The sequence below is a fragment of the Myotis yumanensis genome, unplaced genomic scaffold (genome assembly GCF_028538775.1).
Source record: "Myotis yumanensis isolate MYYU_CA2020_CCGP unplaced genomic scaffold, mMyoYum1.0.hap1 SCAF_1, whole genome shotgun sequence".
Classification (NCBI taxonomy): domain Eukaryota; kingdom Metazoa; phylum Chordata; class Mammalia; order Chiroptera; family Vespertilionidae; genus Myotis; species Myotis yumanensis.
The window spans coordinates 37,050,129-37,107,288 of record NW_027223752.1 but is presented as its reverse complement, the minus strand read 5'-3'; the positions used below and the strand labels follow the sequence as shown (position 1 = coordinate 37,107,288).

General features: G+C 48.0%; 3 protein-coding genes across 5 annotated transcripts; 1 reads left to right on the top strand and 2 right to left on the bottom strand.

The window, feature by feature from the left end:
• Positions 1-2,647: 2,647 nt before the first annotated feature.
• On the top strand, positions 2,648-20,921 carry CHURC1 (churchill domain containing 1). 2 transcript variants are annotated; one of them, XM_070418379.1, is made up of 4 exons: positions 2,648-2,755; positions 9,212-9,347; positions 11,595-11,665; positions 18,558-20,921. In XM_070418379.1, exons 1-4 carry the CDS (start codon positions 2,717-2,719, stop codon positions 18,648-18,650), a joined length of 339 nt encoding a protein of 112 aa, XP_070274480.1. In that variant the 5' UTR covers positions 2,648-2,716; the 3' UTR covers positions 18,651-20,921. The 2 variants fall into 2 exon arrangements, with proteins under 2 accessions (XP_070274480.1, XP_070274490.1); XM_070418389.1 differs by lacking the exon at positions 11,595-11,665 and having other exon boundaries at positions 2,673-2,755.
• A 3,898-nt stretch (positions 20,922-24,819) lies between these two features.
• GPX2 (glutathione peroxidase 2) lies at positions 24,820-28,554 on the bottom strand. The gene is made up of 2 exons (XM_070418340.1): positions 28,295-28,554; positions 24,820-25,503 (listed from the first exon to the last, which is right to left on the bottom strand). Exons 1-2 carry the CDS (start codon positions 28,514-28,516, stop codon positions 25,153-25,155), a joined length of 573 nt encoding a protein of 190 aa, XP_070274441.1. The 5' UTR covers positions 28,517-28,554; the 3' UTR covers positions 24,820-25,152.
• A 3,459-nt stretch (positions 28,555-32,013) lies between these two features.
• Positions 32,014-54,684, bottom strand: RAB15 (RAB15, member RAS oncogene family). Of its 2 annotated transcripts, XM_070418318.1 has the most exons (7): positions 54,448-54,680; positions 38,146-38,206; positions 37,292-37,352; positions 36,742-36,819; positions 35,974-36,063; positions 34,659-34,724; positions 32,014-34,485 (listed from the first exon to the last, which is right to left on the bottom strand). In XM_070418318.1, exons 1-7 carry the CDS (start codon positions 54,569-54,571, stop codon positions 34,327-34,329), a joined length of 639 nt encoding a protein of 212 aa, XP_070274419.1. In that variant the 5' UTR covers positions 54,572-54,680; the 3' UTR covers positions 32,014-34,326. The 2 variants fall into 2 exon arrangements, with proteins under 2 accessions (XP_070274419.1, XP_070274429.1); XM_070418328.1 differs by lacking the exon at positions 36,742-36,819 and having other exon boundaries at positions 54,448-54,684.
• Between the last annotated feature and the right edge of the window lie 2,476 nt (positions 54,685-57,160).

Below are 57,160 nucleotides of genomic sequence, written 5' to 3'. Positions count from 1 at the left end.
ATTTGCCAGAAGTCTCTCCATTTGGTGGTCTAAAACCACAAGCTTCCAGTAATTATAGGCATTTGTGCTCATTTCATCTCTCAGATTCTATTGTGAATCTCTGGAGACTAGGACAATGTCTTTTTCATCTTCCTGTTGTCCGCACGGTTCCTTGCAGAGATGGCACTCAACAAATGTCTATAGAATTGAATAAAAGAGGTACAGTGGTTAGTAATGTTAAATGTCACCATCAAGCTTTAAAAATAGAGGATGCATTTAAAAATCAATCAAGAAAGAGAATTGTTTAGACCAGCCTTGTGTAGTAGAAATATAATTTAAGCTACATTTGTAATTTTAAATTTTCTGGTAGCCAGATTTAAAAAAAAGAAACAGGTGAAATTGATTTTAATAATTAGCCCAATTATTTCAATATCAATATAAAAATTACTAATGAAATATTTTACTTTTTTCATACTAAGTTTTCTAGATCTAGAGTCGAAGATGTATTTACAAGTCATTTCAGTTCATATTTGTCACATGAAAAGTCCTTTATAGCCACATGTGGCAATGAGCCACTGTATTAAAAAGAAGTTGAGCCCAGCCCTGGCTGGTGTGGCTCAGTTGGTTGGAGCGTGGACCCGCATACTGAAAGGTTTTGGGTTCAATTCCTGTTCTGGGTACATACCTAGGTTGCAGGTTCGATCCCTGGTTGGGGTAAGTATGGAAGGCAACCACTCAATGTTCTGATGCTTCTCTCTCTCATCTTCCCCTCTCTCTAAAATCAATAAACATACCCTCGGTTGAGCCCAGGATTGGGACTGTGTCCTAGTCCTGACAGATTACTGACTAGTTTTGTTACCATAGACAAGACCTTTAACCACTTACTTTCTTGGTTTCCTCATTTGAAAAGGGAAGACATGCTTTTCTCACTGTCAAAAAAGTTCTCAGTTTGAGTGTGGAGGAGAGGCTTTATTCCTGTGCACAATTTGCAGCCAGGAAAACACAGTCTCTGGTGAAAACCAAAAGTGTGCTCCACTGAGACTAAGGGGAGGCCACCTTTTATAAACTCCCTGCCCTGTTTCCTGATTGGTCCATTTTTATGCAAGCGAGAAATCCAGAAGCACAGTTCTGAATGGTCCAAATGCACTATTCTGATTGGTTGGAATTCTGCATTCTGATTGGTCTCGTTAGAGAACAGCTCTGATTGGCCAACATAGATGCAAATGAGTATATAGCTCTAAAGTTCCCATTGGTCCAGGCAGGTCTCGCTCCATGGTTGGAACTCCCTCATAGGAGTTGACTCAGGTGGCTGGAGCACACAGTGCAGGAAGCTGACAGCTCAGTTCCCTGACTTTTCCCTTAATGGCAGTGTGTGTGAGAGGCCTGTCAGCAATGGCTGCGAGACTCTACGTATGAATTTGGGCCCAGTTAACCATGAGGAGTCCTTCTTGGCAGATATATTTCTCCTGGGGGTTCACATTACTCATCTTACAGGGTTGTGAAAGCATAAAATTAGAAAGTGAAATGTTGAAAATGTACACAAATGGAAGAAGGCATTATAATTATTCCAAGAATAGAGTGAACTCAGATGCACTAGTTCCTGCAGTGCTTCTTAGCACACCTGCGACTTTTAGTAACTGTTGCAGATCCTTACCAGAGGCTGAAATACCAAAGGTTACAATTTCAACACTCCAGTGGATATCCAATTCCCATATTAGCAAGCCCCGTTAAACTGCTTGCTTTAAAAAGGTTATTAAAAAAGAACCAGGGCAGCAATCACAAGCATTTTGAGCTGCACAGAATTGGGAAATGAGGCAGAGATCACTGACCTGGCCATTTTCTATTTATATAGTGTTTGCCTGCCACTGAGGTGCTTCTGTGGCACACAGAGGACTCCAGGAATGTCATTTACTATTAACATTTTACATGTTCTTTTTAGGAGAGTCTCTGCAAAGCTTTATTTATTTTTAATTTCTTTATTGATTAAGTTATTACATGTGTCCTTATCCCCACATTACCCTCCTCATCCCCCCCACTTATCCCCCCCCCCCCCCCCCTTGTCTGTGTCCATTGGTTAGGCTTATATGCATGCATATAAGTCCTTTGGTTGATCTCTCCCCCTTACCCCACCCTCCCCTACCTTCCCTTTGAGGTTTGACGGTCTGATCGATGTTTTCCTGTCTCTGGATCTGTTTTTGTTCATCAGATTATGTTGCTCATTTCTGCAAAGCTTTAAGTGCCTCTTCCCAAACACTTTAGTTATTGCTTATTCATCTGCCGAGATCTGATCTATCATTCTCACTGCCCTAAGAAATGGTGAAGGAAAAATATTTAAATTATAATTTCAGTTTATATATGGAGTAAACCAAGGCAGCTGAAAGCTTGAAAGAAAGCAGAACGTGAGAAACAATTACTTTTCTTGTGTGTTGTAACTGGCAGCCTAGACTCAAGAAGGAGCCTATTAGAACTTTGCTCAGCCCAAGATCCCTTTCCCTTTCCCGCCACTTGGTGCTCGTTCTCGCGCCGTTTCAGAAGTCCGAGCGGTAGCTCTCGGTTGTTGCATAAGAGACCCCGCCGTGCCCTGACAACAGTTGCTAAGGGGCGGGGACTTTGACTCAGTTCCCTGACTAAATCCTCCAGAGGCGAGTACTTAGGGCGCATGCGGCGATCTCTCAGCTCTCGCGAGGTTTCGCCTTCCCGGAAGTACTGGAGGACCTTCCCTGTTAACGGCAACGCCATGTGTGGGGACTGTGTGGAGAAGGAATATCCCAATCGGGTGAGCGAGTGAACGCCGAGAGCTTCCCGCTCCTTCGGCCCGAGCCCGGCCCCTGGGGCTTCTCATGCCCGCGGCTGGCCTTCCCCGTGAGGCCGGGCGCGGGGCGGGCTCGGCGGCTCTGCTGTTCCCAGGCCGGGCACTTGACGGCTGTGGCGGCCCTTCCCTCCGCCCCCGCCCTGTGGGTGACATCAGCCGTCATCCCGCTTCTCTTTCGCTGCAGGGGACAGCAAAGGAAACCCCACCGCCCTCAACCCAGTCGGCAGCAGACACCCCGTCCCTCCCCTGGTCTCACCCGCAGGCTTCATGGGATGAAGTTCCATTCTTCTTACAGAATTCTAGATCTGGAAGGGGCCTCTGAGGTCATCTCTTCCAACCCCACTTTGTAGATGAGAAAACTAATGCCCCGGAAAGGGGAAGCCACTTGCCCAGGTGCATATGTAGTTAGTATGAGAGCCAAGACTAGAATTTAGGTTTCACGGCTGTTAACCTTGTAAGTCTCTGTTCCTCTCACGCCCAGGGGCTTGCAGACTCGTTTACTCTCATTCAGCATTCATGGTGTACGTACTGAACTTCTGTGTGTGCGTGGCCAGATTACAGGGGGGTAGCGGAGAAGGAATAAGAGGCAGCTTCATTGCAGCCTAAGATCTTACCTTCTGGGGGAGTATGTGATTAACAAAAATTGAGTAGTACCGTCCATAAATGCTATTCAAGTTTAGAGAAAGGAGAGAGCAATAGGGGATAACATTGCTATCCTTCCCCCCGCCCCCAAAAGGACTTAAGTTGGGACTTGAAAGTTCGTTGTGACTAGGGTAGAAAAGAAGGAAGGGGGAAAATAGCAAAACAAGGATTCTTGTATTGGGTGAGAGGTAGGAAATCTCTAGTTTTCTTCAGTCTCCTAATATTTTGAGTAATATTTAGTCCTTTTATATAACAACATGGAAACTCATATGGGACAACCCCTTTGAAAAGAGGTTTAGCATTATCAAGTAAAGCTAAAGATGTGCATACTGAATGACCCAGCAGTTGCCATTCTACAGAAATAAAGGCATGTGGGTATGGTCCTGGACTTGTATAAGAATGTGGGTAACAGCATTGTTTATAGGAGTAGCCTGGCAAAGGGCGGTGGAGTCCTAGGATGGAACACAGTGAGTGAGCAGTGAAAGTGAACCAATTAGAGCAGTGGTTCTGAATGAGGAGTAATTTTCCCTCCTAACAGACATTTGGCAATATCTGGAGATATTTTTGGTTGTCACATCTGGGAGTACTACTGACACCTAATAGGTAGAGGTGTTATGGTGTACATTTACGTTTCACATACTTTTCTGTACCATATTCTATTTCATTTATACTTCTAAAGTTTAAAGAGACTTTTATGAATCCAATAATGAACACTGCATGTTACAGAGACCATGAGGGAGATACATTAAAGAGATTAGGTTGGATTCTTAAGAGTTGAGCTGAAGACTTAAAAATTATATTGCAGCTTCGATTTAAAAATTATATTGAGACTTCAAAGACTTAAAAATTATTTTGAGAAGTTTAGATTTTATACTTTAGGCATTGGACAACCATCAAACAAAATTGAACAGGGACATCTTCTGAAATCTGTTGCTTAGGAAAAGGAATCTTATAGCTGTATATTGAAATAACGGGATTGGGGAAATGTAAAAGGAGAGTCCCATAAAACATTTGGGGAGCCATGACAACAGTAGTATAGGCATGAAATAATGAAGACCGCATTTCAAAGAAAGCATTAACAGGACTCAACCAATTTAATGTAGGAGGGGAGAAGGAAAGAGCTATAGATGATCTCAGGGTTTTCAATCTAGGCAACTGGGAAAATTGGAATTATGATTATCAAAATTGAGGATCAAATAGTCATATTATTTTAATCATGTCTTATCCAAGGTTGAGAATGTAAAATCCAAGCAATCAAGTGAAAATATAAAGATTGCAGTTTGGGTGCAAGATTCAAACAGATGAGTCAGCCAAATTTGTCAAATGGAAAAGATTTGTTCTCTTAAAGAAAGAATGTATAGAATCAAAGATTGAGCTTCAAGGAATAAATTAGAGAGTGAAAATAGAATACAGTAGAGGAAGAAGAGTGGAAAAAGAATTGAGGTAATTGGAAAACTTAGGAAAGTGCCTTTCAAGCACTTTTCTCCAATTTTATTATGCTCTGAAGTAATTAAAGGGTTGTCATGAGGAAGAATTAAACTTTTCTTTGGAATTTCAGAAGGCAGAATTAGAAATAATTAGTGGGTGGGTGTTATGGGATTGTAGGTTTTGAATCAGAATAAAGAACTTGAACAGATTTTTAAAATGGAATAGGTAACCTTTAGAACAGCGGTTCTCAACCTGTGGGTTGCGACCACTTTGGCGGTCGAATGACCCTTTCACAGGGGTCGCCTAAGACCATCCTGCATATCAGATATTTACATTACGATTCATAACAGTAGCAATATTACACTTATGAAGTAGCAACAAAAATAATTTTATGGTTGGGTCACAACATGAGGAACTGTATTTAAAGGGCCAGAAGGTTGAGAACCACTGCCTTAGAAGAATTGAACTCTCTTCCTGATGTTCAGTAAGACTAATTGACCATTGGAAATCTCAAGCATCTTTCCTTGAGATTTTATTGAGTCATAGATATTTTTAAGGGCAGTAAGAGCAGAGCCACTTTTCTTGAGCTTAGCAAGGGAAAGAATAATAAGATGGTGGTAATAAGTATAGTCATTCAAAAAAATTGGCAGAAAAAAATAATGGATTAGCATATTGGAAGTTCTAAGTGTAGAATGAGTAGATAATAAATATCTAATTATTTATCTTTGTTTTCATAAAATTTTCTGGAGTTTTGTGATAGGTGTTTTTTGTAGACTAGAGATACACGGTAATGAATTTTTAACAGCTCTGGCCTACTTGCTTGTAATGTTTCACTGAGAACCTGAACTTTCCAATTTGATTTATGCTGTCAGTGTTTAGAGTTTACATTCTGCATACTTACAAGGTCAGATTACATGGATTAGCCACTTTGTATACAAGGTGTCTGTATTTATGGGTGCAGTCCTGTTCAGAGTTCTATTTACTTGAAATTGGTATTTAGAGCTTTATTCTCTTAAGACTGTTTCTAATTCCTTAATTTCTTGGAGTCCTTAACAGTCAGCTTTTATAGATTCAAGGCAGTCCTGATTTAAATCCAATCAGGACTACCTGATTTTAAAGACTACAGTAATCAAAAGAATGTGATAGTAGTGCATAGATAGACATATAAATCAAGGGAACAGAATAGTCAAAAGTAGACCCGCATATGTGTAGTCATTTGAGTTTTCTGCAAAGGTGCCAATGTTACTCAATGTGGAAAGGATAGTCTTTTTAATAAATGTTGCTGGAACAACTGAATATTCATAAGGAAATAAATGAAACCTGATTATTCATATCATATATAAAAATTATTTCAATATGATTGTAAACCTAAACCAGCAAGCTAAAACTATAGCATTTCTAGAAGAAAACATAGGAGAAAATCTTTGCAACCTTGGGGTAAACAAATATGTCTTAGAAGACAAGCACAAAAATAAGGGAAAAAACAGTTTGATAAATTGGACTTCAAGAAATCAAAACTGCTCTTCAAAAGACACCATAAAAATGGCAAACCAATGACAGGGAGAAAATATTTGTAACACATGTGTCTGATAAAGGATTTGTATCTAAGAGATATAAAGAAATCTTATAGCTCAATAGCTTATAACTCAGTAAGATAAACAACCTAACTTTAAAAAAATGGGCCTGCCCTGACCGGTTGACTGAAGGGTCTCAGATTTGATTCCAGTCAAGGGTATGTACCTTGGTTGTGGGCACATCCCCAGTAGAGGGTGTTCAGGAGGCAGCTGATCGATGTTTCTCTCTCATTGATGTTTCTAATTCTCTATCCCTCTCCTTCTCCCTTCCTTTCTGTAAAAAAATCAATAATGTATATATATATATATATATAATCTTTTTAAAAAATGGGCCCAAGACTTGAATAGGCACTTCATGAAAGAAGATACATGAATAGGCTCCATGAAAAGATTCTCATCTTCATTATTCACTAGAGGCCGGGTGCATGAAATTCTTGCACAGGTAGGGTCCCTAGGCCTGGCCAGCGATCAGGGCTGATCTGTGGGGACACCGGCGAGGCCATTCCCCCCCCCCACCCACTGGCACCCGCCTTGGCTGACCTAGGACCTGTGGGCTGGGGACAGCTCTTGCGTTGAGCGTCTTTCCCCTGGTGGTCAGTGCACATCATAGCAACCAGTTGTTTTGCCGTTCCGTTGATTGGCATATTAGGCTTTTATTATATAGGATAAGAGAAATGCAAATTAAAGCTACAATGAGATACCACTTTACATCATTAGAATGGCTAAAATTAAATATAAACATCTTACAATACCTAGTGTTGGTGAGAAGGTGGAGCAACTGGAACTCACACATTGCTGGTGGGAATAGAAAATGGAAAACCTGGAAACCATGTGGCAGTTTATTATAATGTTTATATATATTATTTTTACTATATGATTTGATTCAGCAATTCCACTTCTAGTGACTTACCCAAGAGAAAGGTGTGTGTCCACACAAGACATACATGAATCTTCATTGCTGCTTTATTCATAATAGCCGAAACCTGAAAAGAGCCCAAATGTCTGTCAACAGATAAATCCATGCAGTGATAAACTACTTGGCAATAAAAAGCAGCAAACTGCCAATCCATATAACAACAGAGGTGATTAACATGGATATTATGCTGAGCAAAAGAATCTGAATGCAAATGAGTATACTACATGATTTTGTTTATATACAATTTCAGGAGAGGCAAAATTAATCTCTAGAGATAGAAATCAGATCAGTGGATGCCTGAGATGAGAGAGGGGTTAGAGATAAACTGCAAAGCATAAAGGAACTTCCTGGGAAGACAGACATTTTTATATCTTGATTGGTGTAGTGTTTACATTGGCATGTATGTTTATTAAAAGTCATTTACCAATACTGTTACAATATGCGGATTTTATTGTATGTAAGTTAGAGTTGTGTGTTTTTTAAAAATATTTTTATTGATTTCAGAGAGGAAGAGAAAGATAGAAACATCAGTGATGAGAGAGAATCATTGATTGGCTGCCTCCTGCATGCCCCTACTGGGGATCCAGCCCGCAACCCGTAACAGGTCATGTGCCCTGACCACGCCCTGACCCGTGATTGAACCATGACCCTCTGGTTCATAGGTCTATACTCAACCACTGAGTCATGCCGGCTTGTTTTTTTAATCAAAGCAAAATACTTGTTCTTAATAGCTGGAAATTTATACTTTCATCTCAAGGCTTTCCCCCTTTTTTAGTAGTTAAGTCCATGTGCCTACGATTTAATGTCTTCAAACTGCATAGTTAGCTTGATTTCCCCCCATCAGAGTTCATCTCTTCCTTAATGCATAGCACCGAGGAGCTACTCATAAAGGAGAGGTTAATTTGTACAGGGAATCCAGGATAGCTTCACTGTGACATCACTTCAGCTGGGCCTTAATTCCCTGGTACTTCATAAGCTCTTTGAGAGAAGAAACATGTGACTCATCCTCAACTTCTCCACTATGCTTTGCACAGTATCAGGCACTCAGCTACATTGGAGAAATGTTTATTTGAATGTTTTTAAATCACATTAACTATTAAAAATACTCTTAAGTTTGCTGGTCAGAAATGAGATTGAAGTAGGTTATTTATGAAATGACTCTTAGTTGTGAACAGTTATTAGTAAGCCTTGAACAAAGACTTCCCCTGAGCCAGGAGCATAAATTGTTAGTTTCTTGGTGACGAAGCAGAGCTCTTTCTCTTTGAATTGCCATGGTGTTAGTCTGATGAATTGCAGAGTTTATCTCCTCTGCCTAAATCACATATATTCTTTAGGACTGACATCTATAGAGCTAAGAGTCTATTTTGTTTGTTTATGTTACGGTATTTTTAAGGCTTCAGAAAATGCTGTTTCAACAATCAACTGAGCATTGCAGTGTATAAGATCATTTTTCTTATTGGCTCAGTGTTTTCATTTTGATTGAATTTTAATTCTAATTTTATGATAAGATACCTCATTTAATATTGTTTGCTATTATGTTTCTTTAATTTTTTCTTTTCATATTTTATATTATTAAAGCTTCATTAATTGTTTCTGAATATCCATTTGCATTTATTTCTCTTAAACATAGTTGCATATTTCAGAGACTTACAGCTCTAACACCATTTCAGTTTTATTTACCATGAATAGCACATCTAGAGGAAAAAATAATAATTTCAAAAATTAATTGGTTTTGCCTTCAAGCAAGTACATTTTGGTGCTTTTTTTTTTTTTTGCCTTTAGAGATTTAGAATCTATTAATTATTTTCACCAAGGATTTTAAAATATAAGAAAATTAAATTACTATTTTTATTATTTTAGGGTAACATTTGCCTGGAGAATGGATCTTTCTTGCTGAACTTTACTGGCTGTGCAGTGTGTGGTAAGCGGGATTTTATGCTGATCACAAACAAATCCTTGAAAGAGGAAGATGGAGAAGAAATAGTTACCTATGATCGTAAGTAGACCCTTTTTTTGTTTGTTTTGTTAGTCCTCATCTGAGGATATTTTTCTATCGATTTTCTATTGGTTGCCTCCTGCACCTGCCCCACCGTGGCCAAGGATTAAACCTACAACCCAGGTACATGCCCTTGACTGGGAATGGAACCCGTGACCCTTTGGTGCAAGGGCCGACGCTCTAACCACTGAGAAACACAGGCCAGGGCAGTGGCCCTTTCTTTTCACGCAAGTCTATTAGCAGATATTGACTTTTGGAAGTTGATATGTTGTGTGAAGTATGATGAGGCCTGTTTTAATATATTGCAACACATAGTTACTAGTTAGTCAGGTTTTTAAGAGAAAATTATAAATAGCACCTCATTTATCTAGCATCAGATATTCTACTTAAATGACTTTTGGAGATAACTGAAGCTTATGATTCAGGCACCATTTTTGTTTGTTTGTTTATTTTTAAAGCCTTTATGCCTTCTGAGACAAGATATAGAGACTTTATTTTTTAACCTTAGGGTCATCCATGTGTTCATTTTCCACTGTACGTCGTATAATACAGTGATGTCCTCCTATAGCTATTAAAGTGTTTAGGGTTGCTTGCTTCTGTTTTACACTTTATCTTAGCCAAAAGGCCGAGAAGCCATGTTTGCCCTTATTTTAAATGTCTCTGAGTTCTATGGTCTTGTTTCTCCTTTCAAAGCTTTTTTTGGTCTCCTATCTCACTATCAGTCTGCTGTGTCTTTTTTTTGTTTTTTAACTTAGGAGCCACTCTTTTTAAAAACAAACATGTTTTAATTAATTGTAGAGAGAGAGAGAAACATTGATTTGAGAGAAACATCTATCTGTTGCTCCCACCAGGGGTTGAACCCACAACCTGGGCATGTGTCCTTACCAAAATTGAACCAGCGATCTTTTGGTGCATGGGACGATTCTCAGCCAACTGAGCCACACAGGCCAGGGCCAGTCTGTTGTTTCTTTTGCTGCTGTAAATATGCTCCCTGTATATGCTGCTCCTCATCCTCAATAATGGGAAACCAAACAAATAAACTATGGATAATTCTGCGATTGGCTCTACAAAGTTCTATGAATAAATTAAGTATATGTACACTTTAGTGCCCAGATATTTTAGCAAGTAGTTACACTGTTCAGATCTCCTTTTGGCTTGTGTCCTAGTTCTTTGATATGTTCTGAATATATAAGGAGTAAATATACAACTAATGATATTTTGCAAGAGGGGTATAAAAACACTAAGCCTTTAGAATAGAGTCAGACTATCAAAACATTTTTCTAAATTAGAAGAATCTTTTTCTTTCTTTTAGATATAATGTTTTAAACTCAATTTCCTTTCAGGTAGTAAGTCATAGTGGTTAAGAGCAAGGGTTCTAGAGCCAGAATGCTTGGTGTTGAGTTCTGGTTCCAATACTTGCTAAGTCAGTAGTCGTCCTAGTTATATAACTACAGTATGCGTTTGTTTCCTTATCCCTAAAAATTGTATCTACCTCTTTGAGTTTTTGAGAACATTAAATGGATAAATAGATATAACATATTTAAAACATTATCTGGCACACTGTAAACACTCAATAAATTATAGTTATTATTATCATATTGTTTTGTTCTGTTAATCCTCACCTGAGGATATTTTTCCATTGATTTTTTAGAGAGAATGGGAAGGAGGAGAGAGAGAGAAACATCTATGTAAGAGAGACACATTGATTGGTTATCCTCCCGCTTGAGCCCTGGCCAGGACCAGGGATCAAGTCTGCAACCGAGGTACATGCCCTTGACCAGAATCAAAACCAGGACCCTTCAGTCCTCGGGCCCATGCTCTATCTACCGAGCCAAACTGGCTAGGGCTATCATATTGTTTTTACTAGAGTATTTTTTTTACCACTAGATTTACTTTAATGTCTAGCATTAGTTGTTTATTTATGACTGGTTGTCATAGCACAATTTCTATCATTCCAGAGAATAAAAGCTTTTATATAGTTAGATAGGTCTAGCTGGTTTAAAAAACAGCCTTACATATCTGTTTACTGATTACCTTAGAGAGCATTCGATGGGAATTAATATGTGCACATTGAGTGTCTGAACTTAGGCTCTTAATTATGTAGTGTTTTTATGTCTCGAATTCTGGATTTCTTATCAAGGTAGATGTTTTAAAGCAATACCATTGCTGAGAGTAGACATTCTACTGCCATAAGACACCTTCCAGGACTTAATTATTTAATATCTAAGTCTCTCTCTGTTTTGGCAGATCTGTGTCAGAATTGTCATCACGTAGTAGCCAGACATGAATATACATTCAGTATCATGGATGAATTTCAGGTAAATGTATAACTATGGGTATGTTATTGGTGGGGGAAGATAAGAGAATCTTGAAAATCTGGATATAGTTTTCATAAATGAAGTACTAGCGAATATTAGAAGAGACCATCCCTCTCTTCTACCTGTGTAACTTGAGAAACTTTAGATGTGGGTGGATCTGCTCAAACCTGTCTTCACAAGAATCAGAAATCAGAGTGTGTATTTTACAGATGATTTCTCAGTCCTGTCATTTTTATGAAGAACATTACTATGAGGTTACTGTTGTGTATCTTTTTTCTCTACGTAGTTATATGATTGCATAATTTTTGGCTTTGAGTGTTGGCCCACCCACTGCCATCATACTTGCTGGGCATGGAAATTGTGATAAGGAGGTTTTCCCTAACAGGCATGTAGAGTTGAGCAATTCTGTAGTCTCCATTGAGTAAGACATTTTAATATTATTTGGTAGGTAAAATAACAAAATGGATGTATCAAGGTTGGAGGAGAGACGTTGAACCACTCTTAGGACAGAGAATAGGGATTTACAGAGAATAAGGATTAGACAATTGTCAGAGCATGCAAAGAATGCAACAGAATTCTACAGGTTCCTGTAGGCCTGAAGTAGGTCTAAAGGTCAGGAAGGAAAGCTGGACTGTGCGGGAGAGCCAAGGGCACACTTTAACCATGAGGACATGCTGCAGCCTGCGTCTGTCCCTCACTGTCTCCATTTTCAAGCCTTCAACTTGAGTTACTTATTTAGTGTGAACTAAATGTTCATCCGTAGGATATAAGTATTAGGTTAGCGCTTTTAACAGGCAAAGGAATTTTTTTTTAAATCCTCCAGATTTGGGTAGTAGTATAATTAGGAAAAAATAAAATCTTTCATAATAGAATATTATAAAATAGTATAACCACTCTCATTCTTATTTTAGTGTGCAAGAAAACACTTAGTCACCTGTCATAATCTGGTCCAATATATTGTGCTTATAAATAAATAGCATCCTGACCGCATCTCCTCAGTATCCAAAAATTATACCTCAAAAAATATATATATATATGATATATGTAACTGAGGCCGAAATCGAGATTTCAGTGAATGAGCAGTGGCCAGATAGGGGAACAAGCAGGTCATGAGCTTAAAGGAGCAGCTCCATGCTTTCATGGGAGGAAAGGAATGCTTGTAGCTATTTTCCAGAAGCTCCTGAAGGACCTGAGAGCTTTTTAGAGTTCTTAAATGGATATTGAGATTGCTTGTTCATGCCCTAATTGAGCCATTGTATATTGCTGCCACGAGACCAAACTCAGGTTGATTTTCCTTTATGACTGGATGCAGCCATGTTCAAAGCTGCCCTAGAAATTACTCTGTGAAAGGAGGATGGTTTACTGTCACAATGCCCAGATAGTGTGAAATTCTCTTGAAAAAAAATCTCTTAGACTGGACTCTTGATCTCCAGTGTTCTCTCCCCCAGCATCCACTTTCCCCCTCTCATATGTGAAATTCTGCCATCAGACTACCTCACTGGCCCTTCATAGCTCACCTTTAGCTACAGTATAATGTCCAAACTCCTCTTTCCAATGTTCTTGCTGGGCAGTGGCTTCACTTTCTCTAGTTTCCCACTGCTCTCCTCATGTGCACCACACATAGCACTGACCTTAGACTTCTTCCTGCCCTCCTGTTACAGCGGGGAGTTTCTTTTCCTCTGATGCTTACCCCTGCCATTTCTTCAGGAGTCTCGTGTTACCTTCTTTCTTTAGCATACTCTTTTTTTCCATGGGACTTAACATTGTGTACATTCAATATACTCTCCTTCTTTATTTGTTAAAAACAAACTCTTTTATTTTGCTTAGCTCCCTCTTTGATGCATCCTCTCATCATCTTTCCTTCCTTTTGCATTATTATTTGAATAGGTTTATATCCTGCTTCCCTTATTTCTCTATGTTCCTCTTAACCACCTACAAACTGGTTTTCATTTTCACTTTTATAAAACTCTTCTCTCATAGGTTTCCCAGAATAGTTCTTACCTCTTTTAGCATCTCTTCTGATTCTGGTTTTGTTAACCATTGTTGTCTTTTTAAAGTATTGCTTCCCTTAGGTCCATATTGCTAGACTTTTTAAATTTCTTTTAAATCATTTAGCTGCTCATTTGCTTTTTCTCTGGTTTTCTTTCCTGTTTTCCCTAAGCTTTGGTGTCTGGCCTAGGACCTTCTCTATACTCCATCAAATAGAGAGCACACTCTGTCTCATTTTAAAACCTATCAGATATCTTCCAAATCTCCTTCTCTGAGCCTAATATCTTTTTTTTTTTTAAATCTTTATTGTTCAGATTATTACATTTGTTCCTCTTTTTTCCCCCCATAACTCCCCTCCTTCCAGCTCCCACCCCACCCTTCACCCTCACTCCCCACCCACTGTGTTCATCCATAGGTGCATGATTTTTGTCCAGTCACTTCCCGCATCTCCCACACCCCTTTTCCCCCCAAGAATAGTCAGTCTATTCCCTTTCTATGTCCCTGATTCTATTATAATCACCAGTTCATTCTGTACATCAGGTTATTTATTCACTTGATTCTTAGATTCATTTGTTGATAGATGCATGTTTGTTGTTCATAATTTGTATCTTTACCTTTTTCTTCTTCTTCCTCTTCTTAAAGGATACCTTTCAGCATTTCATATAATACTGGTTTGGTGGTGATGAACTCCTTTAGCTTTTCCTTATCTGTGAAGCTCTTTATCTGACCTTCAATTCTGAATGATAGCTTTGCTGGATAAAGTAATCTTGGTTGTAGGTTCTTGGTATTCAGCACTTTGAATATTTCTTGCCATTCCCTTCTGGCCTGCAAAGTTTCTGTTGAGAAATCAGCTGACAGTCGTATGGGTATTCCCTTGTAGGTAATTGAGCCTCTTTCTCTTGCTGCTTTTAAGATTTTCTCTTTGTCTTTTGCTCTTGGCATTTTAATGATGATGTGTCTTGGTGTGGTCCTCTTTGGATTCCTTTTGTTTGGGGTTCTCTGCGCTTCTTGGACCTGTAAGTCCATTTCTTTCTCCAGATGGGGGAAGTTTTCTGCCATTATTTCTTGAAATAGGTTTTCAATATCTTGCTGTCTCTCATCTTCTGGCACTCCAATAACTCTGATATTAGTCCGCTTAAAGCTGTCCCAGAGGCTCCTTACACTATCTTCACACTTTCGGATTCTTTTTTCATTTTGCTTTTCCAATTGGGTGTTTTTTGTCGAATCTTTGGTTTGATTCTTGTGCTCCTCTGGTCTGCTATTGGGTATAATATTCTTTATTTCAGTCCGTGTATGCTTACTTTCTAATTTCTTTATCGTAGCATCGAGGGTCTCATTAGTTTTCGTGAGGCTCTGCACAAATTTATGGCAAGCCCTCAAAATTGCGATTCTTAGCTCCATATCCTCCATTTCTGTCATGTTTTTTTGTCTCCGCATCTTTTATGCTTTCTTGGTGCACCCCCTTGTGGTCTCTGTGCGCAGTCTTGTTCTAGCCAAGCCTTAATTGTTGTAGTTAACACTAGAGGGATTTGACCACCAGGTCGACTGGCTGTAGGAATCAGCTGTTTGGAAAGCGTCTGTCTTCTGGGGAGGCGCTAGTCCAGCCCTTGCCTGAGGCGATCGGCAAATGGCTGTGCGCAGGGTTTGGGCGGGGCGGGCTCAACAGGGCGGGGGGAGGGAGCAGCTATGGCCGCTCTCAGTCCGTCCCCAGGGGCTCTGCCTCTCTGTCCCAGCAATCGCTGCAAACCTCGGAGGGGCCGTAGCCAGACAGTCCCGCTTCTCCCGTTTGAGTCTGGGTCCCTAGAGACTCGCCCGGATCTGTAGCCCAGAGTCTGAGACTCACTCCTGAGTGAAAACGACAACCGCGCCCTCAGCCACCAGCCCGCTTTGCGCGCGCACCACCTCACCACCGCTCCACCGTACCTTTAAATTTTCCACACTGCGCCTCCTCTGTGCATCGGAATGATGTTGTTTTTGCTTCTAGTTGAAGAGTCTCTCCTCAGCCAGCCTTCCTGTGGTTCTGGTTGATGTCCGTTCCGACTTTTAGTTGTATTTTTGAAGTGGTTGTTTACGGCGGCAGTCTCCGGTGTTTACCTATGCCGCCATCTTCCTTCCCCACCCGCCTATTTTTTCTGAGCCTAATATCTTACCTGCCCTCTTTTTTCCTCTGTTTCTCTTATTTTTGCTCCATTGCCAAACCTTGTGTCAAGGACAATAACCACTCAAACCAAATTACTGCAGCAGCCCCCAAACTGTAGTTCTGCACTCTGCCTCAGTTAATCTTCCTTAAGCAATATCACCCTGTCGCTCCTCTGCTACTGCATAGGCATATGCTGCTCTTTTTCATATCACTGTCCTTATTCAGACTTTTTCCTTGACTGGTGCCTTTCTCTACCTTCAAGCCAACTAAATATTACCTCTTTTAAGCTGAGTTTAAATTTTATCTCCTTGCTCTTGACAGTTCAGCCCATACTTCTTTCTCCTTTTTCTGAGCACTTCTTGTACCTATAGCAGGCCCTGTAGGTCTTCATTCTCAGCTGCTGTGACTTAGTTTTCTCTTCCCCACCTTATTCAGCCTCAGCTTATTCCGGCAGTGGTTCAGGTTCAAAGTGCAATGCCTACCATTGATAATGTATTGTTTTGTTTTAAATGTCTTATAGGAATTTTAAACATAATAAAAAATAGGCAGAATAGACTATTAACCTCCATTACCCAACTTTAATTGTACCTCACCATTCCCATGTCTCCCCACAGGATAATTTTGAAACAAATTCCAAATGTATCACTACTTCTACAAATATGTCAGTATGTATTCCTGTTTGTAAAGCAACCACAATGCCATTGCTAAACAAAGAAGATTTTCTGAAGGCAAGAATAGAGGGGAAAGTAGAGACAGAAGTACAGAGTTGGTGGAATACATTATAAGTGATTACAGATATTCTTTATTTTTTATATCACCCTAAAAGCCATTAAAATGACTGTGTGTTTGCCCCAGGACACAAGAGGGGACTGTGAGATTGCTTTCTGTTCCTCTGTGGTCCAGGGAGGAGAGGCCTTGGAGTCAGAATTAATATATAGTGACAGAGAAAAAGGACTTCTGTGATCGGACCTCAGAATAAGCCAGAGGATCTGGTCTCCCCCAAAGGCTATTCTACCCACTCCACCCTTCCTTCCAAATCTGTGCCCTTTGGCTTTGCCCAGGTGGAGCCTTTGAAGGTCTCCATGAATAACTGGGAGGAATTCTTATTCTCCCAAGTTGGCTAGTTTTGGTAAAAGGTTTCCCAATCCCACCACATTCCTGGAAGCACATGGAGATATGTTTCTGGCACTCCAAGGTAGAATTCTAGACATATTTTCCCACAGAAGTGCTGCTATATATGGTTAGAATCTATAGTACTTGTACAATATAAATTTAAAAGACTCCCTGGAGTTCCTGGGAATCTGTCGGGTACAACTACTTCTGTGGGAAACTGCTTTTGAATTCCTAACAGTTGACCTACAATGAAATTTGGAATACAGACTGCCTATAATCAATCTTTACAAATTATACCATATGCTAGGTGTGTGTTTGTTTTTTCTCCCAAATTAGGTTGTAAGTTTTGCACGGTCAGTTTTGTCCTTGCCTTCTTTCATGTCTACCAGTGTTTCTTGCACTAAATAAAAACTTGTCAATGGATAGATTGGTTGAAAACTCAGATATTTATCTAGCTTCACAAATAGTCCCATTTGACTTTATTACCCTTTTCTTCTTCATTTCAGTGGGAGGCTGACATCCTACTAGTAATGTCCAGTGGGTGAAAGCAGAAGTATTTGAAGGCAGTAAAAGACCTTGGAGAGACTGGATTTTTATTTTATTTTTAATTCATGGGACTTTCATTTGTTTGCTGAGGTCTAGCCTCTATTTATTTCGACAGTGTGTGTGGAGTAGACTTTAAAATTACATGTAGCCTTTAAGAAACAGTCCACTGCACAGTTAAGCTCCCTGCCGAACTCACTAGAAGGAAATGGAAAGGCAGCTGCCTGGTTCTGAGTCTTCATGCTGCAGTCGTTGTTTGTCTCTGTGGCCCTCTCTCTAGTGACTGTCCAGACCCTTGGAACACTAACTGCCTTGACTGATCCGTTGCCAGACAGCTAGCATCTCAGTGTCGGGTGCAGAAATACGTGTAGATTTGACATCGATTTTGTTTTCCCAAAGAAGATAAAGGTTTTTAAGCAAAAGGTTTCAAAGAAATGTTTCTGTAGTTTATGAACATATTAAATATTCTAGAAAGGGACCTCTATTAGAACAGGACTTTGCCCTGAGGATTTTTGCTTGAAACAAAATCCCTTCTGTCACTAGTCTGAACATTTGTTAAACCCAAGAAACATAAAACTCTCTAAATCAAATTCCAGATAACTGACTATCTAAATATGAGGCATGCTTGACGTACTAGTGGATTTAATATAATTTTTTATTTTCTTGGGGTAGGTTAAATAGCTTTTTTGGTTTAGGAATTTTCTCCCTTGTTTATTCTTTTAAAAATCATTTCTATTGCATATTAGTGTTAAATATCCTAGAAAGGAACATCTCTATGATCAGGAATTTGTCCGTAGGGGCCCACACTCAAATAGCAGCACTAACTAAGCCCAATATGTGTGTTTTTTAAGTCCAAGAAATGGCCATGCATTTCCAAGATGGCATTCTTGTATTCATAGTAAATAGAGCATCAGCGTGTATTCAGTTTATATAAACAAAAGGCTATGGGATACACAGAATAAACCTAAGACATTGTTTATAGGTGTTGAAATTGACCTAACTTAGAAGAAGAATATCCACGGCAATGTAGAGAGCAGCACCTGAGTAAGTCAGGAAGCATCTTTCTCCCTGTCCCTCGCGGTAATGATGCACTTTATCTTGTTCTAGGAGTACACCATGCTGTGTTTGTTATGTGGCAAAGCTGAAGATACTATCAGCATTCTCCCTGATGACCCCCGACAGATGACTCTGTTATTCTAAGGACCCTTCTGCAGTTCTGTAGAACTAGGTTGTGTTGGTTACAATACTGCAAACCTGATGGTTTGTCTTAGTTTATAATGGAAATGATTTGCTTATTTGTTTCTGCTTAGACTTACCTATTCTTTGAAAGAAAAGAAGTAATTTGGGGGAATTACTGTTCTCTAGAGCTGAGCTCTTCTGCCAAAGTTCCCAGTTCACATTGGTGCAGCCAGAATGAAGCATCTTTGTTAGTGCTATGTGGCTAAAAATAATTAGAATGGGAAAACCTAATGCTAGATCTTGGTTCCAGTAAAAGGAAGCAGGGCTCCTTGGAGAAATGACTTACTCTAGGATTAGGGCTATAAATACTCAAGATGAGCCGGGAGCATCTTGTGCCACAAAAAAAAGAAAGTGCTCAGAAAAAAATCACAATGGTGGGGGATGCCCGAAGGACAGAAGAGCCAAGTGAAGGAGCTCCCAGTAACCAAAGCTGAAACAATTGGAGTAAAAAGTTAAGTAGCATTGGATTATAACCCAAACTGTAATATAAATATTCATGAATCCATACTGACATAAATAAATGATTGAATAAGTAAATATATACATTACGATAGCAGATCTCCCATGCAAAAGATTTTCAAATAATGTATGTAGATACTCCCCACTCCTTAAGTGTGAGTGTGTGTGTTGACTTCCCTCCAGAGTATAGTATTGAAAGGGGACAAACACTAGCCCGGATCAAGGTGAACATCATTGGTGATCGGCCATGTGATAGTATGATGTGATGAGAATGGCACTTTACCTTTATAGTATCCTCCCCAAAAACCATAACTCCAGTCTCATCATTAGAAAAACATCAAACAAATCCCAGTTCAGGGATACTCTACAAAATACCTGACCAGTGCTCCTCACAACTGTCAGGTCATCAAGATAAGGAAGTCTGAGAAACTGGTTTACTCTAAGTAAGTAAACAACTACCGAATGTAATGTCATATCCTGAATGGCATCTTACACCAGAAAAAGGACATTTGGGGAAAACTGGGGAAATCTGCATAAAGTGTGGACTTTTGTTAATATAAATAGAATGGTTTCTTTTGCTCCAAAGGAATCTAAGACTATCTTAACTTGCATAGTTGAAAGAACACTGGGTGTTCTAAACTGGCATTTAGGCCCCTCTGCTATTTGGTAGCAGCACAATCGTTAAGCAAAGCATTACTCTATTTTTTATTGTCCCCCTTTTAAAAAAATTGGTCTAATAAGAATTGATATTATATATCCTGCACAGTATTATTGAGGGATCCAAATGAATAATGAATGTAAAATGCTCTGGAAAGCATAGAAAGAACTAGATACAAATGAGATGGCTTCAGTTAGTTCTCAGTGTGAGACCAAACTTAAAAGGGTTAGGCATTAGAAACAAAATTGTTTCCTCTTCAGATCTAAGAGACTTAGGCATTCTGGACTAAAGCTTTGCTTGTAAGAAAAAAAGGTGAGCAAAATGATCATTATTGATACCAGGGAAAAGCTTTGTTATATAACAGGGATAATAAAGGCTGAGGTTTATTGAGTCCTTACTTTGTGGCAAGGCCTATTTAAAAAAGCACTGATTTAATCCTCATTCACAGCTCCATGAGGTAGGTACTATTATTAATCCGATTTTAGAGCCAAAGAAACTAAGCACAAGAAGTTGAGTAGCTCACTCAGGGCCACACAGCTAGTAGTCACCCCCTCTCAGGAGCACTCAGTACACATGAAGTAGAGGGCCTGGCAAGGTCAGGGAGAGTCTGAGAATATCGGTTACCGCCCTCTGAGAGACCAAGGCATGTCAGACCAAAATTTATTATTTGAGAAAGCTCAGTTAGCTGCGCCTTAGGAATCAGTTGTTTTATTCCTGGAAAATATTTTCCACTTACTGCAAATCTATATCTGACCTGCTGAGGAAATCATTTGGTGAAATGAATCCAGAAAGTAGAGAAAGTGCTTCATTACTTTAAATAGCACTAAGTCCGTAACAGCCTCTGAATCGTCCCTTTTTGGGGTTTGAATGCTTCCAACTTAATCATTTGGAGCTCAAGAGTACAATTTCACATGCCTCCACTGATATCTTCGTCTATTGCAAGATGTATAATTATTATCTATTTTGAACTAAATATACTACAAAAATTTAAAACATGAAATCCTATCCATATATTTTATTATTTTACCAACATCATGCTGTGTTTTGTGATACTTTCTTTTTCATCTTCTAGAATTTTTCTCTGGATCTAAAAGAATAAAGACCTTTTGAACCCAGTTCTACTGAGTCTATTTTTCTGTTTAAATAAAGAGGAACCAGGCAAAAAGCATCAGTCTTTTTTTACCTTCCTACCCTGAGATACAAGAAGGACAAGGCTTCACCTATAGGTGTAATTGGGGGTGTGGGCGTGTCCTGTCACCTCATTCTTTCTCTATTTGCCCATGAGGTACAGATCTGGGTCTGCCTAGTTCAGATCTTGGAGTTCAAAGCTCAGTATGTTTATTGTGTTGATTTAGCTAGCTCTGTCTTTCTCAAGTTGTTCTGGGTTCTCCCAATACTAATTAATGGATACATTATATAGTCTGGGCACAAGCAGATATGGTTTGTTACTTGTAAGTTATCACTAAAAATATACATGTTCACTCTTCTTTATTTCAGTGTATCAGCAATCCTTTCGGTTTTATTCTTTTGTGAGCAAGGTTAAGTTATTGACTTCATTTGAGGCTCTCGGCTTTAACATGTGTATTTCTTGGCTGTAAAACAAGCCTCTATTGTGAGAGACATTATGGTTGGGGAGAAAGGAAATCAAGACCCTGGGTCTAGAATTAGCTTTGCCACATGCTCATGGTGGGAGGTTAGACAATTCTCGTATTCTATCTGTACCTTGGTTTCTTTAATGAAAGAATAGAAATAAGCATGCCTCCTTCATGGAGTTTTTAAATCAAATGATATAAGTGCAAGGTTTTTAGGTTGTACAGTGTGGGGTGAATAGGCAGCTGTCAGTGGTCTTTATGAAGAAAATGAGATAGAAGGAAGCAGTGATGTCATGGTTAAGACTAGGGGCTTTGGAGTCAGGCTGACCTGGGTTTAACGTTCAATTCTGCTACTCTGTAGTCCTTTGTCCTTGGCAGGTGTCTTACTCAATTACCATTTATTTATATTGTTGACAGTATTACTTTCATCTCTTTAAATAGAGATAAAAATTCCTCGTAGGGTCAATATGAGGATTAATTAGCCTAACCCCGTGGTCGGCAAGCTGTGGCTCGCGAACCACATGCGGCTCTTTGGCCCCTTGAGTGTGGCTCTTCCACAAAATACCACGTGTGGGGGCACACGTACAGTGCGATTGAAGCTTCGTGTCCCATGTGCAGAAGTCAGTATTTTGTGGAAGAGCCACACTCAAGGGGCCAAAAAACCGCATGTGGCTCGCGAGCCACGGTTTGCTGAGCCGCAGTTTGCTGACCACTGGCCTAACTATTTAAAGTACTTAGTGTAGCCCTAGCCAGTGTGGCCGAGTTGAGCATTGTGCCGTGCACCAGGAGGATGCGGGTTCAGCCTTGACCAGTTTGGAGCAGTGGTTAGAGTGTCAACCCTCGGACCAAAGGTCGTGAGTTTGATTCCCTGTCAAGGGCACGTACCTCAGTTGCAGGTTCCCTAGCCCCAGTAGGGGCATGTGCAGGAGGCAGCCAGTCGTGTCTTGTTCACGTCAATGTTTCTCTCTCTCTCTCCCCCTCCTCCCTCCCTTGCATCTCTCTCTAGAAATCAATGGAGAAAATACCCTTGGGTGAGGATAAAAAGAAAAGAAGGTTGTGGGTTCGATTCCTGGTCAGAGTACATACCTAGGTTGCAGGTTCGATCCCCAAGTGGTGCACATACAGGTGGCAACAGATCAATGTATCTCTCTTACATCGATGTTCCTCTTTCTCCCTTCCTCCCTCTCTTTAAAAAAAATCAATAAATAAAGTACTCAGTGCAGTATATGAGTATACTAAATGGTAGTTTGGATGATGGTTGTGATAGTGATTATAAGAAATCACCAATTAGAGGTTGGCTAACTTTCTTAAACTAAGGACAAATAGTTATGGGAACATGGTTATGGAAATAATCATCAGTTTCATTCTGTATCTTGATCCTCTGAAATCAGTTATTTGAAGCCAGTGGCTATATTTTTGGAAGAGCCCTCAGAGAAACGATGATCTCTGTCCCTCTAAATGGAGCAGCATTACCTCAGCACTTGTGGGGAAGCTTGTTGATGAGCCTTCTCCCTGCTTCCTGAGTGCCCCTCTGGAAATTTGATTAAAAGATTTTGTTGATCTAGGAAAATGGGTGATTATATAAAGCTTTGCTTTGTCATTAAGTTTATGACCATAAGCTGCTACTGTTGAGGATGTAAAGGGCGACAAACAAGATGAGGACTTAAGGAAAGGAAACAGTTTCTCATTTGATTTTAACAACAGCACAACTAATGATTTAGTAAAACAAAGCACCCTTGTAAAAACGTTCCTCCAGCCCTGCCGCCCTGTTCCTTCCTGAGCCAAACTGGTCAGGTCCCTTCTGAAGCAAATAGCATTTCCCCTGCACAAAGAGGACCCTCTTCAGAGCATTAGGGTCCTTTCTGACTCTCTCTGCAAAATCACTTATAATTCCCCTTCCTTTGGGATCTCTAAATAATCCAACTCAAGCCTCATGGGAAAGACCCAACATACTGTACTGGCATGTCAGGCCCTACATTGCCTGTAGCATAATGCCAACATCCAGGATAGCTGCCTCTGTTACTAGACGTAACACAGGCTCTAACACTATCAAGATGATGAACAAGTCATTCTAGCATCCAACATGAATTCTGCATTTCATTTCAGGGAAGCAATTTGTCTCTGCAGTTATTGCTCTAAAATCAGTGGTTGGTCCTGCCCGCCCCTCCAACTCCATACCCCAATGTTGGCTTTAAGAGCAGGAATCTTAAAAGGTTTGAGTTTTCAAATTAAGGGCAACCTTAATTTAGCAGAAGGCCCGGCAGAAGGGTGCCAGGGGATTCCCACTCTAACGCTCAGGTTACCCTTTCGAAAGAAAGCGCAGTCGATGACATGGCTTTAGTTGAAGCTCAGACCATGGGATCCTTAACCTCTGTTCTACATTTGCTTCTCAGAAGATGCAAGTGCTTAGAAAATAGTCTGGGGAGCCTTGTAGGAAAAGCCTTTCCCCTCAGCACTGGCGTTCTCAAGCAGTGTGTTCAGTCTGGAGAACTGTCCCTTCAGGGCTTCACCAAAGAGAAGTGAAATATTCCATCTAGTGGTCAGAGAAGGAAAGGTGCAATGAGAAGTTTCTAGGGAGAGGTTTGTGGGGCGGAGTGACAAGGCCGAGCAGGGGCCTTTCAGCAGGTCTTTTCCAGAGTGTGATCAGGCCTGGCCTTGGCGGTGGCGTGTTTTGGGAGTGTGCCTGGACGAGATGAGGACCCTAGACATCGTCCTCACAAAGCCATTGGGCAGAACTCTGCTGTCACAGAACAGCTGGCAGTCTGACTGGGAAGGGAGGCCCTGGCCCATCCCCACCCTTGTGGGAGAAACAAAGCCGATTGTTCACGCCTAAACTTGTTTGTCTTGTGCCTGAATTTGTGAATCTGCGAGGCTGAGAAAGACAAGGGTGCAATGTGAACGTTACAAAGGAGGGAGAGTCAGTCTAGCACAAGATCAGAAACAAGTGCGCTCAGCAAGGTTTCCAGGAAATGGATGAAGTGCCCTTTTGTACCAGTAACTGCACCCTCCCCACCCTGCTGCCAGTGAAAGTCCACCGAATTGACTTCCCAGGAAACCCTCATGGGGTAGGTAATATTTAATTGGCCCAGTACCCATAGCGATAGCCTCGATAACCTCGACTTCTCAGAATCCTCTAACTAACCTCCTAGTACCCCAACCGAAGGGCCCATTGTCTTGCCCTCCTCTTTACCACCTCCTTCCCACAGTTCTGGAGAAGAGCCATAAAATAATAAAACAATTTGCTTTCCTGCCACTCCACCTGCCTCGCAGAACTTGACCAGGGCCTGCTTTCCAGGCAGCAGTTAGGGGCCCCCCTTGATCAGAGCCTCCCTCTCCCAAGCCTTGGTGTGCTGCCGGCTCCTCTGGCCCCCCTGCAGTTTGCACCATCCCTCCACCCTGTCAAGGAAGAAGACAGAGCGTCTGGCCATTTCCACACCTGCCATTTATTGGACTCAGCTAGCAGGCTGGCACGGGCTCTTCACATGTCTCAGACCCCGCCCAGACAGGTTTAGGACGGTGCCATCATTCTGTGAAGGCCCAGAGCTCGCCTACGTCTTGGAGGCCAAGTTGAATCACCAACCAAAAGGTTGGGAGAGAAACAAGCTGACAGGAAAGGCAAGGCTCTTTGATGAAGGAGAATGATCTCAGGGGAAAGCTCAGGTCCAGCAGTGTCTCCCGAGGACACTCTGAATCCTAAGGAGAGATACCCAGGGGCTGGATGGAGGAGGAGATCTGTGTGCTGAGCAGCCCGCGTCTATATGGCAACTTTGAGGAGGCGCTTGATGTCGGGCTCGATGTTGATGGTTTGGAAGGTGCGGCTGTAGCGTCGGAAGGGCTCCCCCTCCGGCCCGATAAGGAACTTCTCAAAGTTCCAGGACACATCTGAGCGGCGCACTGGGCTCCAAATGATGTACTTGGGATCGGTCATGAGAGAAAATGGGTCATCATAGGGGTAGGGGAGCTTGTCCTTCAGGTAGGCGAAGACAGGATGCTCATTCTGACCATTCACATCACACTTCTGGGCCAGGGTGAAGGTGGGCTGGAATCCATCCCCAGGGCGGACGTACTTGAGACTGTTCAGGATCTCCTCATTCTGACAGTTCTCCTGGGGGAGGAAAAAGACAAAGAGCATGGAGAAAGGAAGGGGAAATGAAGGGTCCACAAAGCAAACCTTTCACCTTCTAGACTCCTCCCCAGGATCATTCTTTTCTGTGTTACTTTTTTCTTCCCTTCTTCATTTGCTCTGCCCTACCCTTGGCTTGGTGTTTTCCCTCTCACAGCTATTATGTCTTGCTAGGCCAGTTCTGAAAGTTTTTGCAGTTCCCATCTTGGCTGTTCTTCTACTGAGAGATTTAGCATTTTTGAACTATTGTTTCTCTCTCCAATCTACCCTGAGCAGTTCTTAGTGTATCTGTCTGAGTCTCAAGGAACCTTAAGTTCAGGGCAATAGAAAGGGAAAGGAGGCTCAGGTCATACTGCCGAGAACTCTCCTTCTACTTACCTACCCACACATGCCTACACACACATCCTGCGACCACCTTGCCCTCCTGTGCCCTGGCTTTGCCTCTGTTGCTTCTGATTACATGTGAATGTTGAGGCCTTTGCCCTACTCAGCTCCTCAAGCCAAGGGTGAAATTGAGGCCGAGGGGAATGGGATTCGCGCTTCTTGCTTTCATCTGCCTTGTCCTACATCTGAAGTGCAAGTAGGAGGGAGCTTTGCTGAAGGAAGACCCCCATCCAAGGAAGTCTAGTTTTCAGGTGCCACAAGGCAAAGTGCCTTAGAGACATCAGTGAATGTATTCTAAATGTAATTACTTAGTGACTAACAGGGATGAATTAATAGGATGGAGGGTTTGGGGGTTAGAGGGTTTAGGGTTCTGGAATAGGCCAGGGGAAGAGGGAGTTAAGGAAATTAAGTGCTTGAGGGCTAAAGGTTGTGAATATGTAACTATCATTCCTTTCATTTCTGGACTGCTATCCCAAGACTCCTGCCCCTCACACTCAGTCTGCTCAGCTGTGAATGCTTTAGCCTGAACCTGTTACTTATCTTTCCCTCCCGCTGCCATCACTGATCTGTCCCCACTCAGCATTCCCCATCCATGATGTGCCCAAACGACCCATGGAAACCCTTATTTTCCTCCCCCCTCCAAGTCTAGTAAGAGTCAGGTATCTCCCTCTGGGAGAAAGTCCCTGCTTCTGACCTACTAGGACCAATTAGTACAGTCAGTTCTAGGCCGTCATGACATCTTGAGCCCAGAATCCATCTCTATTAGGCTTCTTCTCTCTAATGCCAATGGCTGTCTGGCTACTGGTAGGTTGTGGACTCCCTCCAGCAACTAGCTAGCTGGGAGTGATGATGTGAGTCTGGAGGCACCTCCAGGCCAGACAGACACCTATAAAGAAATTTTGCTTTAGCCCTGCTGGCGTGGCTCAGTAGTTGAGCATTGATCTATGAAGCAGGAGGTCACGGGTTTTGTTTGTTTGTTTTTAATATATTTTTATTGATTTCAGAGATGAAGCGAGAGAAGGAGAGAGATAGAACCATCAGTGATGAGAGAGAATCATTGATCGGCTGCCTCCTGCACGCCCCCCACTGGGGATCAAGTCCGAAACCTAGGCATGTGCCCTTGACCGGAATCGAACCTGGGACCCTTCAGTCCACAGGCTGACACTCTATCCACTGAGCCAAACCAGCTAGCGTGGGAGGTCACAATTTGATTCCTGGTCAGGGCACACGCCCTAGTTGAGGGCTGGATCCCCATTGTGAGGCATGCGGGAGGCAGCCAATCAATGAATCTTTCTCATCATGGATGTTTCCATCTCTTTCTCCCTCTCCCTTCCTCTCTGAAATCAATAAAAATATTTTAAAAATAAAAAAAAACAAAATGAAGAGGTTTTGCCCTTTCTATCTCTTCTGCTTTGGCCAAGGCTAGAAACAGACTGAGACATTTAAGGAACAATCAGAGCAGTAATGGTGTGGGCTCAAGTTTGTCACAGCCAATGACATTTGTCTTCCTGCATCCATCTCTGCTAATCTCTTCCTTCTCTTCATGCCACTATGAATTGAGCTAAGGGGATTATAATGAGAGGGTTCAGTTGAGGACATTCTGCCTGCTTGTGCTGTTAAAACAATACGTGAAAATAGAAGAACCCCTAAAAGATAACTTGAGGTGTGTGGGCTGAAGCTCTATAACTACTTGACCCATTAATCAGAGACAAAGAGGTGCCTGTGATGCCCGGAGGAGACATAACACCCTTAGCTTTCCCTCAAATTCACTCTCCACTTGGCTGATTTCAAACAAGCAAATAAAAGTCTTCAATCTAAACAATAAAGTTGCTTGCATTTGCATATTGCTTTTGTATATCTTATCCTCGAAACCTCACAATAATCCTATGAGATAAGTGGTATTTTCCCCAATTTAGAGATGAGGAAACTAAAACAGAAAAAGTGAGTGACTCTTCCTAGGGCACAGAGCCATTAAGTAGCAGAACCAACGCTAGCTAGAACTAAGGTCTCCTGAGTCAGTTCAATCCTCCTGTGATTCTTGATCTTTTTATTTCCTCCATTCATTCATTTAGCAAATATTTAATGAGTATCTTCTATATCCGAGGCACTGATAATTCAATAGAGAGGAAAACAGACCTGGTACCAGCCCTCACTGAGCATAGTGGGAAGACAATAAGCAATAAAAAATAAAAAAAAAATCCACACCCTTGGTCTTTAATCACAGACAGAATCATATGTATACTTCCCCTTGGTAGTCACATGTACTAAAGACCTACATTGACAAAACATGCCCCCGATTCCAGACACTCCAACACACACAGTCTTTCTCCCCTCCCCTTAGCCTACTAGACAACCCAACCTCTTGTGTGCGATACAAGGGACCCCTCACCTGATGTCCAAATTGATTGCAAGGGAAGCCAAGAACCACCAGGCGCCGGGGAAAGCGGCATTGCAGCTCGTTGAGCTGGGTGTAGTCCCGAGTGGTTGTGCCTCAGAGCGATGCTACGTTCTCAATCAGCACTGCCCTGCCTCGGAATGTATTGAAATCTATCTTCTCCCCATCCAGGCTGATAGCACTGAGGTCGTAGAACGACTTGGCAATGAAAGCCATGGTGAAGGTGCAGGGTGAGCCTGGCAGGTGGCGGGAGCCCACTTAAGGATCTATTAAAGGGGTGGGGAGGAGGAGGAGCCTGGAAGGGCAGGAAGGCTCTCACAATGGGGCTTTGAGCATCCTCAGGATGACTTAGCAAAAACGGTCACCCACCTGCAAGGGCTGTTTGAACAAGGAGGTTGCTCCTCCTATTTACAGACTAAACAAAGCCACCTCCCTGCCCTACCCTGCTGGCAACCTGGGAGGGCCAACTTGATATCTATGAACAGACATGAATAATTCACTACTTGCCAGGAAACCAGAGCCCCAAAGGTCGCCCTGGAGGAAAAAAGGGAGGGAGGGACCCAGGATTGACTCCTACTTGCCCCAGCAAGTTGTTTCACATGGCGCATACATTTATTGAGGGCCTGCTGAGTGCCAAGTTCTGAACCCTGCAATGGAGAAGTCAGGGTCTGCTGAGATCTGAAATGGGAGGAAGAGAATTGGAGTGCATGTCCCCTTGACTCAGACTAAAACTGAAATATACATTTTACTGTTCACAGTTTTCTCTTTGGCTGTTGCTTTCCACTAAATCAAAGGAGACCTTGGGGCACAGTGTATGATTTTTATAAAATAACTAGAGACCCTGTGCACTGGTGGGGGGGTCCTCTCAGCCCCACCTGTGCTCCCGCCACCGCTGCTGCACTCGCCAGCCGTCAGCTGGCTTGTGGCTGAGCAGCACTCCCCCTGTGGGAGCATCTGGCCCCTGGTGGTGAGTGTGCGTCATAGCGACTGGTCATTCCGCCATTCGGTCGATTTGCATATTACGCTTTTATTATATAGGATGGCTTTCGGTGCCTCGGCTTGTACCAGGCTGAAGAGATGAAGTTGTGTTTGTCTTGTACAGTCTTCCCGTGAGTGAGGTCACCTGCTCTCAAGAACGTCTGCCCCTGCACATCTCCTACCCTGACTCATAAAGTCTGGAGGCCTTGCAAGAAATAACTCAGAGATTTATTCCAGGATCTTGGAGTTTGCAAACTGGGAACATAGCTGGACAAAACCCCAGAAGTGTTCCGAAGAAGAAAGAAAACTTAAACATTCTTATAGTAAAAAGTACATTCTTGAGAAGTATCAGTCCTGCTTGCTTAGCCCTAGGATTGGTCCAGAATGCTGCCAGTCAGATGCCAGGCAGTCAGGATGAAGGCTGCCAGGTGGTCGGAAAGATGGGACCAGAAGGTCAGGTCAAGTCCTGGTGGTCTGGATAATGAATGTCAGGTGGATGTATAGGTGGGTCTTTCAGGGGATAATTAGAGGGTCACCTGGAGGCCCAGATGTATATCCAGGCATTGATGCAGGACTAAATAGTTCAAAAAAGTTTAAGTTAATGATGCCAGGCTCATTAGAATAAGAATGGAGTATTTCCTCATGCCTCAATTTCCTTAACTTAATAATTTTAGCAGCTTGGTTAAAATGACTTCATTTTATACATTCCCTATCTTTTCTCTTTCTTCACCCCACATCCTGCCCCCATGGGGTTGTGAGGATGCAATCAGCTGTGGCCAGGTAGGGGTGACAGGAGTTGCATAGCAGGTGGGGAAACTCAGAAGGGATGAGCTACACTTATCTCTTCTCAGACCAAGGCTCCGTCCTAAAGACTTTCCAGAGGGCTGTGCTGGTCCCACCCCACCAGAAGAGAAGTCTACAGGGAGTCAAGCTGCTGCGGTTCTAGACCCAGCAAGGCCTCCCATGGCATTTGCAGCACCAGCCATGTAGGGTATTGCAGGCCACCTGGGGACCTGCTAAGGCTTGTCATGGTGTGAGCACACCGCTGGGAGCCCACAGGAATTAGAAACACCTAACGCTCCACTTCATTCCCCCAAACACCCACCAAATCAACAAATCACCTGCTTTTTTACCGCATCTCCAGCGGTAAAACTGGCAATTAGGCTTTACCTGGCTTGGGGAGTTTAGAGAGAGATTTCAATAACAATGCAAATGTTTACTAGAGACAGTTTTTACAGGGACAGGTCCACTGCGAACTGTCTCCTAAGACAAATAAGCGAGGCTGGCAGCAGCCAGGCTTGAGAATCTGATCTGTGAAGATGGAGAATTACTCCGCAGAGGGTGCCCGACTGGTCTGTCTTTTGTAGCCTGTCCCATGGCTGCTGATAGCACATGGGAACCCACCCATCTCAACGGGAAGCTCCCTAGGAACAAGCCTCCATTACCTAAGTGGGCATGGAATCTGGCCAGCAGAAGAGGTAGCAGGAAAGGCTGGGTGGAGTTCCCAGAAGCAGCCCATAAATGTCTCTAGCCAGCCACTGCGTCAGAAGGACTTGGCCTTGACAGTGGGCTAAACTTTAACATGAACTTGGCAGATTGACGGGCATGCCGAGAGTTCTCCAGTACTTGGGGCTTCCCAGCACCTCCTGTGGGCTGCCCTCCTGTGACCTCTCCAGGAAGGCCCCGGAAGTTCCTGAGCTGAGGAGTGGGGGCTTCCTCTCCCTCAGGTACAAGCCATTTTTCTCTCTAGGTACAGCGTTGAGTCACCCAGGTTCTTACCGTTGACAACTGAATTATATTGATAAGGCTCTCCTAAAATTCCTCTTTGTCCAACTTTACCTCAAACCAGCCCACTTTCCAGAAGCTGGTATCTTTGTGACATGCACTGAGTGTGTGATTTCCACAGCTTTCCACAGGGACAGTAGTGGTTCTGGTAACTGCACTGGCTTAGCAGGCAGAAAGCTTAGGCCAGTGGTTCTCAACTCTGGCTGCAAATGAGAATTGCTTATGAAGATTTTTCTAAATAGAGAGGACAAAGCTTTCCCCTCCCGAGATTTCAATTCCGTTGTCTCTAGCCACGACTCTGCCACTGTGACTTGGGGCCCCTAGACACCTGTTTCCTTATCTGCTGAACCAGGAAAATCACCCAACTTATCTCACCAGATGCGATCAAGTATTACAAGCACTCTCTCAACTGGAAAGTGCAGGGTAAGATCTTAGACTCTTGCCCTGCCTTGTTTTACTCCTTCCTTCAATTGATCCTCACCCCCATTCTCTGCTTCTTCCATCAACTCTGTACCCCAAAGTATAGGATTCAACAGCCACCACCACCCAGACCGCCAGGATTCCAGTCTGCCTTGCTCCCCGGGAGTACTCAGTCACAGGGCTAGGATGAGCGTCTGAAAGATGACTTCGCCCCTCCTCATGCCTTCAGGAAAGCCTGTTCTCATCTGACAGCTGAGAACCTTCTTGGCTTTAAAGACTCCCTCAATGATTCTGCGCAGTCTTACTTCTGCAGTAGAAGCCCATCGCCTTGCAATGGGACTTTGCTCGGGGCTCCCCTGCAGGTGGCATCAGGAAAGGGGGAGCATGGAAGATGCTGGCCACTCCCATGGTCCGTCTACTGCCATTGCTCTAGGGTTCTGGAGCCTCTCCCACCAGCCCCGCCTCTCCCCTTCACTGCCAGGGGCTGAGCGAGACCTATTCCCAGGAACGAATACAGGCATCCACACCTGTGGTTTGAAATAGTCTTTATTTTGTAAACATCTGTGTTTAAAATAGATGAACCCTGCTCACAATTCATTTACTGGACCCGAGACACAGCACACAGAGTTCACCCGTCACAGGGAGATGGGGGGTCAGGAGTAGGTGGAGGGCCAGGGCTGGGGTTGGGCTGAGCCTTAGGACAGCAGGTGCAGAGGTGGGAGGTGTAAGCAGGCAGGAGTGCCTGCCTGTTCAACAGTCTGGGCCTAATGCCAGACCCCAGGCCACCTTCTGGGTTGGAGAAGTGTAGGGGTGGGAGGCCACCTCTGGAACCTGATGAATGTAATGCACCCTAACATCCCAACCGTCCTCCGGCTCCCACCCCTCCCCAGCTTCGGCCCTTGAATGGGGCTAATCAGCCCTAGAATCTTGCCTCTTGCTTTCCCTCCCAGAACCCCTGGGGCACAGTTAAAACAGTTCCCGTGTCCTGAGGGGTAGGGGAAAGGCCGAGGTGCTCAGCATGTCCCCAGGGAGAGCTGCAATACTGGCCCGGGGTTGGAGCCAAGGCGAGTATGACCTCCCCTCTCTGAAGTCTGGGCTGAGGGCACTCTGAGAGCGGACTCTGAGGGCTGAAGTGACCGCCCTCCCACCCCCAGGCGATGCTGCTGGTGTCCTGACACCGGAGGAGCCAGTCTCAGGAAGCATTCCCAGCCAGCTCTCCATTCTTCACCTGCCAACCACTGACTGCTCCTGCCCTCCTTTCCTTCCACTCTGCTAACCCGCCCCCCTCCCTGTGTCCTGAGTCACCCTGGCCTGATACGCCTGGAAGAAAGGGTTAGTGATTTCATGCCCACACCCCATTTTTGGTGTAAGGAAGCGGGGCTCTTAATCCTTCTCGCGGGTGTGCCCTGGATTTTGGCCTTAGTTGGTGCATGCTCAATGCCCAGTTGTTCCTTTTAGCTCCAGGCCCAGCCATGCCATGCAGCTAATACGTAGCTTAAGGATGATCCTCCGACTGTGGAAGGCAGGTGGGAGCCCTGCTGGGGCTGGTCACTGACTTGTCCCTTCCTCAAAGGGCCTTCTTCGGGATACTCTTGGGCCATATGGGGTTAAACACCTTCTTTCTGAACAAAGAGCCCTGCAGGAGTCCTGTTCCCGCCACCTGCAGCCACAGTGAGGCTGGCAAACCCGCAAGCCTTGCCCTCAGGAGCCAGAGGGGCAAGATGAGCGCTTTGTCTGGAAGAAGGAAGAGAACAGCACCGAGCACTTCCTCAGGGCCTGCCTCCCTTCTTCCCATGAAGTCCCCGCTCCTCTCCCACAAACTCTGGGTCTCGTGAAAACCTTGAGGTGAAGGCTGGGGTCAGTGAAGGCCCACCTCTCACCTGCCAGGGGGTTGTGGGAAATGCTTTTCTCACATAAGAACTGAAGGGCCCAGGGAGTCCATATTCCCCCCTGGCCTGCTCTCCCTTGCTCGTAACCTGATATATAGGAACTAGTCCTTCAGTTCCCAACCCTCTGCAGGCTTGTCAATCACTGCCCGGCTCTCCTCGCCCCTGCAGTGCCCTCAGGCTTTGGTTCAGGTCTTTAATCCAGGAGCCCAGGTGGGAGGAATTGTGTACGTGCAGCACGGGAGGTAGAGAATGGAGGTGACATTTTCTCCTTGCCACTCCTCGTCATTTATTTTCTCCTCTGAAGCACCTGCCTCTGAGCCCAGTTCCCCAAGAGGCAGGCGGGCAGGCAGCCAAGCAAGGCCCGAGCTGGGAGAGGTAGGGCAGGTTCCTCCCCACCCGATGTTTCACGTTCCCAGGTCAGTGGTGAGGAGGGCCCGTGGCCCAAGGAGGACATGGGGAGGGGAGGTGGGAAGAAGCTCCCCACCTCTGGCCCACCCACAGAGCAGGGTGGGGGTTCTCCCAGGAGCTGGAGTCCATCCCCCTGGACAGGGTTAGGAAGAAAGGAAAGAAAGGAGCTGCACCAGCAGCCACAAAGCAGGACGCACAGGGCTCAGGGCGTGGGGGGACAGAGAGAGAAGTGGGAAGAAGAGAGAAAAGCGGTCAGGAGACAAGACCCACTGAGAAGGAGCCTCAAAGTGGCCTCAGCCCCGGACGACGCTCTCTGGGGAGCTCATCGGGGCTCATAGCAGGCTGCGGCGGGAAACGGGGGAGAGGCTGGGGGCCGCTCAGAGGTGACAGCGGAGCCACCCTCAAGGCCAGGCTGGGGGAGTAGCAGCTACTGATGTTCCACGGGGTCACCCAGATGAGAGGAGAAGCAGGGCAAAGCCCGGACTCCCTGTCTGCCGCAGGCCTCCTGAGGGGAGGGGGGACTTGTGGGTGCTCCACGCAGGGCCCTCAGCACCAGCAGGTTTTTGAAGAGTTCACTGGGCCCTCAGGTTTGCTCTCATCCTCCTCGAGCTCTGCCAATGCCAACTCTTTGCTGGCACGCGTCCGGACACCGTCCAGCTCCTTCCTGTGGGCCTGCAGCACCAGCTCCGTCAGACGCGTGAAAGACTGGGGAAACCAAGGGGCGCGGGTTAGTCCATTGTTCCCTCCTCTTCCTCCTGCAGCCCTGTAACTGCCCAAGGGGTGAGGCCTCATCTCGGGGCTTCTGTCTGCCACCTTCTCCTCTGGCTTCCCCACTGCAGACTCAGCCAGGGACCGGCAGCTGGGCCTGGAGTCCTCACCTCTTTAATGTTGAGGTTGGTGCAGGCACTTGTTTCGTAGAAGTCCATGCCGTACTCCTTGGCCAGCTGCAAGAGAGGACATTCCTGAGAGGGAGTCAGGGAGGGAAGGGAGGCGCCACAGCACCTGCAGGTACTTCTGCCTTTGCCCTCACAACCCATCCTGAGCTGTGACAATTTCTCAGAGGAGGTGACTTCTCAGATGAGGCTAAGCTCCTTCTAAGACCCAGGCTAGCACAGACACAGATGCACCCAACAGATGCCAAAACGTGGTGGCAGGACAGCACACTAATGAGCAACATGGGCTTTGGAGGCAGAGAGACCTCGACTTGAATATCAGTGCTGCCACTTAACAGCTGCATGACCTTATTCAGCTGTATGACAAGATACTTATTCTCTCTCAGCCCCAGCTCTGCCATCTGTTAAAGGGCGATGGATGACAGCGCCTGTTAACCAAGGTTGTGGAATGACTAAATGAGGTCATGCATCTCCAAGCACTTGCTTAGCACATGCAGGGCTCAATAAATACTATTATTCCAGCAGGGTCTGCTTCTACTTTCAGATTCTTCAATAACTAGGCATTATTTTTTAAAAAATATATATTTTTATCAATTTTAGAGAGGAGGGAGAGAGAGAAACATCAGTGATGAGAGAATCGTTGATCGACTGCCTCCTGCACGCCCCACACTGGGGATTGAGCCCGCAACCCAGGCATGTGTCCTCGACCGGAATCAAACCTGGGACCCTTCAGTCCACAGACGGACGCTCAGTGGATGGGTGACTTGTCTCAGTGGCATCTGTCTGTCTTTCTGTCCTCTGTGTGCTTGGGCATCCCCTCAGCACCATCCTCCTACCCTCCTTGCCCCCAGGGCCTCTCTGACTATGGGCCCTTCATTCCACATGTACCTTCCTACCTCCTTCCAGTGTAAGGGTAGGGAGGGGATGAGGAGGGGGTGGAGGACTGTAAGACGGCAGCGATGCCTGGGTGCTGTTAGAGAAAAAGCCAACACCTTGAAGTCCTTCCTCATCACTAGCACTGGAATGAGCTCTTAAGCAGAGGGAATCTTACTCTGGGGGACTTGGAGTTGGGAGAGTTGCTTCCCAACAGGTCTTTGCATCAGGGTGGACCCCAAATCACTGTCCCGGAGGGCAGAAAGCCAACTCTCAAGGATGGCAGCTCACCCAGCGCCTTGGCCCATCATGGGAGGTATGAGGGGCCTGATGGGGGTGATAGAATCCTGGGTCACAACTCTCAGGACTGGCCTGGAAGGTAGCAGAGAACCCCAGGGATGGATGCGGCCAGCTCACCGCCACGTACCTGCTGCCCTTGCTCTCTTCCCACCTGCCGCTTCTGCTCTTCATCGGCCTTATTCCCTATAAGGATCTTCTGGACACCTTCGGGCGCGTACTAGGGACAGAGGACAGGCAGGGCCGCCAGTGAGTGCTGCCTCCCTCCCACCTCCCCACACACGTCTACACCGGCCTCCACAGCAGCACCAAACTTCAGAGCCCTGGGACAGAGTGGCCGACTGGGTGCAGCTGCCGGGCTCCCCCAAGAACCATGGGTGACCACAGTGTCCTGGAGACAGTCTGAATAGGAAACACTGGCTGATTCTGAGGGGCTCTCACCCCCGCCCCAGCCTAAATGAGGGAGTGCTTCCTTAGACTGCACAACTGGTACCTAAGTTGGAAAGGACACTGGCCTTAAGCCCAACCCCTCATTCTACAGATAAGGAACCGTGGAATCAAGAGAGTTCAAATGGCTTGCCCAAGGCCCCACAGCTACCATGGCAGAGCCAGGACTAGAATCCCCCCTGGCCCTGAGATTCCGGGGAAGAAGCTGTTCACAGGGTAACTCACTTCTGGGCAGCCTGGCAGGGTACAGAGCACGGAGGGCATGGCAGCTTGGGCTTCTCCCTATAGAGGACTTACCCAGAGGTCTTCATCCTGGGCTGTGGAGGGCAAGCTTTCCTGGCAGCGTTTGCTCGCCAACCCCGAGGGCTTCGGCCTTTCCCATCTGGCCCTCCCTTCGCCTTCCCCTCTGAGGTGCCCTCCCCTACTCCAGTGGTGAGGTGGCATCTCCTACCTCATCCACATCACTGACCCACTTCATGATGTGCTGGTAAGAGCGCTCGCTGCTAATGTCGTAGACTAAAAATATTCCCTGGGGGAGAGAGCAAGAGAGAGGCGGGGAGGGGGATGCGCACAGGCATGAGGCCAGAAGCCGTGTGGTGCCTTAAATGCTGGGTCCCACTCTCCCTGCTCTCTGCTTAGCATAGTAAGGACCCCTCAGCACCCAGATATATCTTCTTCTGTCTCAGACCCCCAAAGCTATTGCTTCCTAGGCCCACCACAAAACTCTCTGAGGTAGAAAGCCACCAAACACTTGGACCTGGGTCTTTAGCCCAGGGTGGATGGAGGGTGAGGGTGGGGGACCTGCCTACAGTGAGTGCTCAGAGAATCACTGATGAATGAACGGTCCACGAACAACTCAAAGACCACCTAGGGGCTCCCCTCCCCAGCAGGCAATCCAAGGGCCCTATTTTGGGGGTGAGTGGCACAGATATCTCAAGTACCCAGAGCCGGGAGTGTGGGTGGCAGCATCCCACCTCTGAACCCTGAAAATGGTGGCTCACCTGGGCCCGTCGATAGTACTGCTTTGTGATGGTCTGATATCTCTCCTGCCCCGCTGTGTCCCTGCAGTAGAAAGCCAGTCCCTCAGAAGAGCGGGGACCGTAGAAGCAAGAGAGAAGGGAGGAGCAGGAGCTGAGAGACCCTGTGCCTATGAAGGAAAGACTGGGGAGCTGTAGGGTGAAAATTAATGGGGCTTTGGTCTCTCAGGGGATCTGAGCATACCTGAGTCTGCAGGAGAGGTGCCTGGTCATCTGGTGCTGACAGGGGTAGTGGGCCTTTTTCACTACATCTGCACCAGAAGCCACAACCATAACTGGGCCTTGACAACTCTCTCTAGAATTTGGTCACTGTGGCCAGACTGGATGGACTGCTCCACCTTCAGATCCTCTGAAGGCAATGCCCAAACCACTCTGGAGTTGGGAGGCAGCTGGCAAAGGCAGTGAGTGTGGCCAGGAGTGGAGGCCAGAGCCACAGCGGCCCCCTGTGGCTACTTGTGGGAACTGCACCACGCTGCACTGAGACCCTCTCACCAGCATCCCACCCTAATAGGCCAGGTATAGCCCTTCCTCCTACCAATCCTACCATGAGGTGGCACAGCCCTAGGACAAAGCCTTATTCTAAGGCAAACCCAAATCTGTATGCGCACTTTCTGCCTTTTGGTGACTTGTGGTCAATCCCATAGTTTCTTCAGGATGAGATCAAAGATTAAGGCTCCTGGGAGCAGGAGATGGGCTTTGAGACTTCCGTTTCTCTCCAGGGAACAGTGGCCAGTTGCCCCAGATGAAGCCTCAGGATTTTACGCGTGGCAGTGGCAGCTTGGGAGCAGCCCGAGGTCCTCTCCTCCCACCCAACTCACCAAATCTGTATGCGCACTTTGATGCCATCCACCTCTATGGTCTTCATCTTGAAGTCGACACCTGGGGAGAGGAAGAGAGCGAGAGGTAGGAACTGAGAGCCCACCTCGACCTGAACGGGGAAGGCCGGGTGCTCGCACTTGAAGGGAGCTCCTTTGGTTTAACTTGGCAGAAAGATGGCATGATGTGAGGGCCTTCTATATGTATAACTGATTTCAGAGACAGAATCATTGATAGGCTGCCCCCTGCACACCCCCTACTGAGCCCACAACCTAGGCATGTGCCCTGACTGGGAATCAAACCGTAACTTCCTGGTTCATAGGTTGATGCTCAACCACTGAGCCACACCGGCCCAGGGGGTAAGGGCCTTCTTGAATCAAAAACTGACCCCAAGGAAGTTTCCTGTGCTCTGAATAGGGCTCTCCTTCCTCCTTGAGCTGAAAGTTGTCAGCAGTAAAGAGCCTGAGGTACAGGAAGTGAATGAAGGATCACAGGGGGATCCACTCCATCACTGCCTCGGCCCCAAACGTGTCTCACTCACTCATGTGTGACCTCTGGGAAGGCTAATTCCTACAAACAGCGATCCACCTCATGGGCCTGGGTTTTTCTCTCTCTGCCTTATTAACAATCAGGAGGGGCTATGGTGCTGTCCTGAACGTGGGGAAGGTGCATGGAGCCCGGAGAGAGGACTGCTTCCCACCATGGTGTGTCTGAGGCCCTTGGCACCCAGCAAAGGGCCACCAAGGAGAAGGCCTGGGGAACCTGCTGTTGACTACTGGCTTGCTGTGGGAGGTGCTGTGGTTTGCTGGGAGCCTGGGCTTTGGCGTATGGCCTGGGCTTGAATTCTGACTCTGGCCACTAAATTCATAGCTATGACTCTGGGCACCTTGCTTCTCCGAGCCTCCATTTCCTCATCTGTAAAATGGGGCTATTACCAGTCATTTCGGTGGGTCCCTGAAAAGAACAAGTGGCACCGAGTGCCAGGCACCCGGTGGCTCGTCAGCCGCCTGCAGCGATCACCATGCCCTAGTGCGGTCCTGGTCACAGTGGGGCCCGGGAGTGATTGCCAAGGACCGGATGAAGAGGCAGTGGCACAGCGTGTCGTGGGGGAGGGAGAGGAAGACAAACGGGTCTCTGGCCGGATGGGGCTAAGCTGCCACAGGACACGGGACACGCAGTGATCTGGCAAACCAGCCCAGGGCAGAAACACATTTCGGGGAATTTGCAGGAAGAGAAGTCAGCACCACCAGCAGCACACGGGCTTGAATCTGAGTGATGACAGGGAGATGAGCCGATAGGTTTTTATCCCGGTGCCTCTCCCAGCTCTGACTGTGCCCAGTGAGTCAAAACTGTGTCTAATAGGTTAATTAAGCTTAAGTCTCCGCGTACTCCCTGGAGACAAGTCAGGAATGGGCATCGTTAACGAGTTTGCAGGTGGAGAGCATGGGAAAGGCAGAGTTCTGGACCGTAGTCCCCAGGCTGCACAGCACAGCACTGCACAGCCTCGAGCTAGAACTCCCCACATGGCTGCCAACCCACCTGGGCATCAGTTCTTTGCCAACCGGAATACTTCTGCCCTTAGCCAGCCTGTCCCCAGCTTTCCACAAATTCAGGCAGATGAAGTTCAGACTCTTCCCTCTCACCACCGAGACCAGTAATCATTTCATTAGAGGGAGAAAGGGTTCAGAACGAACAACCTGAACCGAATAGAGTTGGTCAGACGTGAATCATTTTGCCTGCCCACGCCGATTCCTCTCTATGGAGCTGTACTTTTCCAACGGACAGTGCCTGCAGCCATTCTTCCGAGTGTGCGGAGAGGTGAAGAGAGGAGGGCGAACCAGGGAGGGGGCACCTGGCCTTGGTGGGGGCAGGAGCATGCTCACGCCCTCCCTAGACAAACAGTTGTCAAGAATTTGCCTCTCCCCAGTACCTGGCATAGAAGGGAATAAAGAAGTTCTTGTTTTTCTTCATGCTACCGTGCCTTCTTCCGGGGGCGGGGGGGGGGGGGGGGGGGGGAGGACCAGCAATTTTGTTCACATTATAGTAAACCTAGCCCATCCTCATACTAGCCGAGCAAGTCTAGTGCAGCGTCTCTCGCAAAGTGCTCACAAGGGGGCTGCAAAGTGCAGCCCCAAAGACCCCGAAGGTGGGGGCCGGGGTAGAAGGTTCTACATCCTGTATTCCACAAACTCTATGGGAACTGTGTGCCCTGCACGGTGCTCAGTGCAAAGAGTGGCAAAAACGACACAGGCTCCCTGCCTCTCAGAGCTTAGTGGGAAGGAAGCAAAGGCCCCGGGGGTGAGCTAAGAGCCCGTGGACAGCACAGCCACGGCAGAGGCCTGCTGAGGCCCACAGCCCATGCACCACGTGCCTTGAAGGAATGATGGAGAGTTGTATGCTAACTAGGCATAGAGGCCTTCACCACACTTGGTGTCCCTGTTTCTCGGAAGGTCCCTGAGAAGGGCTGAGCTGGGCGAGGAGATCCCAGCACTAGGGGACCCCCTCCCCCCCCCACCCCGGAAGAGGCAGGGAAGACAAGAAGGTGCCCAGCTACCCTGGGAGTGAGAGCTGGGCTTGGACTCCCTTGCCCGCCTTCCCTCTCTTCTTAGCTGTGTGGCCAGGAACTCTGGGGCTCATAGCACCCCCACCACTTGTGACCTTGGCCCTCCTGACCACCCAATAAACTTTGTTTTAACGTCTCAGAGAAGCCAAATGCTTCCGTTCTGTCTCTTCATAAGCACTAAGGGAAAAACACAGAAAGCCTATGCCTTCGGTGGGGGGGATTTTCCTCTTCCCACCCACTCCCTCTCTTCATAAATTTAAAGATGAACAGCCCACGGATCCTCAGGGGAATCTGTTCCTTCTGCTCTACTCCCCCACACCCCGCACCTTCCGCTGGGTCCACCTGCGAGCCCACCCTTGGCCCCCCACGACCTGTGCCCAGCCGTGGCCCCTGCCGTCTCCTTGAGTGGCTGCTGGCTTTTTCCATTGCTGAGCACGGCGGGCAGTCAAAACACTGGCCTTGTTTAGTCGCCTGCAGACTCATGCTTTGTCACCTCAGCTGGGCCCTCGCGGCTGCTCAGCAAACTGTTTAATCGATGTGTGTTCACCGCTCACATTCCTCACAGCTACTGTCCTCCCCGCTGAAGGCTTCGGTCCCAGTGCATCCCCTCCCCTCAGCTGAAGGCCTTCCAGAGAATACCGGGGCCTGTCCGAGGCAAAACGATGCTGCCTGATGGAGCCTTGACTCAGGCCCACCTCCATCCCTCAGAATTTTCTCTTCTCTCCACCTTCCCTGGGGAAGAGTCCTCTCTCCTTCCCACGTCTCCCCCGCAGCTGTCTGCCTCAGCCCCCTCGGGTTCACACCTTAACAGGTTCGCCCCTCTCAGCTGCATCCTCAGAATCTACAGGAGGAAGAGCGGTTCTTCACCCACCCCCACGGGTTCTCAGCCTGGCTCCCTGAGGCAGCACTTCTCAGACTTCCAGGGGCTCGCAGGCCCAGGGAGACGCAGACTCGGACCCAGGAGGTGGTAGACCAGGCCCGAGATGCTGCAACAAGGCTCCAGGGGAGGGTGACGCTGCTGGTCCATGGATCACACGTCTGACAGCAGCTTTGGGGACAGCGGTTCTGCAAGCGTGGACCCCGGACCTGCAGCCTCAGCATCAGGCAGCACACAGAGTTTGAGAACCACCGTCTCGCCCATCTCTAGGCAGAAGCACAGCCCAGGCTCGTTACCGTACTTACAACGACAGCACCCCCCCGGTGAGGGGATCCAGAACCCTCAGTTCTCCCGCCAGCCCCATGAGGCAGGTGGGCGTGGAGATAATCATTGTGAGACACGGAGAGGCCGAGTAATTGACTCACTCATGTTCCCACATCTTATGGCTGAGCCTGAACTGGACACCTGTCTCTTTAAAACCTACCCGGGGTACTCCTCACCCGACCAGTGGCTTCCTGACTGGCCTCTCCGAGGCTGTGGAGCCTTTGCTGCCACGCCCCGGGCCCCACCTGCTCTGGTATTACGAGGCGTCTGGAAGTGAAGCAGTGGGCGCATAGGGGCAAGCCCGCCACAGCCTACTTTCGGGGAACCCTTGCCCCTTGAGAGTGCACGATTCCACCAGCCAGGAGCATCACCCTGGACAGGGCCACCTCGGTGTCCCTACAGAGCACCTGCTTCCTGCCCCAGGCCCAGGGACGGCTCAGGTGTGAAGAAACTAGCAAACCACCCGGCACAGCTCCCGCAGAGGTTCCTAGAGACCCTGGAGCACCAGGAGAGTCAGGAAGATGGAGCCCCTCCCAGCCACATGCCGAGAGCATGGCGAGCAGCTCACCGTTCTGCCCACACCTCAGATATGGTGACTGTGGTGTCTGCCCCACCCAGTGCCCTTTTCTGGCTGGAACTGCCCAGCCCACGGCCTCTGCTCAGTGTGTTCTTTGCAGAAAAGCAGCTCCTGACTGGACCAGGGTGGATATCTGACCGAAAGGAGGCCCATCGATGGGCTTGCTGATGACCTCCGAGGTGACCTGGCGGAGAGGGACCAGGGGAGCTAGCTAAGCCAATCAAATCGGCTCCCTCCAGTGGTAACGAGAGGAGCATGGGGCAGACAGATGGGCAGAGAGGCCAGATGCCTGAGGCCTAATGCCTAAGGCAGGAGTGTGCTGGCCGGAGTGAGACTCAAGGCGCTGTGTCCCAGCACAGCTGCCAGGCCACGCCAGACCCCATCTTCCAGCCTCATAGCGCACCCCATTTTCTTAGAGAGCACCTCAGGATACCTCAAGAGTCAGCCTGTGACTGTCCGCTGCTACCTAATGACCCCCCTACCCCCCTTCCCCCTCCCCCCGGCTGGCAGGTAGACATTGCAAGTGAGGGGCTGGGAGACGACTTCTAAGATGGTGTGACCTGCTCCCTGCTGCCTCCAATGTTTGTGTCTTCTAGCCCCAACTAGCACCTAAGGGGCAGATAATATACTTTGTATTTGACAGAGGTTTTTGTTTGTTTTTAAAACCTCTGCCCCCATGCAGTGCGGGGCATCGAGTAGTATAAGGAGGGACGGGTGCCCATGGCTCAAGAGCAGGGGCATGTGTCCTGCCCTCTGAATGCTTCACAGACACTAGCAAGAAAAACTCAGTTAAGGACAGTGCCAGGCCCTGAGGCACCGTGGCCTCCGGCTCTTCCTGCTGTGTCCCTGGCTGCGAGGCCTCTGCCCTTCCACCAACCCCAGCAGCTGCCAGGCCACAGCCGGAGGCCTGGAGCAGTGAGAGCTGCTGTTAGGGGGACAGGTGAGGCCCTCCTCGGGGCCCAGGGGCGGGTCAGATCAGAGGGACAGGGCAGGGGACAGGCACAGGCGCTCACTTGGCTCCTAAGATACGTGCCGTGGGCAGTAAACCAAGGCTGAGCTTACGGCCTCCCAGTCCAGCCGTGGAGACTGTGGAGAGAAGGGGACAGGGCACCCCCAGGGGGAAGGACACTCCCCACCATCACTGTCTCTCTCCACGGACAGCCCTGAAGCATGGAGGCAGTCTGGCTGGAAAACCGCACGGCGTGGGCACTCAGAGCCCAGGTGTGAGGCCAGAGTTTGCTTCCAAACCTGCCTTTACCGCGAGTTACCTGTGTGGTCTTGGGAACGCTACAGAACCTCTTTGATTCCGTTTCCTCACCTACAACATGGGGTGACAGCCCCTGATGTGGGAGTTTTTGTGAGGATTAGGAGATAAGGAGTAACACCCAGCACACGGGGCGGGCACACGGAGCTTTGTTAAATGTTAGCGGAAGAAGCTACCAGCTCCCTGGGGAGGATGAGACTCGGGAGCCCAGGGGACTGGAAAGAGCTCTGGGAAGCAGGAGGGCTCACGCTGGGCAGCGGAGGCAGAGAGGCCAGAGGAAGAGCCAGCACTGAGCTGGAGCGGTTTCACAAAAAGAAAACGCCACCCACCGTGGAGCCCGAGGGCCCCCAGAACCCGGCTGCGACCTGACATCTGGAAAAGCGGGGGTGTGCCTGTTGGTGGGCCAGCACCTCACGGGTTAATGTCCGGTGCCAGCCTGCCTGCTGCCAAGAGCCACATGCTTCGAGTGGAAAAGGGGCTCTTCGGGGTGCCAAATGTTATCACCGTGATCAACCGCAGCCCAAAGGACCAGCAGCGTGACCTGAGCCTTTTCAGGAGCAATGAGACGCCACAGCAGGAACAACTTAATACACCTGAAACCCAAGGCCGACACCCAATCCCTGGAGCCGTGTTGGCTCCAGTTACCAAGCCCAGGTCCCGGGAAGGCCCCCAAACCAGCATGCGCTGGACAAGAGGAGCTCACGTGGGTGTGACAGGAGGTCTCCAAAGAGCAACCCCAAGACCAGTGTAGGGATGGGCAGACCCTGACTTTGCCACCCCAGACAAAGCATCAGAGTAATCCCCACTTCAGAACCCCCTTGTCTCAGCCAGAGAGACCAATGGCACTCGGAGACCCATGTCACCATTCCCCCCAATGGAGGTAAAGAGCGGAGCGCTAAGAGCCAAGACTCAAGAGAAGATTTAAGACAAAGGCTCCTGGCACACCACCGTCCCTCATGCCAGTTAGGTGGGGGGCTAAGGGAGAGCGTCTTTGCCCCGCACCTGCCACTTGCTGTATCCTCCTCCTTCCTTCTCTCTGGGGACCTTAGCCTCAGTGTCCGGGGACTACATGCCCACTGACCTCCTCCTCTTACCCATTTGCAGACTGACGACCCCTCATGCCGGCCTCCTCCCTGCTCTGAGCACATGCTCAGCCAGCCTTCACCCCATCTTGCTCTGGGAGTGATGGGAAGCAGAAACCAAGAGGTTCTGGTCTTTGGCAGACAGACTCCTGATCTTCTAATGCCAAGGCCATGTTTTAACCTCCAGGATACTGGGGTCAAAGGTCTGATGAGGACGCCCACCCACGAGAAAGACTGCAGATTTCAGAAGTTTACTCGTCTTTTTGTCCACATACACACTCACAACCTCAACAGGGAAGGTGGTTTGGGGTCTAGGACAACTCTAGAGGCTACCATCTTCATGTCAATCGTCACAGGCCAGACTTTAGAATCCCAGGAACCCAGGGTTTTTGTGTTTGTTTGTTTGTTTCATCAGGCAGAAGGGTTTCCCAGCCAAACTCGGACTCCCAAGATGCTGGGAGGAACACATTTCCCCAGAATCTGAGCCCTAGGAGCTCCCTCCTCCAGAGCCCCAGCCATGAGGTGGTCCTGGGAGATCGCTCCAGCAGCCTGGTGAGCGGATGGGCTTCATCTGACACCAGCAGTGACCCTGAGCGACAGGCAAAACTGACCTTAGTCTAAGATACAACCCCTCGTCTCTTCACACACCTAAGAGGACCCCCTCAAACAGGGATTGCGGGAGCATGTTCTTGCTCCTTCCTACACCTGAGCTGCTCCTAGGACATGTATCTGAGCAGAAGAGCTACAAGCTACTGGAAACACCCCTACAGTACTCCACCTCCCCCCACCCCCCACCCCCGCTCTCCCCACAGTCTCAAACATGTGTAGCAGAGTGAGTCTCTCTTAACTGTCATAAGAGTCCCAATTAACCAATGCTGTTTGAGACTTCCTTCAGGGAAGAGCAAAAGTCCTCTAAGAAAACTCATTTATTTATTCATTCGAACAAACTGCTACTGAGCACCTATGATGTGCCCAAAACTAAGCTCAGAAGACACAACAGTGAATAATACAGGAAGATCCTTGTCCTCAGAGAGCTTCTATTCGCATGAGGAAGACAGATAACACATAAGTAAACTAACACATCATTTCAGGGAATGATGTGTTAAGAGGCAAAAGCAGAATCATGGAGTAGACAGTGAAGAGATCTGTGTGCAAGCTGCTTCCGATTAGCTGGTCAGAGAAGACCTTTGAAAGCAGGTGACATTTGAGCTAAGAGCTGAATGACAGGAAGGTACCAGCAGGGAGAAGATCTAAAGCAGCGGTCATCAACCTTTCGGACCTCGTGGACCACCAATGGTCCGCAGACCACCGGTTGGCAACCACTGATCTAAAGAATCAGGGTCCCATTCAGGGGAAGCAGCAAATACCCATCAGACAGGCACACATGTCAGTCAAACTTACAGCTCCTCAGGGAGAAAAGGAAGAGGGACCAACATGATTCCTTCCATTGTTATAAAATGAAAAAGGCACGGCAAAGCCCCCCTTCCCTTGGGTCTCATGGGGACCCACCCTCACATGTGCACACGTGTGCACCCCCACACACATGCATGTAAATTTGTGTGCAGGCTCTAACCTGAAAAATGTACCAAGAAACTTCTCAAGCACTAGCAAGGCCAAGTTGAGGGCTTCGCACCCCCCTTTACATCTCTACACTGAATGCACATGTGTGCAAAGCACACTATTTCTATGTGCGTAGCAGGTACACAAAGTGGGTGTTTAGGAAACATCGGTTCCTTTGCCCTTGCCCTTTCCACTGCCGTGTGCACAGCCCTCCATGGGGGCTCTGCCACATGTGCTGTGTGCTCCAGCTAACCCTGCCACACTCCTGTCCGGCAGACCCCTGATCTGGGCCTCGCCTTACATTGGGCACTGACCCCTCATTTGTCCACCCTCCTCCTGAGCCTCTTCCCAGGCAGGGCTGCACTGACAGGCAGCAGAAGGTTCTGGAAGGAAGACACAGGCTGGGAGCCTCAGAAGCAGACACATGGGGTGGGGGAACAGGACCTTCAGATGCATCTACCTTCACATAGAGCTCAGCAAAGATTGAAGTGAACGTACGCTGGTCTGACCAGGACTGGCCACTGCTCACTGGCCCAGCCAGGCCAATACTGCACCTCCTCCCCCACCCCCTGACCCCCTGGGGAAGCCTTCTTAGTCTTCAAGGCCCCACTCAAATGTCACTTCCTCTGTGATGCTTTCTCCAAGCTCCCCAGGAGGAATTAGTCACTCCTCTGTGACTCCAGAGCTTTTGCATCCTATTCCGGTTGTCTGTTTGGAAGCCTGACTCCCCAGCTGCACTGTAAGCTCCCAGAGGGCAAAACAGCACCCTATTCATTTCATCTTGTCATCGCCCGGTAGAAGGTAGATACTCATTACATATTATTCAACAAATTGAATAAATGAAAGAAAAAAATGAACGAGTGAGCGAGTGAGTAAATAAATGGAGTCAGTACGTGCCAGGAGAAAAGATGCGTAGAGAGAAACTCTAATCGGGAAGAGCGATCAGGAAGGACCCACATTATGAAGCCAACTGTCCTCTCTGTAGATCCCGGTGCCCTGGTCACAGAGTTCTCAGGAAATAGAGGATCAAAACAGTAACATGAGGGCAACACTCAGATCTCACCCTCAAAGGTCCCCCAGCCGGACTCCTCAGTCACACCCCGCCCTGCCCCCGCCACCACCCCCCCCCCCCCCCCCCCGCCTGTCCTCCAAGGGACACCACTGTCCCACGTCCCACAGCCCTCAGATGGGTGGGGAGCCACATGTCCTCTTCCCTTTGGCTCACAGGACGTTTTGCTTGGCAACCTGTGGAAGGACCTTTCTGGATGAGCAAGGGCATGAACAAAGCCCGATTGGAGAACTGGGGGAGGGGAGAAGGCTCCAGTTTGGGCCACCTGCCTGCAAGATGTGAGTCATCACTTATCTCAGGACCTCACATCTCCCAGTTATAAAACAGGGCTGATGGTTAGCCCTGTCCTCGTCAGTGGGCGGAATTAAATGTCTGTGGTCCTTGACAAAGCACGCTGCCCAGGCAGAACAGCCAAGGAGAGGTCAGAGGCCTACGCAGAGAATTGGCAGTTTTGCAGGGAAACAGGCACAAATATTAGATTACAGATGAAGGCACTCTGAGAAGAGCTGGCAATCGGGGTAGAAGGGTAATGCCAAATATCGACTTTCATGTTAGAAAGCTCATCACCATGCCGTCTGCGGAGCAGGAGGAGGCTGGGAAGAGCAGGAAGGAGCAGGAAGGAGCAGGAACGAGGGCGCCCAAAGCCGTGGGTGAATCTGCAGAGCTGTGAGGATGTCACAGGTGCACAGAGCAGCAGAAATGAAATCCTTGGAGGGTTTCTGAGCCATTATCGGGGAATATGACCTTGGGGAAGGGGGTGGACAGAACATGGCCTGGGGCAGAGTGGCACCTGACAGAGCCCTGAGGCAACCCCTCTCCCTACTCCTTCACACCTCCTCACCAACTCTTCCTTCTCAGCCCCGGGCACTGCCAAGGCAAGGGGAAAACTGGCACAGGCTCCGGAATGAGCCTACTCCTGCGCTCCCTGGAGAGTGAGATGATGGGCCCCTGACTCCTGCCTGTGCTGTTCACTGCTCTGTCCCCGGCTCCTCACACCCACCTGACACAGAGTGGGTGTCCAGTAAGCAGTGCCCACATGACGACTGCACCTGGCCTTACATAGTTTATGCCTCTCTACAACTTTCTTATGCGCTAGGAATAACAATGATGATACAATGACAGCAGCTACCATTTTTGGAGGGCTCTGCAGGTGCCTCATATTCCTTAGCCTCTAATCTTCACAGTGACCCTTAAGAAAGATTCTGCTATTGTCTTCAATTTACAGATGTGAAACCCAAGCAGAGATGTTAAATAAATGTGGGAAGGTCCTGGAGCCAGGGAGGCCATGGGAATTTCACCCAGGTTGTCTGCGCTCTTTTCTTTCTTTTTTTAACTTGTTTTTTATTGACATAGTTGAACTTTACAAGTGTCATAAAATACTGTGTAAACAGAGTATTCAGACAGGAAAAAAGCAAACTTAAACATATTAACCAGATTAAAGCATGCAAAAGATCCAATGATACTTACATTAAAGAATAATATGCTAATGGTATCTAATTTACCCACTTTATATTGTCATAAAAATGTTAGCAAAATTCAACTTGAAATTTGGTGGACTTGATTCTCTATTTATGTATAAGATACGCTACACCCTTTGCATGTATATGGTTAACTTTACTAGCTGTGTTACAGTACACTTAGAGAAGTTTGGTATCGGTATATATTTACAGTCCATAGTGAGGTAAATAATGGTTAGAAATGCAGTCTCCTAATTTTCTCTATGAACTCAGGAAGCACTAATGAATTAACCACATGAGTCCCTAAGTGACCAAAATTCCTTACTATTCACATTCACATCTGTGCTCTTTTCACTCTACTCACAGCATCTCACCTTCCCTGCCTTTCTGGGGGGGGGACTTTGGGAACAGGGTGGGAAGAGACCTGCCTCAGGCTGTCTGAGCGCATGGGCCCAGCCCCAGCCCAGCCCCGCTCACAGTGTCACACACAGGTGCACAGCGCCTCACGGTCTGGGTCCCACAGACCCAGTGCTCAAGCACCGGCCTGAAGTTTGTTAGAATCAGCTCTCCTCTGGTCCTCCTCCAGCCCTCTCCCTCCCCTTCAGTCACCCACAAGTCCTTGCCCCGGGCTCTCAGTTCAAACAGAACTTCCTGAGAAAGGTGATACTACAGCACAAACCCAGCCTGAGAAAGCAGCCCTGAAGCCACAGTGGTTCAACCAGCCAAACTGGAAAATCACAGGCTGTGGCCTCCTCAGAACCCAGAGGGGTGAAGCGGAGGGAGGGAGGGGGGGCTTTAAAACAAAAGGTCTAGAGACCAGGGACAAACCAATGATGAGCAGGAGAAAACCAACTCATGGATGATCCCTTCAGCTTGCATTTGTGGCTTATATGTCACCCCTGGCTTCCATGCAGAATGGAAACCAAGTCCCTGCATGCAGCTGTCCACGTAGAATAACACATGGTCTCCTTGCCTGGACAGACAGCTCAGGTCGTATGAGGCCATTTCAGAAGTTGCCAGGTTGATGGGTGGGAACCAAGAACAGGTGATGGTGTGGAGTCTGGTTTTGGTGCCACAGGAGGGGGTAAGAGGGGGGAGAGAATGGGCTGAGAGGTTCCTTTGTGCCCAGACACTACCGTAGCCCTGCCTGGTCTACTGCTGCAAGTCTTAACCCCTCCCGCAGCCAACACCCCAAGTGCTTTTTTCACCACGTCATTCCCCTGCTCAGAAACTTCCTACACTATTGTGCAGGCTCAAGTTCCACCCCTTCAGCCAGACCCTCAATGCCCTCTGCCCCCATGCATTCAATATTTATTGAGATTGTGGCTGGCCCTGTACTAGGACAATGAAAACAGCGAGGAATAAGATTTGGACTCTCCTTGAAGACACTTAAAAGTACAGTTTGGGAGACAAGGAGGTAAAGCAGAGGAATGTTTTCACTCTTCCCCTAAAAACCCCCTTCTCTTCCAGCCAGACTGCCCAGAGTCCCATGAACACCCACTCAATTCCCGCCTCTGTTGTCTCTGCTCCCGTTTCACCATCTGCTCCTTCCCCTACAGGAACTGAAAAGCAGCCCCCATTACGAGGCCTGGCTTCAGCGTCCCCTCCTCCTCCTTGAGCCTTCCCTGTGGTTTCTGGTCCACCGGGCCCCTCTCCTTCTCCGACGTCCTCTAGCACTTGGTTGTAGCAATGGCACTCACAATCCCCTCACCATCCACTGGCTGCCTCATGCACAGTCTTATATCATGGTTTAGCTGCTGACAATGTCTGTAAGACCTTTATTAACAGTACTGATCACGACCATCGTGGATCTCTACATTTGAAGAACGCTTCACCAAGTGCTCACAGATACATTACCTTGTGGTGGCCAAGGCTCTTTTGGCCTGTCTTGCTTGCCCACTAAATTACAGGCTTCTGGAAAGGTGGGCAGGAAAAGGTGGACTGCAGCACATCTCTTGATGCCTGTCACAGTGTTTTGTAGCGAATGCTCAATTAATTTAACAGATAGGACAGTCTTGTCAGGAAAGAGCAGAGAACCTTAAGGCAGCAGCTGCCCACCTTTGCACAGCATCTGTCTGGTCAGCACAGCTGCATGGGAAAGGCATGTCAGTGGCACAGGTACAGCAGCAGGCCACTGCCCACCGGCTGACTAGTAGGAAGAGGGTGGTCAGTGCCTACATGGGAGGTCTCCTCACTGCTCCCTGGCAGGCTGGTCTCTGGAATGCCACAGGCTCTCACAGGATGTGGCATAAACAGTAAATCACAAAAGTGCCAGCCTCGGTGATATCAACATGGTCCGAGCTCTGTCTTCGCACCACGTGGTGAGTTGCCTCATTTTCCCCATTCACAAAAGGCACCTCGATCAATGCCCAGCAAGGGGAAAGAATGTGCCTTAGCCCTAGCCAGTTCGGCTCAGCGGATAGAGCGTCGGCCTGCGGACTAAAGGGTCCCAGGTTCGATTCTGGCCAAGGGCACATGCCCAGGTTGTGGGCTCGATCCCCCCCAGTAGGGGGCGTGCAGGAGGCAGCCAATCAATGATTCTCTCTCATCATTGATGTTTCTATCTCCCTTCCTCTCTGAAATCAATTAAAAAAAAAGAATGTGCCTTAGACCAGGAGCAGCTTGAGAGAGATGACTACGTGTATTATGCACCTTGGAATCTCCAGGTCTCAGCACCGAGCCTACCAACAGGACACAGGCACAGTTCTGACTGGAAAAATTCATGAATATGACTTGGTAGTGGCCATTTTCTTGGCTCCTGGATTTGTCCCCTGAGTGCCCCTTCCATCGCTATGGAAAACTCGCTATCTCCGGACAAGGGGAAAGCTTTTCCTGATCATCTCACCCCTCCCCCACGTCTTCATTAATGCTGAAAACACACCGAGATGAGGCAGAATATGCTTTCAACAAGAATGCATTTAGGAGACCCAGTGGGCAGGCTTTAAAAGGCTGATGTGAAGAAAGACAGGGTTCTTTCTCTTCCATAGAATCCAAAATCCTAAACAGTCCTCTGCATCCTGGGAAACGGTGGACCCAGCCAGCAAAAGCAGAGGAAAAATTGCCCTAGCCAATGGATACACCACTGGCCTGCAGACTGACGGGTCCCAAGTTCGATTCTGGGCAAGGGCACATGCCCAGGTTGAGCACTCAAATCCCCAGTAGGGAGCGTGCAGGAGGCAGCCGATCAATGATTCTCTCTCATCATTGATGTTTCTATCTCTCTCTCCCTTCCTCTCTGAAATCAATAAACATATATTTTAAAAGAAGAAGAAGCAGAGAAAAAACGAGGAGAGCTGCCTTCAGGTTTTAGGTCAATATACCAAGAGCCTGTGGGGACAGGAGGGCTAGGTTGCTGTGGAAACACCTCCACCCAGCTCACTGACTCACCTCTGCCCACAAAGTGGTGGCCCCGGAGGGATTCTGAGCAGTCCCCGCCACCTGGGAGGGAAAACTGCCCACTCACCTGTCTGGCTGGAAGAAATGTCTAAGATGGGAGAAGACCAGGCAGAGGAGACATTAAGGAGAAGGGCTGGTGATTAGCGATGTGGGGGACAGGGACTTAAGGAAAGCTTTTCACAAGTTTCAGAAGGGTCGATTTGGTATTTCAGATACAACAGTCCTTCATTTGTCTGTGGGGCAGGGGGACGTGTCTCCTAGGGGGCCCCACAACACAGAGCAGGAGCCCGAGAGCTCCTGAAGTGAGGTGGGTGAGTAAAGCTCTCCAAGGAAACACTCTGGTCACTCCCAGGACATGAAATATGGTCAGGATGCCAGAATGAAGACTACTGCACTTCACGCAAGAGCCAGGGTCGCCAGACAGCCCACCGCCCTCTGCGATAGCTCAGCAGCTCCTGGCACCAGGCCCATCCCCAACATAACCACTGCCAGTTTCTTTAAGTGCCAAGCTGCTGCCCTTTGTCCCCACACCCGCACCTGCCCGCATGTCCCACCTGGCTCCTCAGCCACTCCCGTGCTCCCTCCCAGGCCTTCCTCTCACACCTCCTCTTTCCTCTGAGCGTTCCCCAGAGGCAGGCAGCCTCCTGGCCTCTGCGCCTTCCCATCCCTCCGAGATGCCTCTCCTCCAAGCGCCTGGACCTCCTAGGAGCCTGCCTTAGAGCTTGTCTGGGAAAAACGAAAGCGTCTGTTCCCTGACCTTACTAAGCCCCTTGAAGATAATGAAGCAAAGAGAGACTGAGGCCTTAGGACAGTGGTTCTCAACCTTGGCTGCACATGAGAATCACCTGGGAATCTTTTTAAAATCCTGATTTCTGGGCCTCATCCCGGAATTCCCAGGTGATTCTCATGTGCAGCCAAGGTTGAGAACCACTGCCCTAGGAGGCCAATGATGATCACAGTAACCACACCAGCATGACTCAGTTTCCCACGTGTGTGCGCGCTTGTGCTAAGTGCTTTTACTAGCGTTATCTCATTTATGCCTCACAACACCTTGGTGGGCAGGTACTGTTATTATTCCCATTCTACAGAGGGAAAACTAAAGGTCAGAAGCTTACGTGATACGCAAGGTCGTGTGGCCCCAAAGTGAAGTCTCCAGGCCTGTCTGACAACAAAGACCGCGTCTTCACCACAGGCCTGTTCCTCGGGGCTCCGCCCGCTCCCTCTCCTCTCATGGCAAGAAGTGTGTGTTGGGAGGGAGGGCGGAAGCTTCAAGTGCTAGGGCCCCGTCTGACCGGGAGGGGCACCTGGGCAGTGCTGAGGCTACTCCAGGCACCAGCCAGGGGACCTGTTAGATGTGGGTGTAAGTCCCTCAACTCACACCATGAGGCCACCATGCCCTGCCAGGCAAGTGATCTCATCCCTGTCCTGTCTGGGATGCCACCGGCCTGTCCCTCTAAGCCCGCCGGCCCCAGCATTGCCAGATCAGGGACGTATTCCAAGGCGGTCCTGCCCGCCTCTGACGCCCTGTCTGGACAGGTAGTGCTGCCGTTCCTCAGCCTCCTTCAATGCAGCCACTGCTCTCCCAGAACTGGCTCTGAGGGCCCCTTTCACACCTTACCTGAGCCCACTTCTGTGCCCCACCTGGAGGCTTACCTCCACAGCGGTGCCCTGGAAACTCATCCCGCTGGCTCCTCCCTCCCTCCTTTCTTCCCCTCCAGGCTCCACAGTGGGTCGCCCCTGAACTGAGTGACTTGGCTCCCCACCCTGAACCCCTCTTCTGAGCAAAGGCGTTAATCCTCCCCCTCCACCGGGGGTGTGGGGGCGTCCTTTCAGTGGCTAAGATCCTGGCCGCCCCAGCTCAGGGCACCCAGGCCTACACCCGCCCGGTTCTCTCGGCCCGCAGAACCCATCTCTAGTCACGGGCAGCAGCAGGGACCCCTCGCCTCCCAGGAGCCGAGGCTCGCGACCCCCGCCGGCGGCCCCGCACCCCGGGATGTATGCCCTCGCTTTGCCGCTCAGATCCCCGCCTTCAGACCCAGGGGCGAACCGTCCCTCCCGGGCTGGGCTGGAAGGGGCAGGGGCACCGGGCAGGTGGCGGCGAGGAGGGTGGGGCGCCCCGGGCCGCCGCCCCTTACCGATGGTGGAGATGTGCGAGGAATGGAACTCGTTGTCGGTGAAGCGGCACAGCAGGCAGGTCTTGCCCACCCCGGAGTCCCCGATCAGCAGCAGCCGGAACAGCACATCGTACTGCTTCGCCATGGCGGGGGCGCGGAGCCGGGGCTGCGGCGCGCGGCGGGCTCAGCCCCGCTCGGCCGCTGCCATCGCGGCGCGCGCCTGCCGGGGACGCCGCGGGCGAGGAGGAAGGCGGGCCGGCCCCGCGCCAGCCCCGCTCGCCGGGTGCCGGGAAGCGCCGTGCGGCGGGAGCGCGGTGGGAGGAGAGAGCCGAGGCCCCCGCCCGCCCCTGCCCCTGCGCCGCCGCGGGGAGAGGGGGCGGGGAGCGCGCGGAGAGCGGCGACCCCGCGATGGGGGCGAGGCCGGTGCGCGCTCCCCTCCCGCGGGGTGCGCGGCCCGGGAGCGGCCCCACTCCCTCACCCCCTCCCACCCCCCTTTGTGCCGGGAACTAGACCCCCGGGGAAACATTTTTGTGTTCTGCGGACATTCTGCAGGGTGTGTGGGAGGGAGCTCCCGTCCAGCCCGCCTCTACCAAACTCGGCTTTTGAGTCTCCTCTTGTTTCCCCAAATCACACCCCGAACCTGGCCCTGCCAACCTGCCAACTCCGCCTTCTGCCCCTGCAGAAGCCTGGTGGTGGTGGTGGTGGTGGGTGTGTGTGGGTGGGTGGGTGGGGGAGGGGAAGGAGCCCAGTGGTTGGTCCTCACCTGGGTTCATCCCAGTCGGGAGGCCCAGGGTCTGGATTCAAACGCTTGAAGCTGGGATCTCGGAACACTGGACAGTGCTGCTGGAATCCTCCCTGGCTGCCATCCGGCTTGCCCATGACCCTGTGTGACCGTGTCTGCCCTCCGCTGTCCTCCCCCATCCCAGTTTTCCTGTAAACAGGGAACACTGCTGACCTCCTTCACCAGGCCGAAAAGACAGATGATCATAAAAACGTTCCCAAATGCAAACTCTGTTTTGGGTCTAAGCTGCTCAGGGTAGGCGCTCAGAATGCCAATACATTATTTCAAACCACTAAGTATTTCGGCTAGCGTACATAATGGCACCAAGGAATGAATGGGCCTCTTTCAAGATCTAATTTACTGCCGCTGAATGTGTTAGCACTGGAGGGACGCAAATAAATGTTCTCTGGAGTCTAGAAAATTGCCTATTCCTAAGAATGAGTGTTAGGGGAGTCTGGCCCATTCGATCTTGAAAAAGTGATGAAAAAGTGTGTGTGAGTGTGTGTGTGTGACTTTTCAGGCCGAGTATTGGACGGAGAATGTGTTTTTCAGGAGTAGGCCATGGAAAGCAGTAAGTCCATTTACTTGAAGAGTTCTATTTCAGGCAAAGTGTCAAAATGTATAATAAAAAGGGGGAAAAAATCCTGAATTTGAAAGCTGTTTTGATTCCATTAAAACCTAAGGAAACGGATCCTGTGGGTTCCATTACGATTCCCGGTGCGTTCTCTTCTCTGGACGTACGCGGGGTTTTCCGTGCATGCGGAGGGCTCTGCTGTTGGGCATCCTTGGGTTTTGCCCAAGCTCCTCCGTTCACCAGTTATGCAACCTTGAGCATGTTACTGAACCCCCGTGCCTCCGTTTCCCCATCTGTAAGATGGGATATCCTCACAGGATTGTTGGAAAGGTAAAATAATTTGTGGAAGGGACTTAGCATAGTACTTGACAAGAAATGCCAAGAGGAAAACAGACCCTGTAATGTTTTCCCTGTGCATGTGCGGGTGGTAAATATATCCCCCCGCTGGCCAGGGATGTTTCCCAGACTCAGGCCTGTCCTGCTGGGATTTTTCTCACAGGCCCATACACAGCACTGAGTGCAGGTTCAACTCAGCCTGACCCCGCCTGGGCCCGCAGAGGCCTTCCCATTGATCGGCCCTCTAACGGTCAGTGCTCTCCACAGGCCGCGTACTGGGACCATTAGTGGCTCTTTGCTTGCCTCTGTCTGGGGAAACAGGAAAGAAGTTGTCAATGGAGGTGAGTTCTTAGTCCAAGAAAGAAACTTCACTTTGAAGGAAATGGCTTTCCCTAGGCAAGACAGGAAAGGAAGTGAGATTTCCTGACAAATCCAGGGAAACCAATGCCCAGACTCATAAAAAAAAAAAAAAAAAAAAAAAAGGAGGATTTTTCATAATGCTGGGCTCATCTCAAATTCAGTAGCTTAAATTGCTTAAGAAGGGGGTAGGGGGAGGGGCCCTAGGAAAGAGCATGGCGGCTCCACACCCTTTCCCCACACCTTGCCCCAGTGCATGTCTGTCCGGCTGTTCCTGAGTTGTATCCTTTTATAATAAACTGGTGATCTAGAACATATGTAAAGGAACAGTCTAGAAGTCCAAGCTTCTAGATTTTCCATTTTCATCCTGGCTCAGTTACTTGAAAGGTGGTTCTGAAGAGCCATCATACAGAGATTTCTCTCTCTTTCTCTTTCTTGTGTGTGTGCACATATGTACACACGCTGTGAGATGTTGGAACTGAGATCGTAGGATACTGTTAACAAAAGAACCACGCACACTTACTGGAGATAACAAAGCTTGTTTTAACCAGGGTGTTTGTAAATGAAATACCCAATTGCATCATCCCCTTACCTCAGTCACTCACTGGGACATTTTGGCATCCTCCCCAGTTGAGGTCAACTTGGACTGGGGCAGATGTTAGTAGAACGCAGAGACATCTAAGGAA

Bases quoted from the DNA above. Each gene is read 5' to 3' on its own strand.
- CHURC1 (XM_070418379.1), top strand. From the start codon at position 2,717: ATGTGTGGGGACTGTGTGGAGAAGGAATATCCCAATCGG. The intron at 9,348-11,594 runs GTAAGTAGACCC...CTGTTTTGGCAG, and splicing joins AGAAATAGTTACCTATGATC to ATCTGTGTCAGAATTGTCAT. The intron at 11,666-18,557 runs GTAAATGTATAA...ATCTTGTTCTAG, and splicing joins GTATCATGGATGAATTTCAG to GAGTACACCATGCTGTGTTT.
- RAB15 (XM_070418318.1), bottom strand. From the start codon at position 54,571: ATGGCGAAGCAGTACGATGTGCTGTTCCGGCTGCTGCTGATCGGGGAC. The intron at 38,207-54,447 runs GTAAGGGGCGGC...TCCTCTCCCCAG, and splicing joins CTCGCACATCTCCACCATCG to GTGTCGACTTCAAGATGAAG. The intron at 36,820-37,291 runs GTGAGCCACCAT...TCTCTCCCCCAG, and splicing joins AGTACTATCGACGGGCCCAG to GGAATATTTTTAGTCTACGA.